This window comes from Magnolia sinica, chromosome 1 (genome assembly GCF_029962835.1).
Source record: "Magnolia sinica isolate HGM2019 chromosome 1, MsV1, whole genome shotgun sequence".
Taxonomy (NCBI): domain Eukaryota; kingdom Viridiplantae; phylum Streptophyta; class Magnoliopsida; order Magnoliales; family Magnoliaceae; genus Magnolia; species Magnolia sinica.
The window spans coordinates 69,546,913-69,614,067 of record NC_080573.1 but is presented as its reverse complement, the minus strand read 5'-3'; the positions used below and the strand labels follow the sequence as shown (position 1 = coordinate 69,614,067).

Below are 67,155 nucleotides of genomic sequence, written 5' to 3'. Positions count from 1 at the left end.
TCTTTATAGCCATCCAATCCGTTCATGAGGTAGGAGTTGGTGACCCCGACCTGGATGTTATCACAAGACGCTTGCCTTGCATCTATATTTACATCTACACTGAAAAGTACACTGCTAATATGGGCCTGTTTGGATTTAGGCAAAGGTGTGTTGCTACCGGCAATTCATGGCACACTAATCTGTAATAGATATATTGTTGCTCACTGGTCCTACCTCTTGTTTACCAAACAACCTGAAATACTGAAATATGGATTGGATAGATCATGCCACATGATTAGTTAGTGGCACGCTATGCATATCAACATCAAAATATGGGGCATTTTTTTTAGTACTTAAACATTGAAGGTATCACGTATGCACACGTGGGATGTTTGAACTTAGACAATTGTACTGGAGGCTGTAAACACCCTCCACCCAGGGCAAGCAACTTAGCTGAAACAGTGCTTAAAATGTAGATATTTCCAACTTCTGTAATCCCCCAACCTCCAAACCTGATCCTAAGCTAAAACCTAAGCCTAGCTTAATCCTAAGTCAAACCCTAAGTTTAGCTAAACCTAAAATCAAGGCCAATCTTAAAGCCAAGTCAAATCCAAGCCAATTTTAAGCTAAATGCAAACCAATTTTAGATCAAAATTTGAGTTCAAATTTGCGCCAAAGTCAAAGCACGCACGCTACAAAACCCGTATTGGCTTACACCTAGAAGCCCAAAGCCAATCACAAAGCTCACTAGAGCACCCACCAAATTTTGGGGCCAAAGTCACATGTGCCGCCTGTCAGTATCCCAGTGTCTAACCAGGGTGAGAGTTGCTGGAGGAGAGAGAAAGTTGGTTTTCTCTCCAAATCTGGATTAGGCTCCCCAAATCCCCAAAATGCCCTAGGTCCCTCTCTCTTTTTACCATCCACATCACCCCTTAGCCCAATGAAAAATTGCTACGTGGCACTTCACTTCTCTCTACCAATCCCAACCCTCCACTTCATCTTTTACCCCTTGAACCATCCTAAACCCTATTGCTACCCACTTCACCTATAAAAGAAAGGGCTGAAATACAGGCGGGTTGGGTCGGGTTGGTGCTCAACCCTAGCCCAACCCAAGATTCTTATACCTCAGCCCTAAGCCAACCCAACCTCGGGTTGGGAATCCTCAACCCAAGCCCAACCCAAGCGGGCTTGGTCGGGTTGGCCAGGTTGGTCAGGTAGATATGTGCTAATATTTTCATTATTACATTAGTCTTTTATATTTTCAATATAAGTCCTATTTTTTTATACCTATAATTTTATTGAATATATATCACGAACAAGCTAATATATAGGACAACTGCTCCTTTAAAATTTGTATTGTTTATCAAGCGTGTATCAAGCAATCTATTTGAGAGAGAGAAATTCGGTGTAACTTGTTACCTTGAGTTATCGGAAATGACGTGGACCAATGAAAACTAATCGCATTGGAAATTCCTATGCCTTCAACACAAACGATCCACACTCAATTATAATTAATTTATAAGAAACTTATATATTGATCGGGTTCGGGTTGGGTCGGGCAACCCGAGACCTCAACCCGAGCCCAACCCAAGTTTTATCGGGTTAGTGTTTGTATGGCCCAAGCCTGAGACCAAACCCAATATATCTTGCCCAAGCCCAACCCAATGTCGGGTCGGTCAGGTTGAACCCGCCCAACTTTCAGCCCTAATAAAAAAGGGTCTCCTTGTCATTTCCATAAGCCACATTCATCCCTTCTGGGAGGAGAGAGGAGAGCCTATTCCAACCCTTTATTAGCCTAGCCCAAACCCAAGCTTCCCATTCTTAGCCTCCTTAGCTATACCATCTATCTTCCTCCATCACCCTACATCCAAAAGCCTCACACACCTAGCCTCCCTCCTAGATGTAAGAACCATATGCCCATTTTGCCTTAGCCTCCATCCCAACTCAAGCTTCCTTCTCAGTCTTTGAGACAATCCGTTTACCTTTGTCATTTAAGCATTTTCATCATCTAAGACTCGTATGCTTACTCAGGGGTCAAGAGCTCCAATCATCTCCTCATGTTAAGATGAACGGGGTTCTTCACCTTAAACTCACACCTCCTCCAAGTAGCGAATCAAACTTGTTCTATCATTCTCATTACATTACATCCGGCATTCATATCATCATATCCTTCACAATCCCCCCTACTTCTCTAGACACTCGTAGGCATATGCTTTGAGGTTTGTTGGATTCCTAAATCCTACTGCATTGGAAACCTAGGATTGACTAGTTCGGTTTTCCTTTTTCTCTATTCCTTCTTGGACACTAGTCATTGCAGGATTATCAAGCTCCGAGATATGGGACTCGGGCATGCTTACCCCAACATCACACCTTGAAGCGCTCTCCTAACTCACAAGTCCATAAATCAATCATCACAAGCATTCAACTAATCTTCGAATTAAAAGAAATATTATCAAATTTCATTTCAAATTTTTTAATGTTTAAGTACATGAACCAATCTTATTGCAAATAAAATCCATAATTAAGAAACTAAGTGTAACACCTCATACTTTTTAGTCCTCAAGTGTTATCATGTAACCTAATTTAGCATGAATAAAACCTAGCCTAAGCGAACATTCACGTGCTTCCTAGTCTAAATCCGACCGTTGGAAATAGTTCCCATCCATATATTAAGCTATCCATCTGATATTCTTCAAGATGGATCACCCCATCGTTAGAAAAACCTATTCTTAGGATCCAAATTTCATTAATAAACAAATCTAACCGACAATCTTAGATTTAGGACCCCAGATCATGAGATCCACCATCCATCGTGGCCACCACACCCTATTGATCAAATCGTCACCTGATCATGCCATTCAACCACCTAGTTATGGAAACAACCCTTAAGAATCCATTTAGATTAGACTAGAAACCCTGATGACCATTGATGGTCAGATTTAAATGCAATCCAGCCATTGGGTCGACGAGAATCCACCATCGAGTACTAAGATCTAAAGGTATGGCCCACCAGAACCTTTTGATCAACCACACATCTAATCTCATGCCCTAACTAGCCTTGCTAAATGAATGGGCCGATTGGATTTACTAAAATGCCTTGGTGGGTCATGCAAACCACTAATTGAACACGAAATCTGCATATATGGCCCACCTAAGCCATGGATCCACCTCGTTCTTTAGGCTAGGCTCTAATTTGATCTGACAGAACGAATGAACGGAGTGGATTGTGAATGATCATCATGGTGGGCCCTACCTATGATGCATGTACACAACTTGCACATGCACTCGCGAGATACCGAAACCGAAAACCCGGTCAATCGAGTCTGACCCGACAAAATGGCAGGAAAGCATAAGCTTTCCCGCATGCAGCGAGCGTTTAAAACGGACAGCGTCCATTTGGCAACACTGTGGCCCACCTTGATCACTGGAAGGATGATCCAAACCCTCCATATTGTGGAGAAACCTATGTTGACCAGAAAAGTGTTCGATCCACACGTAGATGTGCACATGTGCACACACGAACGCTAGTAAAAATGGGTTGTGCACAACTAGACTTTCTAAAAATGAAAAGTTTCCATCTTTTTCTCCTTTCCACATTGGCAATCCGCGTGTGACCTTCTCCTGAGATCTCAGCCCTTCATTGAAAATCATCCTAGTTGTTCATGCTAGGGCTTTCTCAATAGCCAAAAGATTTTTCACTGACCGCCGCAAAGTGAAATCGAACCTACTAAGTGGAAATGCTCATCAACATCCATTGGGTGGGCCCCATAGTGTCCTATGAGTAAACCCAAGCCATCTGGATGCCTCGGATCGAGGGATTAGCCACGCAACAGCGTTCCACCATTACCAGTGGGGTCATCTTCCTCGTGCAGCTAAAAGACCCACCAGCTTCTAGTGAGCCCCATTTGCTGATCTAAAATGTCCATTAGGTGGACCATCATGATATAAATCCATCTATATGGATGCTTTACAGTCATGCACTGAGGATTCCGCATTATTAGCATTCTAAGGGTGTTTTAACTCGATTAAAAACACAGATTTGCTCATAATCAAAGGACTAACATTCGAAACTTTTAGGCCGACCATTAAGACCTATAAAAGAGCACTTTTAGGGCAATCCTTGTCTAAAGAGGGAAAGCCAAAGAGAGGGACGTGAGTGTCGTTTCTCCGTTTGCCGCACCTTGACTGAGTTTGGGTCGAGTCACGATTCGAGTTGGGTTTCTCCCCCTATCTAGAAAGAGAGTAGAAAGTGAGAGAAAGAAAGTGCGAGGGAGGAAAAGGAAGGAGAAGAGAGAAACAAATGAAGGAGAAAGACAGAGGGAAGGCTGTTGCTGCTATTGCTGACTCAGTAGCTGAGTTCTGGCCCGATTGAGTTCTTGGACCGAGTCTAGCCACATCATCTGGTCAGAAGAAGAGTAGATAAGGAGAAGAATAGAAAGAAGGAAGGAAGGAGAGAGATAGAATTCTGTCAACCTGCTGCCACGCCCAATCATAGACTCCATCTGTCCGAGTTTGGATTCATGCAGGCCCTCGAACGTCTAGTTCACTGTTGGACCTTCAACAAAAAAAAGGGAAGAAGAAGGTAAAAAGGGAGAGATAGAGAGAACAGTAGGAAGGAAGAGAAAAGGAAGTGAGGGAGAGTTCGAGACCAGGGGAGTCGCTGCCCAGCTTGCTGGTTCAAGTTGCAGGCTTGCTAGACGTTCTAGCAGGAAATACAGGAAAAGAGAAGCAGAAGAAGAAGAAGAAGAAGAAGAAGGAAAGAGAGGAAGGTAAAATGAGAGGGAGAGAGGGACTGCTACTGTCGAGCCGAATGGGCTCGACTCGGTTGGGTTCGGACTACGTTTTGAGCGCGTCTGGTCCCATCCAGACATCCATCTAGACTAGTCTTCTTGTTGGACATTCTAGCAGTAGGAGCAAGATGAAGAAAAGGGAAGAGAAAAGAAGGAAAAACAAAGAAGGAAGGGAGAGTTTGGGTTCAAGAGGTGAGTTGACTGGGTGGTCTTGTGGTTTAAACTAGATTGGGGCCATGGCGAGGATAAGTCGACAACTAGGTGAGCTAACTCTCTAGTCACCTTCTATTAGTAATTTTTTTTAAAAAGAAAAATAAGATAAATAAAGATAAATAAATAGTAATGATAATAATAAGCTAAGTTACTGATCTTCTTATGTTGGTTGAGTATAGGTATTCAGTAGAGGCTACCTTAGATCGCTCTCGTTGAAGTCAAGTTGGTGTGGACATTGTGACTGGATTCAAGTTGGTTCTGTCTCATAATTGATCCAAGGTGAGGACTCACCCTTTGAGCTTCCCACTTAAATTCATCAATCTAGTCATAGATGATACTTTGATTTCTCTTATCGAGTTACTTACCTCACTATTGAATATGCTAATTTCTTACACAATTATTTCATGTGTTAGATGATAGACATATTTCTTTATAACAAGCATAAATGATTTGATGATAACATACTATCTTTAGTTGCAGATCTATTAATTAACTGTGTGATTGCTACTCGCGATTAAATGATGGAATAAATGGAACCTGTCTTGGACTTACCATCTTGCGGTCCATATTTAACTTGCGCGGCTTGGATCGTACATTTCCTTACATGGCTTGGATCACATATTTACCCTTCGTGGTTTGATGGATTATCATGCCCTTTTGTGGCTTATTGGTTATATTTGCATATCGTATTGTGTTTTTTGGGTAGAGCAGGAGTTTGCTTATCGATTTTCTAGCCATCTTGTGAAGTTTACATACGATATGATTTCCAAGTGGTCTAAAGTTTGCATGTTGATTTTCTCTTCATCTTGCGGTGTTCAGTCATACCATGATTTTTGGGTGGAGCAAGAGTTCGCTTATCGATTTTCTAGCCATCTTACGGAGTTCACGTACGATATGATTTCCAGATGAAGTAGATGTTTATATGTTGATTCTCATTATGCAGAATTCGTTATGATTTTCAAGTGGAGCACAAGTTCACTTATTAATTTTCTACCCATCTTACAAGTTCATATGATTTTCGGATAATGTTGGAAAGCCTCTTGTTGATTCTCTCTTCATCTTGCGGTGTTCAGTCGTACCATGATTGTCATGCCCCAAACTCGGAAACTGGGCTCACAAAATTTTCGATCGCCAAATCCGGTACTGACAGCCTCCATAGTACCCTATTCTCAGCTCCCAGCGCCCATACGTTAGATTCCGATCCTGAGATCTTACAAGAAGGATTTTCCAATGTACATTTATCTCATAAGAAGCATAACCACAAGTATACATAAATCACAAGAACAGCATCATCATCACATATCCACTAATATAAACATTCGAATACAATGCTGAAAGGGAAAATACATGCATATAATAAAAACTCTACAAAAGCTCGGCCGCATGCTCCTGCTCCTGCTCCTGCTCAGCTACGACTGCGTCTAGGCGTCACTTACACGCATCTATCGTGCATAAGCTTATAGAAAACTTAGAGGGTGGTGAAAGTGTGTGCTCAAGGTAAATGCCAAGCACATAGATATCAGAGTAAGCAGAAACATACTGGTAAATCCATGAATGATATCAACCGTACCGAGGCTATGTGATGGAAGGCATGAATGCTAACGGCCATATCAAGGCTATGCGATGCAAAAACGTAAGCAGCCAATATCATATACTGAGGATGCAAAGCAATATGCAAATCCTGATGAGTCCATGAATACCATCAGTCGTATCTAGGCCATATAAATGTAGAAACATGGCAACCCAAAATGCTAAATGCAGCGAATGCAATGGAATATGCGGTGCGAATGAAATGACCAAGCTGGAGTGAAGTCGGGATGATAGTACGTAGTATCGCAGGCTATGGGGTCCATCACAAGGGAATTCTATCCAAACCAGTCCCATACCTAAATTTGGATAGTCAAACTCAATGTGGTAAACTCCTGATCTCAGGTTAGTCACACGCCCCAACTAAAATTCTGGCCATTATGAAGGTATACGTAACAAATAGTTACGCACCACCAGCCCTAGTGGATAGTGAATGAATGAATAAATGAGTATGCAACTTCTGCTCAATAGGTCCACATATCAGTACAGTTCCTCTTTACGATCATCACCGGGGTCTAGTACACTCTACATATAAATCATCGCCCACTGACGCGCGACTATGCAAGTGGAAGAGACCTTACCATCTGCCTGGCCAGTAGTCAGCCAATATCTACCCAGCACGTCGATAGCGGACCCATTCACGAGCTGGTCAAACTCAGCCTAGCAATGCCCCCTACTCTCGGGTGGGTAAGGCCACACCCCCCTCCCAACCGACCACGACATAGTGGGAGACGTGGCCACCTGGTATTTGGCCCTCATGCGCTCATATATATATCCACTCAGTCTCGACTTTGGGGCGTCTCCTGGCCATGGAGGTTTATGAATTTTCACCTAGGGACATCTATGGCGCCCGTATGCTAGAATCAAATATTTTTGGTGTCCCATCTGGCCATCTACGATATGCCTGCGGAGGCTATGGCCCTGATATCGCTAGGGTGTATAGTAGTCACAACACAATGTAAGATGCAAGAGTCATATAATTCAGTCATGCATCAATCCTGTGCATACCGTGCGCTCATTTGAGATAATCTTCACCTATCAGAGAATCTCATAACAACCTGCCCAATGACATATGCAGTGGTCAACCACATCTCATAACAAACATGCAGATGATGCGTATGGGCATGTATCATGATACTATGCTGTCACATACTCATAATCGGTATTAATAACTAGCATCAACAATCGGCCTCGACAATGTGAACATTTAACCAACATTGCCCCCAAGGAATGACCCACATAGTGCCTAACATATAGTGGACTCATGGCCTCGCACAAGGGCCTAATATATAACACCATGGGCCTTACTCAAGAGCGTAATACACATCACAATGGGCCTAATATACATCACAATGGGCTTCATCGCCTGGCCCTCAAATGTATCACAATGAGCGTCATCACATAGACCTCATATTCATCACATTAGGCCTTAAACATGAACTGAACACACATCCCAACGGGCCTCAAATATGGGCCGCATATACATCACATTAGGCCTCAAACATGGGCCGCATATACATCACATTGGGCCTCAAACACAGGACGAATACACATCACAATAAGTCTTAACTACGGGCCGCATATACATCATATGGGTCTCGACAATCGCTCTCAGCAATCAAAATCGACCTCGACAATCAGAATCAGCCTCGACAATCGGAATCAGCCTTGACAATCAAAATTGACCTCGACAAACGGAATCGGCCTCGACAATCGAAATCGGCCTCGTCAAACAAAATCGGCCTCGATAATCAGAATCGGTCTCGTCAATCAGAATCGGTCTTGACAATTGGAATCGGCCTCGACAATCGGAATCGGCCTCGCCAACCGGAATCGACTTCGTCAATCGAACTCGGAATCGACAATTGAAATCAACCTCGTCAATCGGACTCGGCCTCGACAATTAGAATCGACCTAATAAGGCCTAAGGGAAGGTCACAATGTGGACATCCAACCATCATTGCCCATTAATATGGACATTCAACTAACATTGCTCCTAGAGAGTGGCCCACATAGGGTTAAACATATAGTGGGCCCATGGCCTCACACAAAGGCCTAATAGACATCGCAATGGGCCTCATACAAGGGCTACATACACATCACTATGGGCCGCATCACATGAACCTCGAATACATCACAATGGTCCTCACTCATGGGCCTTGAATACATCACATTGGGCTGCATCACATGGGCCTATATACTTCGGATGGACCACGTCCCATGGGCCCCGAATACATCACAATGGGCCACAACCCATGGGCTTCAAACACACAATAGGTGGGCCTTACACATGGGCCTAATACAATCAAGTGGGCCTCATACCTGGGCCTCCAATATATCTCAATGGGTCTCAACCCATGGGCCCCCAATACATCTCAATGGGCCTCGACCCATGGGCCCCAAATAGATCACAATGGGCCTCAACCCATAGACCCCGAATACATCATATTGGGCCTTAACTAATGGGCCACAAATACATCATATTGGGCCTTATACAAGGGCCTCATATACATCACATCGGGCCCTTCCAAGTGGGCCCCAAATACATTTAACGGGCCATATCAAATGGGCCACAACAACTACACCATTCATCCATCTATGGAGATCATTTTAAAGTATTATCCAAACAATGAATCATATCAAAAGATCATCTCGACCATACCACAAATGACAGTGGTGATAATGATTTCCACAATTATATTTCCAGTAGGCCCACCATAGTATTTTTTTTCTATCTGGTCTGTGCATAAGGTCACATGGACCTGGATATAGAGGAAAAACAAATATCATATAGGTCCAAGACTCTGTAATCCCAAGGAGTTTTTAATGGTGGACGTTCATCCCACTGTTTTCTGCAGTGTGGTCCACTTGATATTGGATCTGCCTTATTTTTAGTCTAAAGCCGTGAGACGAGGTCGCCAGATGGATGGACGGTAGGGATACAACACATACATCATGGTGGGGCAGTACCTGGCGTGGCACGCCAGTTAATGGACGGTTGAGATGGAAAATAGTTGGACAGCATGGAATGAAACTCATACATCAGGGTGGCGTCCTCATCCAAAATGGACGGACGACATGGTTGCGAAAATACATCAGGGGTGGGGTCCACCCACGTGGCCCACTTAAGACGGCTCGCCAGATGAATGGATGGATGGTGCGGGTAAGACCCATACATCACAGGGGCCCCACGTAATTTGGATGGACGGCGTGGGTTTACTCCCACGTACAACAGTGGGTGGGTCCCACGTGGGGCCCACCATATATATTATATACATATAATATAATATGTATAATATACTCATGTACATAATTATATTATATATATAATATAATATATTATAATATAATATAATATAATATAATATAATATATAAATCACAAAAAGCCAACCGTCTAGGCCCTTGGATGTTCTAGATGGTGCAGATCTAGCGCATTTGTCATGGTGGGTCCACAAGTGTGGCCCACCTCTCATACATATATACTATATTTTATACACACACACATTCTTTTTTTTCTTTTTTTTTAAAACCAGATAGTCCAGCGTGCTAGACGAATTTCCTCCGTGAAATCCCACCATCCTTGATGGATGGTGGGGATAAAATGCATACCTTAAATATGGTGGGGCCCACATGGCAATGACCACTAGCTATTCCATTATCAGATGGGTCCCACGTGTGAAACCCACCAGCTCAAGAAGAGCTGATATTTGTGTTTTTCCGTCCAACGGATCCATTAGGTGGGTCCCACAAGGTGGATGGCATGGATAAAATATATACTTCATGGTGGACCACACACACACACCATCCATATAAGAGAGAGATGAAGAGGGAGAGAGAGAGAGAAAGAGAGAGAAACAGTGAGATAGAGGGACCCCGCCATTATGGGCCCCTCTCTAAATACAAAGCATACATCAAGATGGGTCCCACCATATGTGGACTCTCAAATAACAAAATTAACGGTTAGATCACCCACCTAAGGATCTTCTCTTCCTTCTTCCGCTTATAGCCTCTAGAGCTCCAATGGATGGACTTCAATGGTTGAGATCGATCATGGAGGATGGGATTGGATGTTAGGAAGGTGGGCCATAGCAAGCTATTTCTCATGGAGAGCTTGGATGTCCACCTCCCATGGTTGCTTGGGAGAATGAGAGAGAGAATAAGAAAGAGAGAGAGAGGTGATGGGAGAGAAGTGATGGGAGAGTGGGATGGTAGAGTGACATGAGAGGTAAGGTGCTTGTTGACTTTAGGGTACTTGTGTAAGAGAGAGGTAAGGCTAGGGTATAGGTTGCTTGTACTTTCCTTTGATTGATGGATTGATGTGACATTTGATGTGATTGATGGGACATTCTTTAGGATTTGCAACGTGTGTCATTTTTCTCGAATTGAACGCGGGCCCACATCTCCTGGCTCGGGTATCGTCTCGGCGCGTAATACGTGGTTTCAGAACCACGGGGACGGCGCGGTCACTAGGGTATAAGTCTCTGGTCGAGCTGACTTTGGAATATGGGATATGACGTAGGGTCATGCGCAACTGCTGATTATAAATCGCGAGTTGCCGGAATTGGACCGGAAGGACCGTAAAAGCTTACGAAACAGTACGGGCTAGGATACGGGCCTCACAATGATTTTCGGGTGGAGCAGGAGTTGCTTTTCGATTTTCTAACCATCTTGCAGAGTTCACGTATGATATGATTTTCGGGTGAAGTAGAGGTTTAAAGGTTGATTTTCTATTTACCTTGTGGAGTTCACTTGTACTGTGATTTACAGGTGGAGTGAGAGTTCACTTATCAATTTTCTAGCCATCTTGCGGAGTTTACATACAATGTGATTTTCAGGTGTAATAGAAAGTTGTATGATTGATTATTGGACTATCTAGACATATACATTTGCATTGCGATTGCTATTATATTTTTCTTACGATGAGATTATATTGATCGGCTTAATTTTTAAATATATGCTCATGATTATTAATTTCGTTATTTAATATGTCCATTCTCATGACTTGCGATCAATACCGAATTATGAATGATGGGTGTATAATCTTAGAGGGTACTCCTCACTGCGATAACTATTGACGCTATCAAACTGTATCAGTTGATGTAAGTGTAGAGCGAACTGATGTTGTTCACTGGGTTGCTAGAGCAGATCAGGTAGCTAAGGAGCTAGATGGGGTCCCTATGGCCCATATTGAGATCCATCACTAGATGATAGATTTTTATTTTATTTAATGAACTTTGTTATTTGGGATTGTATAAGTCATATATGGATGCTACATTGGACTTTTATCATGGATGGAATGTTTTTATACAATGCATGGTTTACTCCACCAACATTTGTTAGTAACTCCGATTAATGACAAAGTAGTTTAAATTTATACTGAATTTTAAAAGCTAACACTCGGGTTTTTGAAAAACGAGTCATATACTCGAGTTTAAAAAACTTAGGCATTACACTAAGTCTATAGGCAATCCCATCCTCAATTTCTTCAATGATGTTCCATTCTTAAAAGTAATTAACCATAAACTTGGGTGAGCTAAAAGCCCAGTGAGTGTTTCCCTATACAAGTTTTTGAAAATAAAATATGTATGACTTGAATTGAATTATATGAAACTATGATCATTGAAAATTTGCATGCACGAGATAGACTATTAAATTCAAAGCATTCCTATATATAGTCGTACTATGCAATGTATAAATGATAATCACAATAATCATTATAGTCGATTCTTTTGAACAGGGTGACCCATTACATTAGTTGGCCAGACTACTACTCCACTCAGCCTGCATAAGTGGTATGTTGTAATTCAAACATGCCCATCCATATAGCCTTCACTTAATAAGGGTTCCAATAGTACTAATTGGGCTTTTGGACTTTCAACCTAAGGGTCTTGATTGCCCTACCCATTTACGCTTTAAGGACTTGTAATGTAGGGAACTCAGTCACCCCACCTATTTTATATCATTCCAATGGTTCACAATCTCCATGGTCTAATTCATGGTTTATCTTAAAACCATCATTACTAAAACCCTTTACTAATCTTGATTGGTAAAATCAAAACTACAATCAATAATCACAATCATTACAAAATACCACAAAATTCTCCATTCTCATTATACTCTATGGAAATAACGAGTATGAAAAATACTTTTCATGCAAGGAAATCATAAGTATAAGGCATGATTTACAAGTATGGAAAAATCACAATGTGAAGAACATTTTACAATATATATAGAAAAAGAATAAAAATATTTACAATAATATTAACAAATGTACAGTTAGATATGTGTCAAAAATTCATAGCTATTTTGTACATATTTGTGCTCCATCAAGTAGTTAGATTTGAATAGCTCGTACTTAAACAAACGGCTAGATGAAAAACCATGGGCCAGATTTGTGCCAATTTATACATTTTATCTATGGCCAAGTCGATATAAATTTGTGCATCAAACTATAGGCTTGATTTGAACCAGTTTAAACATTTTATCTATGTTAAAATCTATACAAATTCATGCATCAAACTATAAGCCAAATGTTTACAGATCTACACATCCAAACAGTGGTTTGATTTGTATAGACTTAGACGTTAATCTAATGGCTAGATTTACTCAGATTTACACACTAAAACAATGGTCAGATTGGTACAAATTTACATATCTATTAATGACCAAAATGGAATAAATTTACACATCTATTTAATGGCCCAATTTGTATAAATTTTATCATGCTGTGAAAACAAGACCCAAGCCCCTAACTCCACTTTTGGAATATGACTTGGGAAAAATTAGGTAGACTTTTTTTTTTTATAATTTTTTTTTTTTTTTTATACAGTTGGTAGTGTTTCCCTCGACTATGCTATTTGATATTACAAACAGGAGGAGAGAACAACCCAAAATTTTATTCCACTATAAAACATTTATAGGTACAATGAATGCATGGTTTTAACTACATTGATACATTGTAGAATCTAAAAGAGTAAAACATCAGAGTGCACAATTATAATCTACGCTATGTTACTTTTGTCGTTTACCTTGGCTTGAAAAATATAACAAAAGAAAGTATGAGCTATAAAGCCCAGTGAGTATATCTCTCGTGTGTGCGATGTTTTTATACCATGCCAGAAAACTTATTAATATCAAAGTGTGTAATGATATTCATATGCAATGCAATATGATGTTGAAGGAGGTGAGCTAACAGTCCTTGGGGGGGGGGTGTAAGACCCGTGTCCTAATCCGTACTGTTCCGTTAGCTTCCGCGATCCTTCCGGTCAAATCCCGGCAACCTTCGCACCGTATTCGGTATTTGCGCACGATCCTAAGCTAGGTCCCGCGCACCGACGTCGACTTGGTCTGAAAGTTATATCATAGCGACCGCGTCGTCGCCGCGGTTCCAACGCCGTGACTTGCGCACTGAACCGATATCCAGGCAAGAAGATGCCGATCAGCGTTTATTCCGAAGAAACACCGCGTGTTGCGGATTTCGAGGGAATCTCTACAATTAGTCCCATCAATCAACCATTAAAGCATCCCATACCTCAAGTACATCAACCCATCCCTACCTTTTACAAAAGTCCACCATTCTTTCCACCTCACCACTCCTCTTTTCCAAATTTCAACAACAACCATACACCTTTTCACAATTTTCAACCCAAACCATCCCCCATCACTCCATCACCCATCTCTTTCTCTCTCTCTCCCTCCCTTTACAACTATCTCTCTTATTCATTTTTTTCAAAAAAAAAAAATCCAAATCCAAGAGAGAGCACCATGAGTCCCCCATGGTGAGAAAACTTCATTTGTGAGGTCCACCTTTCCCACCCCTTCATCTCTCATCTCAACCATCCATTTCTCATCTTCCACCATCAAAGAGGAGCTCAAGGATCTAAGGAAGCCAAGGGAGCAAGAAGATCAAGTGGTGGGTGCCTTGATAGAGTAGATTCTCATATTTTTAAGATGGGCCAAGCGAGGCCAACCGATCAATGGTTTGGATCTCACTTTGGACCCTAAGATGTGGCCGATGGCCCACTTGGATCATCATGATCATTCCATGATGGGGCCATTCTCCATGGACCCCATCATGATGTTTATTTTCTTGTATGTTTAGGGTCATCTAAACCATTTAATTTGGTGGAGAAGGGATCTCCACCGTTGGATTTAATTTTAATGGGCCACATAAAATGGGACCCACTTGATGTATGATTTAGTGCAAGGGAGGGCCCATAGTGCCGGGGTCCCTCCATCACACGGTCTCACTCTCTATCTCTCTCCCTTTTTATTTTTAATTGTTTTATTTTTATTTTTATGAGGTTATGTGTGGCCCACTTGAATGGACCCCACCATAGGGTATGTATTCCATCCAACTCACCTACGAGTGGGGCCCACCTTGTGTGTAGTATACACACCATCCTCCATGAGGTGGCCCACATAAGCAAGGCCCACCTCTAGTATATTTGGAGAGAGTCCAGCGTCCAGGGACGCTGGACGTTTCATGGAAAAGGTAAAAGAAAAAAATATAATTGCTTGGTTTGGGGATGGCCCACTGGTGTAGGCTCCACCTTGATGTATGTATTAAATCCATGCCGTCCATTCCTTTCCCAAATCTGTTTTAGGCGTTGAGCCAAAAGATGGGGTTAATCAGACCTTCGGGCGGGCCATACCATACCAAATGGCGGTTTTCACCATTGAAACCTTCCCTAATTTCCTGTACGCCAAAACATGTCCGATATTGGACTTGAACTGCTCGTGGTGAGCCATGGGAGAGCACTGGACGGAGTGGATTCGCTGGATATGGACCCCACCTGCAAAATCCATCAAAAAACAGAAATCAAAAAAAAAAAAAAATAACAGCAGCGGGCGGACGGGCCGCCGTACAGCCCAGCACGGCTGTAGCCGTGGGCCCCACCTTGATGTTTATATGATATCTAAACCGTTCATATGGTGGGCCCCTACCTGACATGGGCTCACCCCAAAAATCAGCTCGATCCAAGGCTCAGGTGGCCCACACCGTATGAAACAGCGGGATTTAACCCCTACCTTTGAAACCCTTTTGGGGCCCACAGAAGTCTAGGATCAAAATGAAATTTGTTTCTACCCTTCATCTAAGGCCCACTGGCCTTATCAAGGGGTTGGATGACATATAAACATTATGGTGGGCCCCACATGGAGCCCACATTGATGTATGTGTTTCATTCCCACCGTCCACCTGGACGGTGGACGTAGGCCACTGTGATGGTGTGTGGGCCCACTGTGATGAGTGTGTGGGCCCACTGTGTTGTGTGCGTGTGTGTGTGTATATATATATATATATAATATTATATTTCATATAATATTATATGTATTATGTATATATATATTATATACTATATATATATTATATACTATATTATATGTATATAGTTGTACTAATGTTGGGGCCCGTGATTGAGGCCCACCTGATATATAGGTAAGGCCCACCTCAGTACTTGTGACCCATGGTTGAGGCCCACTTTGATGTATATATATAAGGCCCATGGGTCGAGGCCCATTTAATGTATCAGGGGCCCATGGGTCGAGGCCCATTTGATGTAATGGGGCCAATGAGTTGAGGCCCATTTGATGTGCACATGGGGCCCAATTGGTGAGGCCCATTTGATACATATAAGGCCCAGGTGAGTAGACCCATTTGATGTACATATGGAGCCCAACTGTCGAGGCCCATTTGACACGTGTAAGGCCCATAAGCTTAGGCCTATTTGATATGTTCTGAAGCCCCCGGGTTATAGCCATTGCAATGTACATAAGGCCCATTGGTGTGGCCCACTTAGTGAATGTAAGGCCCATATGACTTGGCTAATTTGATGTATTTAAGGGCCCAATGGATGTACCTAAGGTCCATTGCAATGGGTGATCCCAAAATAACTTATGAAATGATATTTGTGGCAGTCGTGCCTTGGGAGCAATGTTGGTTTGACGTCCACATTGTAAGTGTAGTGGGGTTAAATGTCCGCATTATGACCTTCCCTTGGGCCCACTGATAGGCCCATATGTGTAATATGTAGGCCGTCTAGGCCCGTCTTCATTATGAGCATCATCCACCCCATATAACATATTTAATTCCATGATTCATGATCATATGCATCATACGTATGCTTGATATGAGAAATGACTGATCATAGCATAGCCTTCGGGCAGATTGTTTAGGGGCTCCCGTACAGGGGGTGTTGCCCTACATGAGCGCTCGATACGCGCAGGATTACTGTATGACTGGATAGTGTGATTCATGCATTTGCATTGTGTGATATTGTTACTGTACGCCCTAGCGACATCAGGGCCATAGCCACCACAGGCGTATCGTGGTTGGTAGGATTGGACACTGAAAATTTTGTTCTACATTGGGTGCTATAGATATCCCTAGGTGAAAGTCCCTAAACCCTTATGGTACCAGGAGGTTGCTCCAACGTCTAGACCGAGTGGATGCATGAGCGCTGATTGCCGATTACCAGACGGTTGCGTTTTCCACTGTGTCGTGGTCGGTTGGAAGGGGGTGCGGCCTTACCCGCCCGAGAGTAGGGGGCAATGCTAGGCTGAGTTTGACCAGCTCGAGGAATGAGTCCGCTATTGACGAGCCGAGCCCGATATTGGCAGGCGGATAGTGAGGTCTTTTCCACTCACCTTATTGCGCGCGATGGGGCGGCAATCTTGCTTGGAGTGTACTAGACCCCGGTGATATTCCAGACTTGAGCCGTATTGACATGTGGACTTAGATGAGGATTTGTATGCTTGACTTGCATTTCGCATTGCATGGCCTTGGTATGGCCGACATCATTCTTTGCACCGCATGGCCTTGGTACGGCTAATGAGATTCTTAGCATTCATCAGCATGTTCCGCATTACTCTGATACTGCATGACTACATTATCACCTTGAGCATACACTTTCACCACCCTCTAAGCTTTCTATAAGCTTATGCACGACCGTTGCGTGCAGGTGACGTTGGATCGCAGCAGCGCTGAGGCTTGGACGCGTGGCTGATCTTCTTTTAGAGTTTTGGTCTATCTTCATTGTATTTCCCTTATGCTCATTGTACCTGTAAAGTTTTTTTTTTATTATAGTGGAAATGTGATGGAGTTTTTGGTTGTTGTTTGTGGGTTATGCCTTTGGTTATGCTTATTACGAATCAAACGGATGTTAAAAATCCTCCTTGTAGCATCCCAGGATCGGAACCTGGCGAATGGGCGCTGGGAGCCGAGAATGGGGTTCTACGGAGGCTGTCGGCGCCAGATTCGGCGATCGGGAATTTTGTGAGCCCGGTTCCCGAGTTTGGGGCGTGACAGGGGGTGAATAGGACTATGCCAAAAAAAAATTCAAAGTACAGAAATAATAAATAAATCACTGATTTCAATAGCAGTAATATTGAGAAATTGATTCAAACTTTGTTCATAGGATAACCTTACACCAAAAACAGAGTTTTAGGTAGGACAACCTGATTTCATGAACGTAGTAAGGATCAAGATCACAAACTAAGCAATAGATAGGAGAGAGCTATCTATTACAAGTATTCACTACACAAACTTAAATAAATTACAATCATTTAGCACATATACAAAAACTTAAACCATTCACCACAAACACCAGAAGTCATAGTGGTTCAGTGTGTACACTAACTATTTGCAAACAACCACACCTACTCACTCCTAATAATCACAACTCATGTGATATTAGTGTTCACTAATAATCAAGGTTTTCACAGGTTCACCTTAAAACGTATACAGTTGTGTTTTTAGATGGGCCATCATAAACAAAACCCAATGCTGAGATTTTCTGACTATCTCAGTCAAAACCATTATAAGAGATTTTCTGGATATCTAAAAGAAACCAAAAATAAAAGCACAGAATGATACTTATCTTCTTCTTTGAAGATGTTCTTGATATAGCCCATAGAACCACTTCATTTGATGTAGAATGTTCAATGTCCAGTAATACAATCAAGGGTTATGGGTTCTAAATTGATTTTAAATTAATTCAAACCTCAAGCTACTTGTTTGAATCCTTTAGATCTCAAAAAGAAGAGTGAATACTCTCTTTTAAAAAGTAAGATTCGTAAACTAGAGATTAAAGAATCAAAACAAAAACTATATAAACAGAAATATAAAATACCGTGCAATAACTTGATGATAGTAGATACTTCTCTCTTTCTAAATAGAGGCTTTTCTTAACTTGGATTGGTAATTTCGGAATGAGAGAAGGCCTCTATTTATAGGTTGAAATTTTGTAGCTTCGACTCATCTAAGATCTTCTTCAACTCGTCTAAGATCCAACCAAATTTCAAAATTTGGGTACAATCGGATAAAACCGTTCTTCGACTGGTCAAAGGCCCTGCTCGACTAGTTGAGGGCCCTCTTCGATTGGTCAAGCATAGGCTTCAACTGGTCAAGAGTACTAAAAATTAGTCGCTAGACTTCGAGTCGAGCACCCGTTGATTGGTCAAATGTGTTTCTTCGACTGGTCGAGCATCCTGCTCGACTGGTTAAGAAACCATCAGAAATATCCATTTTTTTGAGTTTGAAACTTGGACTAGTTGAAGTTATTCTTGAACTGGTCGAACCAAAGCTTGGACTAGTCGAACCAATGCTTAGACTAGTCGAATTAAAGCCCAATCAAAGTATAAAAACTTGTATAAGTTTAACATTTGAAAGCACCTAAGTCTAAAGTCTTTTTAGGATCATTTATACTTGAGAAAACTGGACATTAAAGTGTATAGCTTGAATCTTCTACTTGAAGGTGGAGCTTCATCTTCTACTAGAAAAGTAGTAGAACTTGAATACTCTTTGGCTTGTAGTATCCATGACTTGAACTTGTTCTTACACTATCCAATCTTCAAGGTTTGTTCTTGAAAGTGAACTTTCCATCTTTCCTAAAGGTGAACTTTCCATCTTTCTTGAAGGTCCACTGCAAAGTCCATTTGAAGGTCCATTTGAAGGTCTATTTGAAGATTCATTGAAGTTGAGCTTTCCATCACTTAAGATGTTTTGGCTCATCGAAATTTGACAAAAAAAAGTGTGCATAACACTTACAGATGCAATACCACATAATATCAATAAACATGATGCAATGCAATGAATGTCAATTTAATCATGTATACCACACCTCCAAGGCCAAATATCCAACACTTCTTAATATTGTTATCTTTTGGAAAGCACCGAACAAATGCCCAAACACACCATGGCTTATGGCCTCGCATATCCGTCGTGACAATGGGGGCTAAACGTACCATGGCTAATAAATCATTCCACCTTGCATGATGGTAGTGGACCCTATTAGAATCCTAACATGCCAATGGATCAACATGAGCCCATTTCATAATCCTCACGTGCTAAGCTACCATATCTCTTCCCACCTAACCTCGGTAGAGGGAGTCAAACGCATTATGACCCACATGTCCAATGGGCCTAATGGTAATAACGATGTTTAGAAAATTTCACCCACGGACCCCTCAGTCACCAATAAAATAAGCATTTCTGGTGTTTTGACCACGAATACATCCACGGTATCCAAATCCATCATAATAATGCCATGTATGATACAACATCTATTATCATGAACATACCATGTAATATCCACAACCGACAATGCAATGAACAATCATGATTTGCATGTGTATGCAATGTGCCCAACCAACGAGGGCTCCACATCCAACATATATAATCTAATCATCAATCATGGCCCCTCAGTCCATGTATATACCATCATCCATGACCCCTTAAGTCCATGTATAATCCACATTAACAATAATCATGGCCCATAAGTCCATATACAATCCATACCAACATTAATGATCTATCAGTCTATATATAATCCATACCAACAATCACGATCCATAAGTCCATGCATATGACTATCTTGTGATCCAAAAATATGAAACCACACACGTAATGTTCTCATGCTTTAAACAACATGCAATGCATCAAATCAACTATTATGCATATGTATACATGTCTAGTGTGTCAAGTCGCCATAGTAAGTCATGCATGTACTCAATTAATTCCAAATATATCATGTATAATACATATAACACTACATCAAAATCGCCAAATTGGTACGGTTGGCATTTTGGTTCAGAAACGGCTTTAAGCCATTTCTGATTTGAAACGGTAGTGAACCGTACTCGAATAGTGGCAGTTGTACGTTGTTACTTTCACTTTTTTGTTGGTGTGTCCCAATTGATTGTTGTATATTCTTATTTATCATTACTATAGTTTATTGTATTATTTTGAAATAGATGGATGGAATGGATAAGTGGACCCCACATGGCCTGAGAGTCACGTTTATGTAAATCTACCACAGACTACCGGAGTATTTTCATCCCCAAAACACCCTATTCCCTTCAAAACACCCAAAATGCCTAATCCCTTTGAAACGCCCATAAGGCCTACCTCTCCCTCTCCCGATCTCCCTCTCCCTCGATCTCCCTCGATCTCCCTCTCCCTCTCTCAATCAATCTCCCTTTTTCGATCTCCCTCTCCCGATCTCAACCCTCTCCCTCGATCTCCCTCTCTCTCGATCTCCCTCTCACTCTCCCTCCTTCTCTCTCGATCTCCCTCTCCCTCTTCCGATCTCGACCCTCCCTCTCTCGATCTCCCTCCCTCGCTCCCTCCCTCTCTCGATCTCCCTCTCCCTGTCCGACTCTAGATCTAACAGTCCCCACACTGTATTGTAGAAGTAGTAGCAGCAGCTCTGTATGGGGTGTGTGTTCTGTCATCCACGGTTGAATGGGAAAGATTGAAGGGAGGGAGTGAGTGCAGCAGCAGTAGCAGTAGCAACAGCGTGCTGACAGGTACATCAACGCATGGTCCTTACTTTTTCTTTTTCCCTTCTTGTGGGGTTTGTTGTTAGTCATGCTTCTTTTTTTTTGTAATGGAATGTTGTATAATTGTATTGGGCCTCTTAAATAATAGTAGATGTTTGGAGGAGAAGAGGGAGAGAAGTTTTTGAGACATGGAAAACGTGTTTGAGATCGGTACTGTTGATCCTATTGCCATGATGTGGATGGACCATGTCCCATTAAATTGAAGCAATTGGATGATCCTATCCATTTGGTTAGGGTCATGACCCACTGACACGAGGGCCCCTTGAATTGACCAAGTCACTGCACACATTTTTTTAGAGGGATCATGACCATCTATATGATGGTCCATTGAATCAATCAGATCTACATGATGGTCCATTAAATCAATCAGATCACCGCGTTCTATTATGACCCATCACGTCAACCATATCATCACATACAGACTTGTCTTTTGGATCATTACCCATTGACATGATGGCCCATTGAAGCAACCAGATCATCACACATAGGTGCCTAGGTGGTGATGATCTGGTGTGCACTTCATGATGCTCCAAGAATCAGTGCTGTCACAGAAGCATATCTTCCCTCAAAGTCTTCTAGGAGGGAAGAACCTTTTTGGCCTTTTTTTTTTGTTGAATATAGAACAGTGTACTTTCATAACCGTCCATTTGTGGGCCATTAATATAGGATTAGGGAAGTCCTGTCAGGGAAATTTACAGGCATTGTCCATCGTCCACCCACTACCATGGGAGCATCATATGAATAGATGGGATCACCAAACCACAGGCCCCACTTGGCACCCTGCAGTTTGACTATTTGGAGTCAAGAAACTGTGTTTGAATGTCTGGAAAGAATTTTGGAAGTCTATTATGCATGTTCAAAAGGAGAGTGAACTTGAAGAACTAAATCATGTCAAATATGCCAACATGACATATGTGTGCAACATACATGTAAGATGAGCATTGGGTCCATAGTGGTGGTTTCCAACTAATCCATTAGTTCTTAAAGTTGTTGCTTTCTCTGGCTTGAAATGTTATGGATTGAATGCTTGGTTTATATTTTTTAGTGACTATGATGATTGAACTAAGTGTTACCTTACTGATTTGCAGATTACCCAAGTTTATTTCTTCTTATTATGTTGAAACATTTATACTGAAAATGAAGATGCTATTCATTAGGCTTTATTGAACAACAAACATGTTTGATGAATAGGGTCAAAATCCGATACACATGGCATACTTTCTTTCTTTTTAATTTGTGGTATACTTGAAGTTGATGAATTAGTTGAAAAATAAATGGAATTTGGATGCTATCTATTGAATTAATCCTCTATTGGATTTGATGAATTGGTAAAGTAGTCACGCCAATTTGGTTTTTGTTCATATCTTCTTTTTTGTTACTTAATTGTTCTATTGAATTTGAATTTCATATAATATAATCTTTTGTGTGTGATTGAAATTGTATTAGTGGTTTATCTTGACTTCATCTCCGAGGTTTGGTCATTGTAGCTGTGCAATTTGTTTTGTATGTCCCACTTCTCTGAGATGGAATTGGAAGCCTCTCCATCTGAAAACATTCGTCCTGATCTAATTACTCTCATTAAATGAGTAACTCATGACTCTTGACTGTCCATCTAGCGGGACCCAGCTAGAATGGATCACAATTATTGATTGATCATTGACATCACTTTTTTGCAGTGTTCCATACTAAACCCTGACTTCTACCCATCATTGCTTTTACCTTCTGAATATTTTCTCTAACCTGATTACACTCAAACAAATGGCGTACTTATTTCTTGGCTGCCCATCTAGAGCCCACCTAGAATGGTTCAGAATTACTGATTAATCGTAGACTAGACGCCACTTTTCTTCCCTTGTTGAAACTTAGACTATCAACCACCATTCATTTTTAGCAATGGAAAATTTTCTCTGAACTGATTACTATTAGTAAATGTGGAACTCATGAATCCTAACTCTCCATCTAGTGAGGCCAATCTAGATTGGCTCACAATTACTAATCATCCTAAACATCACTTTTCTGCAGATTTTCCAGGCTGAACCTCGACTATTAATCATTAATAATTTTTAGCATTGGAATTTTTTTTTGCTGATTTGCTTACTGCGAGTAAATGAGGAACTCATGAATCTTGGATCTCCATCTAGTGGGGCTCATCTGGATTGGCTCACAATTACTGATCATCCCAGTTGTCACTTTTCTGCATGTTTCCCTGCCAAACCTCGACTGTCAACCAACGTACATATTTTTCTCCCATCTGAAAATTTTCTCTAATCGGATTACCTTCAGTAAATTAGGAACTAATGAATTTTGACTGTCCATCTAGAGGGACCCATCTAGAACCACTTACCATTACTGATTGGTCCTTGACACCATTGCTTTCCCTGCTGGACCTCGGCTGTTAACCTTTTACCACCAGTTCGAAAGCTACTGGTTGGATGGTTAGGATGGTTCAAGCCATGTTGTTTTGAACTGAGGAGCATCTTTGATAAACTGCATGGATAAAACACATACATCATGATGCGGAACAAAGCACCCTACTAACATTGGGACTGTTTGCCATGTGTATCGGAGACCAAGACTGCACCAGTAAGGAGTGAGTTGGTACAAGGCTGTGTTTTCAGTTTTTGGAACTATGATTAGATCAACAAAAATTACTGAATGTAAATGAGTGAAACTTTGAGTAGCTAGTTTTGACTTAAAGATGTATATTGCAGTCAATACGTGCGAGGAATGACGTAATGCCAATCATCATTGTCTAAAAATAGAACTTTCAGCTTGTTGGTGCCTTTCTTTTAAACCAACATAATAAAAATCTTTATTATAATCAACCATGATTTTAGACTCATGATAAAAATCAAATAACCAGACTGGAATGTGGTGACTTCTGATACACACACACACACACACACACATACACACACACACACACACACACACACACACACACATATATATATACACATATATATATGTGTATATATATGTGTGTGTGTATATATATATGTGTATACACACACACACACACACACACACACACACACACATATATATATATATACCAGGTGGATGAATTTGCTCCATTTATCGGAGCGGGAAGGATGGGCATGAAAGGCCAACCATAGGTTTGTGTTGGACTATCATTGTGTCTGTCTTTCATCAAAGCCATTCATCAGGTGTGACTCACCAGGATGCAGATAAGATATATATATATATATATATATATATATATATATATATATATATATATATATATATATATATATATATATATATATATATATATAAAAGAAGAAGCTTGATCCCAACTCGGGTGGGCACACCCAGATCCATAGCCCAAGTGGTAGACTGAGTGAAAGATACCTTGTTTCAACATTGAGGGTCTTGGTATCGATTCCCTAGAGGGGGTGGCTAACAGTGAAGTGTGAACTAACAGTGGGTGTACTAACAAGTAAAAAGCTAACAAAAAAAAAAAAAAAAAACTCGGGTGGGCCACTAGCGGTTTTAGGCGAAAATGTACTAAAACCGAAAATGTACTCTGTATTTATTGGTGTGGCCCATATGAGTTTTCTAACAGGCTTATCTTTTGTATGCATGGTGCACATAAACATTATCCCCTGACAGATGGGGCTGCATTATAAGTTCGCGTGCATATGGCTGTAGGTACATGATTTTCTAAATTGCTATATTTAGAGGCAAACCATATTAAAGCTAACTTGCAGGTCTAGTTTCTTCCACATTTGTTTAAATCAAATGCTTTTATTACAGATCTAAGTGGTCGTTTTTGTATTAACATACCTCTTTACAATTTGTCTTATCAATGATAATCAGAGGTTGACATTCTGCTATTTTTTCTGTTTCTTCCATTTCTTGATTTATTTTGTGGAAAGCAAGGTCTGGAGTTATATGAGAGTTTTTTGTTCTTTCTGAACTAGTTGCTGATGGAATACAGAGAATTTCTCAAGTCTTGTGATTTTATTAAGGTATGCGTGGAATAACCTGGTTCATGTGCTGTTTTAGCACAACTTTGTTGGGATTTCTATTGAGATATAGGATATGGATTCTGATGTGCCAATTGGATATTCATATGATCATTGCAATTCAGTTTTTGCTGAGTCTATTTGGGATATGATCGAGATGAGTGAGGAACTGTGCATATTTTGCCTTTTGCTGATCACTGTTAGGTGTCTCTGTGTTTTTGTGCCTATCCATGGGCAAAAAGATATTGTTCCAAATTCATGCTTTGAGTGTGATTTATGTGGAGGATTATGGTAGCTAGCTTTTGGACTTTGATCTTTGAATGGTTTTTAGTGGGTCAGGCTGTGGAGCCTTTTTAGTGCTAGGTTGTGGTTTTGCTTTAGGCACATGGGGGAGAGCCTCTTGGATTTTTATTGGTTGGTTTGTATTTCTGAGGTGCCCTTTTTCTATTTAGGCGCCTGCTCTTTGTACTATTTTCTTTTATTTTTCAATAAATTTTTACCTTACCTTGCATCCTTAAAGTTAATATGGAATTAATAATTTACTTATAATAATTGGATTCAAATAAATAATCAGCGCATTTATCACAAGAAATAGGGATTATCTCATGCCTTACTCTCCACAAATAGCACGTGTGTGTGGGATCCTGACCGTCCATGCATATGGAAAAAAATCACACAGGTTGGGTAACCTCAAATATATTCAAACTCAGAATAAAGAGCTTTTCCTTGTTGTGTTCTGATGCTTGTAGGCTATCAATGCTGATTCTGTTTCAAACGTGAGAAGTGAGCTCGGACACCAGTTAGCTGATAAGAGCCATAATCTCTACTTGCGGTAAGTACCTTTTACTAACTTAAGTTACTTAACTTACATTTAAATCATTATCTCATTCTTTTTCTTATATATTTTAATATTTATTCTTTAAATGTTTATATTTATGATTCTTTGTTAACTGATGTTGTTAATTAGTATTTAGGTCACCTAGTGGTTTAGCAATGCATCCCCCCATTTAGGAATTTATATTGAACAAGTACAGTCATTTGAATGAAAATGCTTGTTCTTTGTGGATTCCTAAATTGTCCCATTTTGGACCGTTCGGTACCATACCATGTACTTAGGTTGTCCTTATTTTCAGTTTACATGTAATTGAAATTTCATTAGTCTCCTTATATTTTCTTCGGATATGTGGTTCTTTACTAATTGGTTTCCTCTATCCATGTGTAATGGATTACATGTGGCAACTAATTAGCATTGAATTTTACATATATCTGGAGAATATGGGGAGGTGCTGTCGAAATTTTATAGTTAAATGATTTTATAGAACGCTAAATGCCTCTTTAATCAAATGAACCATATATCTGTTTTGTTTTGTTTCAGGAATATAATCATATTTGTTAGAAGTCCACTTCTCTTGTTGTAGGTAAGAACCTGCTGAATCAGGTATAATTGTGTGCTTACCTATTGTCTTAGCTAATTTATATTTTTATTGCTTCATGTAAACATAGTTATAGCTATACATTACTTTCGCCTTTACTCTCTCTTTTACTCTCGTTCATCTCCTTGAAATTGGTATTAGAGCCTTATTTACGGTTCTATTGTTTAGTTTAAATTTCTTTAGAATAACAGCCCGTTTAGTAGAAGAGGTAACACCTCTACCTATGCTCTTTGAGCAGTAGCTCCTTTGGAGCCTGCTTTCACGTCGACCTAAGGGTCCTAGCGTGGAACTACCAAATCTGCCTGTTGAGTCTAAAAAAGAGACGTAGTGTTTTTTTATTTTAGTTTGTTATCATACTTGCGATTGAAAATGGAAATAAAAAACTTGTTTTATTTCACTAAAGCATGCATCAGAAATTGTTTATTCACTTTAAACACATTTACTCAGTGGGGTTCAACCATCATTTTAACATCAAAATTGACTTGATTATCTCATTTGTTGCAGAATGTCGTCATTAAGTAACAAAGCATGGATGGACAAACATAGGTTAAGTCCAGAATATTTGGATGGACTTGTGCATTTTATTGAGTTTATAAAGAACAACGGTGGTGGATTTGATCATTATTCGTGTCTGTGTGTGAAATGTAGAAATGGGAGTGGGATGTTCACTCTTGGAGAGATTTGCTTCTTGCATCAGAGTTCAATATCATGAATGATTATATGCTGTTAGGTTTGTCAATTCAAGAGTTCAATATCATGTTGTTTATCTCATTGAAATCACAAAAGAATATCATGCATCGCCAGTCTCTGAAGGTGGAATTCATATGTTTAGAGGAGGAGAATTTGGAAATGATCAGCAGCATCCTCAGCAGCAGCTGGGTGGCGTACCTCATTCAGCTGATCATCACCACCCAAAAGGTTAGCATTTGAATCTTTGCTTTGATTTCTTTGATTGGTATTGTTGTTTTTGTAGTGTTTGTTTATTGAAATATGCTGTGTATGTTTGGATGATTGGAGTTGATTTGATTTTGATTTCATGGATTGGATTTTTCCTGTAAATGTTATGTGTTATTTTGTTGTGGGCCCTTTATTTTTTGTATTGCTAATGTGTTGGAAGTCAGGTTGTTGGGCTTGTCTGGTGGAATTTGATGTTGGAAATGCTTGTTTTGTTTTGGTTTTTGGATGAACTGATTTTTATTGGGTTTTTGTGATTTTCTGTTATTCTAAATGCTGATGTGTTGGAGGTCAGGTTGTTGGGCTTGTTTGATGCAATCTGATGTTTGGAATGCTTGTTTTCTTTTGTTTTTTTTTTTTTTTGTATGAAGTGATTTTTGTTGGGTTTTTGGATTTTCTCTTATTTTGGTATCTGAGATTCTTCTGTGATTTCAATGAGATTTTGTTCTAAGCTAATCCTACTCATATGGGGCTTTTTTCTTCCAACTTTCCTATTATCCTTTTATTTCTTCCATCTGAGATTCTTCTTGATCAGTGCTTTTCTTGTTCTTTTGAGAGCCAAAGGAGAGTCATTCGAAGAAGTGAATGGTCATATGTAACATTTTATAAAAGAAAGTAAAATATGTGATGTTTCTGAATATTAGAACACAAGCATGATTGAGAGAGAAGCTCCATAAGCTTGATTCATAGACTAAAATTGATAAGCATATTACTTTATAGATTTATAGATCTCTACATTTGCAGGTTGTGGGATTGGCGAGGGCAATGTTCAAATGCTGTAGGAAGGTTGAAGGAATGACTGATGTGGTTGATATTGTTGGAACGGGAGGTGATGGGACAAACACGATTAACATATCAACAGGGGCTTGTATTCTAGCTGCTGCCTCTGGTGCAAAAATCGCTAAGGTGATTCTCCTTTCACATAAGGAATAATGTTGAAATTATTCTAGTATGTACTGTAATTAATTAGAATTCTATGTTATGGTAGCAGCAAGGAAACAGATCCTGTTCTTCTGCCTGTGGAAGTGCTGATGTGTTAAGAGGCATTGGGGGTAAACATCAATTTGGACCCTGAGGTAAGTGTTATAAAATGATCGACTGATTCCATTTATACAGAGTTTCTTTTACTTCAACATTGATATGGTCGTTTGTCTTTTTAATGCTACTGTATTCATAAATTTGTCACTGTAACTCCAAGATAATGGTGGCTTAAATGAAATCACACAAAAATGAGGCAGTTCCAAGGCTCAAGTGGACCACACCAAAGGAAGCAATGGGAGTAACCACACAACACAAAATAGTGGGTTCTATGGTGGTGTGATTACTCCCACTGCTTCCTTTGGTGTGGTCCACTTGAGCTTTAGATCTGCTCCATTTTTACGTTTATGGACTAAAATGGTATGTGGACGGCATGGATATAACACATGTATCTCACTAGTGTATTTGATAGCCATAAATATTTTTTAAACAAACACCTACACATCGGAATTTGGAAAACAAACAACCCAAAGGGTGGTGAAGTGACGTATTCGTGTATGAACTGCACATCCTTCCATAAAATCAAAATGCCAAAGTTATTATTTGGAGACTTATTATCATTTCAATTAATTGTAATTCAGGAGTGCGATGGAGATACACAGAGCATCAATCACTAACAATTCAAGAGCACATAATAATCTAAGGCTAACGTTACTCCGATTGCTTTAATGGTTGAGGTTATTTCATGGATAATCAGTTTAAATCCAAGGTAATTGACTTTAAGATTTTTCGTTTAAATAGAGTAAAATTAAGTCACTATTGCTGGGATCTAATAGAAAAAGAAAAACTATGAAAAATAATTATCTTTTGATTTTTTTAAAAAGGATTTCGGATGTCATAATTATTTTTATAAGTAGCTCTTCGTCAATGTTTCACAGGGAGCTTTGCTGTTTAAAAGTTTGGCTGCCAAGGAACCATCTGCTCTTGCCTTGGATACTTATTACAAGCAGTATTATCTCTGTTTGGCTGCTGCTGCTGCTACTATCAAATGGTAATCCAATTCTGCATGCATTTGAGTTCTACCTATTTTTCTATTCATGTTGTAACTTCCACTCAAGAGCGTATTTGATATAGAGTGGATGATCCCAACCAACAATGAATGAGATCAACGCCCCTTGTCGCGGATGATATAGAGTGGCATTGTCTCTACTTTAACCTTGATCACATCATAAATGTGTGCATATCATGGATGAGTTGAGACTTGAGAGAGAACATTAAAACGAATCAATACACAGGTTCAACCACTAAAAGCTGCATGACAAAGCCTATGGTGTAAAAACCATGTGATGTGTGTTATATGATATTTGATACATGCACCGGAGGGCAAGGGTTAGGCTGGAGCCTTAACATCAAAACTACATTAATAATGGCCAGATCCCAGCACAGGCTTTTATTCAGGTCCCAAGCCAGAGGCCTAGCCCATTAATGACTGAAATGGGTTGGAATTTGATGCCCAGTTAATCAAAGGGCTCAAGCTGGGTCTAATTAATAGGCCTGCAAAAAATCAATGGGTTAGACCTGGGTCTAACTCATTTTCCCAGTTAATAAATGGACCCATAGCAGCTTGAACCAATCCCATACTACAACCAGTACCAGCAGAGTGAATACTCCTTGACTGATCCCAAAATACTCTGAAGTAAATTCGATGCCTAAATTGCAACACCTTAAGTATTAACAGCATAAATTTCCAAAACGTATCAATTCCTGTCTGGCAGAAGGAAGACTACTAGTTGCCAAATGGATGATTGGAACAGAATTAGGAAGATAAGACAGCAACATCGTACCTGTAAATAAGAATCACTGCACTCTTTTATGGCTTCATTTACGATCACGGTATAATAATTTATGAATATTTTCACAAATTCTTACTTAAAGACAGGCTCACCAAGTAATTTCAACAGCAATTCATGGAGCTTCTTGGCAACCACTCTGCCCTCACAAGAACATCCAAGAACCCAACTTGAAACATCATAGTATAGAGGTGTTACAAGGTTAGTAGGAGCCCTCTTTCTCTCCTCTTGTTTTTTGGTTAAGAGTTTTTTGAATTGTTGGCCCGACTGCTAAGATATGTGGTATGTCTCTGTGTTTTCCAATGATTGGGATTCCTTGCAACAACAGATCCTAGTAGGAATCTAACTCTCTTTGGAGAGAGAGAGAGAGAGAGAGAGAGAGAGAGAGAGAGAGATGTAGGGCATGAATGATAATGATAACAATAACTGGTTTGGGTTTCTCACACTCTCCTCACATGAACATGGATGCATCTACAGACCCACATCAGCATCATCATCATTACCACCATCGTCAGCAACATCATCATTATTATCATCAAACACAAGCTACAGCTGCTGTTTCTCCTGCAGTTCCAACCATCTCTTCCTTTCAGTTTCTTTTAAATAGCTTCTAAAAATAAAGTCATGTCTATCTCTTTGTTGATAGGAGTGATGCCAGCTTCCTCCCCCAAGCTTGAAGATTTCCTGGGTGGTGCAACCATGGGAGCCCACCAGTACAGATCCATTGACAGGGAAGCTATGTCTCTAAGCTTGGACAACATGTATTACCAGCACAACCCACTAAGCTGAAAACAACAGGTAGTAGCATTCTCTAGGCCTTCTCCAGCCCTTCAGGCAGCTGATTCAAGTCCAATAGCAGCACCACCACCACCACCAATACTTCCAGCACAGGATTAACAACTCATAACATGTACCAGACTGCCTTGGAAGTGGCGTTGAAGGAAGAGATTTTTGTCCCTCTCATACGGACACAATGTCCACATCACTGTAGTGGATCATGGTGAACCTGGTGAAGCATCAGGATGTGCAGGCCAAGCTGGTGGAAGATCGATCGGGTTGTGGGGGATGGATGAGAAGACATTGAAGAGGAGGATTTGCAGTAGAAGTCATATCTGAAGGTAGTGATCATTCTAGAAAAGAGCAAGGAATTGTTGGATTATAGAAGCCTGGAAATGAAATGTTGTATTGAAATTGAAATTGAAATGTGTGTGAATCTAGCATACAAAAGAGCAAGGAATTGTTGGATTATAGAAGCCTAGAAAAGAAAAGATTATTATGTGTGTGAATCATTCTATCGTCTTTTTCTTCTATTTGTGTAATTATCTGGCATATAATACAAGTAGATTACATCCCCACTCTCTCTCATACAATGAACAAAGGGTTTAAAATTGTTCTTAAAATTCTGTCCTAAAATCTGACCGTCGGCAACATTAATGAGCATTCAAAACCATTTCTAGAATTTTGCCCAAAATGTGACCGTTGGCACTAGAACGGTTTAAAATCGTTCCTAAAATTTCATTTCTAAAAACTGAAATGGTACCCAAAACGGTTCTGAACCGTTCCTGATTTTCTGCGACGCCTCACTTAGGAACGGTTTAAAACCGTTCCTAAATGACGATTTTGGTGTAGTGTAACCAAATAAATCCAATCAACTAGGTTCACAGATCAAGCATATATAGTGCACATAACCGAATATACCCAAGTTACGAGGGTTCCAAATCAAGCATATATAATTCATAAAACAAAATATATCCAATCAGCACGGATTTAAATCAAGCATATATAATGTATAGAATTAAACTTGTCTAATCAGTCAGGGTTCCAATCCAACATGCATAAAATCAATCCTACCTAATCAACCAAGTTTTCAATATCACTTATGATTGAACCCAAGGGTTGACAACTCTAAGTGTAAGGTTGTGATGTAGTAATAACTTGGTGAAACCAAGGTTGAATCCTTAGGGAATGAGAAACACAACTTAGAACTAGTCTAAAAGTAATAGTTTGTCTGGGCTTTTAATCTAGCGACGTAGAAAAAATGTTGTAAAATCAAATAAATAAAAGACTAAGGATTTGGGGATCTACTTATAGTAATCACAATATCTCATTCAATTATTCAATTCTTATACCTCAATTGAAATCGAAGTCCTATCTGTTAGTGCATTGATTTATATACCATATTTGTCAATCACGTAAATTCAGGTGTCGTGTAATTGGTAGAGCCATTGGAAGCTCAAGATCGAAAACACAAGAGGACGAGCATCAAGGAGCAAAAACAAGTATATAAGGTTCCTTGATGACCCTAATCCTTGACTTAAAACAACAACCTTTGAACCTCTAAATGATCTTTAACCTCATAGGTAAACTTTGATGATCATCCCTTAGCCATAGGAGTCTAAAATTGATTATCCTAAGACTGACTTTATAGGTCAAAATGGCTAAAATTAAGACAAAGAAATCCAATGATCTTGAAAATTTCAACCCATGGATGGACAATTTCGACAGGTCGAAGGTTAATTTTGACCGATTGAAAATAAGGGTCGACAAATCGAAAGTGACAAAAACTGGACAATAAAAAATACCATGTGCCATTGACCTTTTGACTGGTCAAAGCCTCGAGTCAACAGGTCGATGGCTAGCCATGTTTGCCCGTTTTATGACTGTTGGAACTCTATTCCTTTATACAGAACATACGATCCTTAGGCAAGATTATAATTTTTTTTTTTTTTTTTTTGCAATAGAAGCTTAAGTGATTTCATAATCATCTCTTATTTCAAGCCTCTAATGAGTTCTAAGTCATATTCCTTGAGATAATACTATTATGAAGATTCTAAATGTCTACCTTAAAGATGTGCTTGAACTCCACCATTTTCTAGAGATTAAATTCAACCTCTATAGGCACATCATTATCTAAATCTTCTAGATGACCCATCTAAGTGAATCCCCTAGGAATTATAGCTTTTCACGAGTTATAGGAGATTCTACCAACCCCCCATCACCTTTAGTTACCTCAAAGGAGCATCACATGTAATGTGGTTAATTACTAGAGCTGAAGCATTAGCAAAGCATCATCATCATGATCGGGGGAGCAAAGGGGAGCTGATTAAAGCATGGGAGAGCATCGATCATGCAACCCTTGACAACGCTATAAAACGGGATCATTCTAATAAGTTGTCATATATAAGAGTTAGTGTACACTCCTTCTTTGTGTAAGATTGAGTGTAAGAGTTTGAATTGCCAAATTTGACTAGGTTCTTGTGTAGGACATTGGCTCTTGTGTAAAGCATAAATAAAAGTTCTTATGTAGGCCACCAAACACAGGTGTGTACGTGTTAGTCTCCGAGCGAGCTTTTGATGGGAGTAAACATAGGTCCTGAGATTAGGACCGAGGTTGTTGGTTAGCCTATAGAAAAACTAATTAAAGTCCCTTGCGGGAGCCTTCGGCGGGAGTGTACGTTAGGGTCCTTGTGTAGGGTGTTTCGACAAGAAACAAAAGCATTCGATTTGGGAGACTATCTTATTTAATCATAACAGAAAGAGGGTATGGAAAACAATCATCATATTTATTCATACCGAGTTCATTTACATCCGTTGATTTCCCTTGATTCTAAGATAGATTACTAAAATAGAGAAATCGCAAGAGTTTGAATATCAAATATGAGTATCAAATCCAACAGCATTTCGGCTTGCGAATTGATCGTCTCATTAAGAGGAATGTTGTGTAGATTCGATCATCCAAGCTCTCCTTCTTAAGCTCATATCCTTGCGCAAAAGGAAGACCGAAGAATGCGAAGACTTTAGAGTTCGGATCAACAGAAACTTCGACAACACTTTGCCTCTTTGAATACTGGTGGCCATTTAACAAATCCTGTTGCACGGCCTGGCACAAAGCCCTCTCCTTTTTCCTTCCTTCTTCCCTCCTTTGGTACCTTTAGTCTTCTCTTCTTCTTCGGAGCTCTGGTCTTCTCAAAATCTTCAACATGTCCAAATGAGAGGGGGAGTGGGGTATTTATAGGCCTTCACACGTGCGAACCCTCGCTCTCCATGCCATGGGACCCACCTTCCATTAGATCCAACCATTCATTTTGAATAGTCAAAATTAGGTGTTGTGCATGTGTGTGTAATCAACATGACTGTTTGCGAGGTCCCACGCAACCAATATGGTTTGTGCGGGTGCGCGCAAATGCTGTGAATGTCCTTATTTTCATCATTTTCTTCTCATACTTTTCCTTCTAATTTCTTCTTCTGATTCATTTTTTATCCTTCATTTTTGCCTCAACAGATGCCCCATTGATCATCTCTTTATTTTTCCAAAAACAAAGAAGTAGGATCAATCCCCTCTTATTTCTTCCAGTTTTTTATGCGCACTCGTGCAAAGGGCAATCATGTCCCCTTCCCCTATAAATACTAGAGTATTCCCTTCATTCTTCACTGCTTATTATCCTATCAAAACTCTGTCTGACCGTCATATCCCCGCGCGAGTGTTTACGTTTGCGCGGTACTGTGCAACAGATTCTCTATTTGCGCAAAGCCTCTAGACGTAGCGCTGCTTCGCGCAATTGAACTCGTTTGCGTGCACCCGCGCAAAGGTCCCTTTGCAATTTTGCTGCACTTAGCATTTTGAACTTCTTGCTTTTAGGACAATTTTAATATTCGTCTCCTTTCCACCATGGCCCACACTAAGAGAACTTTCCGTCTTGTTGAATCATCCTTTGCCCAACCATCTCACCAAGACTTGCCAGACACTTCTTCCTTCCGTACTCCTGAGCCATCCACATCTCCAACTTCAGAACAACCCCAGCAGAAACATATGAAAACTACTAGCAAACGTCTTGCATATATCAAATAACCTATTTTGCCAACTTTAATTTCGCTGACCGGATCGCCACATTACCATTCCCCATTCATAGAGCGATATCAATGGGGGATATCCAACGACCTCCCAGACATGGCTGTGAATTTGACTGGGAAGAATGGCTGAAGTCAACAACCCGTCTGCCGACCATGAGCTAGAAGCCACCGGCTAGAGAAGACACGCCTCCTCCATCGAAGTCAAAGAAAACTCGGCAGAATAAGGCGAAAGAATTCCAAGAAAAGGTGAATGAACACAATAAGAAGTGACTTCAGAATTCATGGGAGATGGTTCGAGTGATTGAGGGCATCATGAAATTCGATAACCCTCATAGGGAAGGTATGACCATCATCCTATTAAGCTTGCATCGCCATTAATCCACCTCAACTGCGAACCTTCAAATCAGATGGACAGAGGAAAGTTAGCCTATACAGCATCTTGGATTTTGAGAGAACCTTGTGTTCTAGAAGGGATTCTATTAGTAAAAGAGCCAAGGCAACAGATCGGTGAACTCCACCCGATGATCTTTCTCGCTCCTTCCTATGACCCTCATGCCTTGTTCCCCACCCATTTCTACGAGACAGTTTAGCAACATTTCAGGGATAGCCAGTTGCTCTGGGATCAAGAAGAATTTAGTACTAGAGGTCTCTTAACTTCACGCGCTTACTATTCTGATTGGGCGGCAGTGATCTTGGTGAAGCATGCTAAGACGTTGATCAAAATTGACGTATATAATGCAATAGAAGTCACCTCTCAGCATTTTTATAAGGAGACCTCAATTCTGAAAGGCTTTCTCAATTATTGGTGTCCCATCACTAACTCCTTGCATTTTCTAGCAGGGGAAATGACTATAACTCTCTGGAACCTCCACCGAATCACTAGTCTTCCATTAACCGAGAAGTTTTACGACAAATTCGTCCTTACTAATAAAGAATTGGCATTTGTCTCTTCATTAGGCTGGGTGCCCTCAATTTCAAAAATAACTACAAAACTTTTCAAGGAGATGGCCAAATTTTTGAATATTCATAAAATTTCTCCTTTGTAATGGCTCGCGCATTTCACCAGAGCCTTTCAATAACTTTTTCTTGCACAAATCAATCATTTCTTATTGCATTTAAATTTTCATATTTCTTACAATTTGTATATTTTCAGATTCAGTGGTTGCCATTCGCAAGAATTAACGGAACTCCGCAACAAGATAACAGATTGTTCCAAATATAGCCTTTATAGAGAGCTGGCGGCCTTTACAGTATACTGGTTGAGTGTAGAGCTGGGCATCGGACCGAGTCGGATCGGATTTGGTCCAACTCGACTTGGTTCAAAATTTGAAAGGTGTGACTTGAACTTGATCAGATCCGGTACTGGATTTGGGTCATCGGATTCAAACAGATCCGAACTCTACTGACTTAGAACCGATCCGAGTCTGACCTGGTCAGGAAACCTGAGTCGGATCGGATTGGGCAAGGTTCGGATCGTTCATTTTTTCAACGGTATGAAAATTATTATTCTCATTGTCTCCTATGCTGCAATGTACTTAAAATTTAGTATCAATCCCTGAAATGGTATGGAAAAACTCATGAACGGTGTGGGTAAACCAAAAAATTTAAGACGCCCCCACACAAGTACACCAGCTTATACCTTCATAAAAAAGATTCACGTCTCATAGCTGAAGCGTCATGTCTCATAGCTTCCCGTAGAAGCTTCAGGTACAATAACCCTGTGAACAGGGTGTACTAACAAGCTAACAAAAGAAGAAATAAAAATAAAAAATGTACTGCTCAGCTGACACCCTAGCTGACGCTCCTCGAGCTCCAGGTTGTACGAACGGACGGGTGGGCTACGAATTAAGCTGTTGAAGTGACGTTACCAAGTTTTGTAGGCCCCGTTATGATTTATGTGTTGTATTCACACCGTCCATCCATTTTGAGATATCATTTTAGAATATGAACTAAAGACTGAAACAGATAAAAATTTGTAGTGGACCTCACTACAGAAAACAGTGGGGAGAGTGATTCACACTGTTGAAACTATCCTACGGCCCACCATAATATTTATTTGAAATCCAACCTTTTCAAAAGTTAAAAAGGACATGAAAGAGGGAAAACACAAATATCAGGTTGATCTAAAACTCCTGTGGCTTTTAGTAGTTTTTAATGTGGGCGTCATTGCCCCACTGTTTTCTCTGATGGGGTCCACTGGACCTTTGGATTTAACTCATTCTTTGGATCTTGCCCTAAAATGATCTCTCTAAATGGATGGACGGTGTGGATATAAAACATATATCATGGTGGGGCCCACAAAACTTAGTGACGTTACTTCAGTGGTGACTCTCGCTACTAACCTGCAGTAGCTAATCCGCACCCAGTTCAACAGCTGGATCGCATTTATATGCCGTGCTTCCGAATTCAGAAAACCTTTGATACTCTTGAGGACCACGATAAATGATATGCTGACACTTAGAAACTGCACATTTTAAATATAATTAATAAAATTAAACCGTCAAAATTATATAAGAATTGTTTTTAAAATATTGGAATGGTGAAGATTTATTATTAGATTAAAAAAGAAAATATCTAACTCTCTTATTTCCACAAACATTTGTCCAGCAATCAAAGGTTAGGATCTTCCAACTAATATGATATTGCTATTTGATTTGGAGACGATGGATTCATAATCTAGTTGGTTTTATTTGATTTTATTTATGCCACGTGTACAGCTTCTAAGTGCATGAGCATCAAGTGTCATGGGTAGCCCGAGTATCATGCAACTCATCTTTGAATTTGGATTCAAAGAGCCACATGCGTGCATTTACTTTTGGGAATAACCTGATACTCTGGTAGAGTCTGACACTTCATGCTCATGCAAAATAATTCACATACGTGTCAAATTTTCAACACCATCTACATCGTCCATAAAATGGTTCCCATCATATATATATTTGATTTAGAATTATATATAATATACGACTGTAAATATGTGATTTATGGACATCTAGATGGCATTGTAGCAAATAGAAAATAATCAATGGCATAGATTTAATATAAAAGTTTATTAAAATATTAAATTATAGACTAATTAAGTGCTACATTGCAATCATATATATAATTTTAAAGTAATTAAAGTATTTTCGAACGGCTTACTTTGAGTTACATGTATGACAGATATACAATTCATGCTTGACTGTTTATGGATTACCACACTCCGCCAGAGGATCAAATAACTGTTCTGCAATTCGTACCGTCGCATTCGAAAAGAAGCTCATCTTTTAACTATTCAACGCATCAAATCCCATACTTTCCCTCGAGGATTATACCTAAATAGACCGTCAAATTTCCAAATACTACTCATCAGATGCCCATAAATAGCACTCCGATCAAAATAGACGGTCTAGATCATTGATTAAACTAACGATAAAACTCTAATTCCGATTCCAAAAGCTTTGAATAACGGATAGAAAGCTGGAGGAAAGCGCAGAGATGAAAAAAGAAATGAATATGAGAAATTATGATAATAACCTGGGTGATAACCCTGTAGGAGATGTATGCATGGATGGGCTTTTATAATGACCCTAAAAGGCTTCTTTGCTGGAAAAAAAACAAAAAAAACAGAGAGATTCCATTTCAGTCCCTCGCTTCTAGCATGTAGATACGAATGTAGGAGGAGAATATGGATGACCGTATCATAATTACCGTGGTATTAATGCCAAGGCGTGGATATCCGTCAAAACAGATCTAGCGCATGTCTGTTGTTCGGGTTGAGTTAGGGTAAGAAAAGAGGGGAAATGGATAGTCGGTAAGAAAAACAGATGGTAGGAAAGTTAGAGTAAAAAAAATAAAAAATATATTTTATTCTACCTGCCCTCCGTTCGGTCCAGGTCTGTTCGGGTCGGGTCGGGTCCATTCGGTTTGGGTATCTAGGTCGGGTAGGTCCTGACAAAGGTCTATCCGGACCTGATCTGAAAAAGAACGAATCTAGAAATCCCAACCCAATCAGGCCCGATCTTGGCCGTCGGTTTTGTTCGGAATGGGCCAGATCGGGTCGGATCCGACGGATCGGGTCACAAATGCACAGCTCTAGTTGAGTGTAGTGGTATTTCCTAGCTTGAAATGGGTAGATGCTATTTGTCCCACCTTGTTTGTCATTTTCGGTGCAATGATGAAAGGCCACAAGTACTCTCTCGCTCCCCTGGTCCTCTGCTCTATCTATAAAGCCCTCGGAGAGGTGGCCACACATGTGAAAAGTCCAGTCGTTGGAGCTTCTTCGACATATACCCCGTGGCACTACATTATCGGTTGGATGAGTGTTTATTTCCCTTGGACTTTCGAAGCTTTGGAAAAAGCATACATCCACCCTTCTCATATTCCTCTGTGGTTTTTTTTAGAAGAGGGTAATGGCTAAAGATCATACAACTGGGTGGTTAACAAGATTCCGGACACTAACATGATCAATTTTTTCCAGTTCTTCCTGTACCGGTATATTGAAGATACGGACATGGTAGACACTGCATCGCTCTCTTCAGGGGAAAGAGTGTTTTATCTCTCCATTCGGTCCTGCAGTCTTTCATTAAGGGAGGGGGTAGAGTTCTGGAGGGAGCCTTACTATCCCAGTTGTTTTGCCCGTCAATTCGGCTTCGATCAGGCTATCCTAGAAGACTACGGATTAGTAACATGGAAGATGCGTAGCTACGACACTGGCCCATACAATTGGGCGACGATATGGAAACAACTATTGGGCGGCCGGATATGATCAACATTTGTAATTCCTGGCAGCAACCGTACAACCCGTGCTTCGTATGGTTACATGAGATGGTGGGTTCACCAATCGTATCTAGTTAATAGATGTCTGCCAGTGACCCATCCCATCTAGATTTCTTTCCCTAAGCTCAAGGGCTAGAAATTTAAAAAATATGTCGAGTTTATACCAGAGAAAAGTCACACACCTTTTCTTGGCCAACTTTGCAGAAAAATATCTCTAAAGGAGCCAATTCGTGAAAGAAAGCCTGCCAATACTCTAGAAGGGTGGATAGCTCACGAAATCTTTATGGACTTTGAAAAGGTCCCTCGAGATCACCCAACCAGAGTAGTTGAAGATATTACAGAGGCTCCTTCTATAGTTCAAGAAGATAACGCCACAACCTAAGATAATCCTGTTCCTTCTCCTACTCCAAAACCAGCTCGTCCTAGTCCATCTTCCCTAATGACAAGGTCTCGATCGCGTTCTTCCCCATCTTCTCATCAAGAACGAACGGTTGGTCCATCCTCTTCAGTCTCTGTTAATACAGATCTTCAACCAGGGAGTAGTAGAATTTCTCCCTCTAAAGGAAAGTAGATTGTGATTGAATAAATAGAGGAAGAAGAGTTAGAAGAAAAGAGTTCATCCTCATCGTCTGACAATACTGCTTCCACTGAATGCAATACTGAAGAAGACAATGAAGGAATTGATAAAGACGATGATTTTGAAGAGGGAGAAGTTAACATTGATGATGAGGAAGACATTGTCATTGAAGGTGCCTCTACAGGTGAAGGACCGGCTGAGGCTCCCCACAATATTGATACTCTTGTAAAAGTCTCAACTGCAGCGGAATAGGAAGAGGAACCTCTAGATTATGGAGAATACGGATATTCACCGAGTAAGATATTTCTTACAATTATATCATTATTAATTTTTTTGCTTGCAATCATTATTTTTATCATTTTCGTTATTTTCCCTTGTCTCAGGCACTCATGCCATTAACACTAGGACGAATGATATCCCTTCCAAAATCCCTCCTCCTATGCTCCATCAATACCAGCAAGAGTCTCTTTAGCTTCCCTTGTACCACCAAGGGTGGTAGCCCATGGAATCAATTTTCCTGTGGAATCAATAGATCTACCAACTCCACCAACCATTAATTTAAGTACTGAAGCCAGAGCCCCTTCTTTTGCTGATTGATGGGTCCTCGTCCCTCTTCCATTAGAGAGAGACATTCTCCTACTACTTAGGTTTTTGCAGAAGGTATACTCGTCTCTTTCTTTACCTATTTTCTCACTATTTGCTTTCACAACTCTTATTATATCTTCCCTTTTTATTTTGCAGGAAACCCTCCTCAAAGCGGCACTGCTAGTTCTAGCTTTGTTGCCACAGTTTCAGATATGTTATCTTTTGGGAAGGTCCTTGCGTATAAGTTGACACTAACAAGAAACTCCATGTCAGCCGCTGCTGTCCACATGTTTAAAGATCCTGACCAATGGTCGAACTTAAATATCGCTATAGAAGTTTTGGACAGTGCTGCAAGGATGGCCAAGATTAATGTTTCTCCTTTACATGACTCTCTCTTGAGGTTTCATGATTTAGTAGCGGCTTTGAAATCGGCGGAGAATATAGCTGTCGCCCCAGAGATCCTGGAATATGGGAGACAATTGGTATCTTCCAAGGAGAAGGCTTTTCAAATTGCTTCTGTTGTCTCTAAATATGATTAGGAACAGTTATCCTTCTAAGAGCAGCTGAAAGCTTCTACTGACAATAAAATAGCTATCCAGAATCAGATTGCCCTTTCGAAGAAAGAAATTATACAATTGGAGACAAAGGATTGTGAAGAGGAGTTGAATATAAAGACAATCCAAGAGAAGATGCAGGCCAATCTTCATTCTACTGATGCTGAACGATCTGAGCTGATTAAAAATGAAGAACTAATTGCCTCTTTAGAAAGGAAGTTAACCAATGCTCTAGATCATGCAAAGATCATTTTTAAGGCTCAATCAAAACATATTATAGCTCAAGTTCAACTTAAAGAAGACTTGTAGAATTGGTAGCATTAGGCATGGCGGAAGAACTATAAAAACTTTGCTCTATTTTCCTTTCCTTTTATAATCACATGTAATTTTCTCTTGCACTGAAAGATATATATATATATATATATATATATATATATATATATATATATATATATATATATATATATATATATATATATGCGCTAAATCATGTATTTCAAAATAATTGCTTTTTTAAAAAATTTTTATAGCTTATTTCAAGCATATATATCCTCATGTGATCGTTTAACAATATATTACATTTTATCATAGTTTATTATGATTATCAGTATGGGATCCCCTATATGATTTTTATTTTGATCGGCAGAACTAAATTTCAGTTTTAGTTAGATTGCCACACAGTTTATGCTTTTGAGTAGTGGAGCAAGCATAGTTTCTTAGACTCATGTTGGAGTTGGGTCTTACACGAATGGTCGCTGTAACTCTCATGAATTCGCTGAACTTATTGTGGCCGGGGAGTTCACAAACCGCGATCCATCAGAGGGGCCCAGTGAAGCTACCGGGGCCGTGAACTTGATGGGATTTATGGACAGGGTTGGCCACAGTAACTCTCTAGAGTTAATGGGGTGCACAAGGCTACCTTAGGGTACCAAATTCAAGGCCGTCAGTCCATTAATGAGGGGGTATTTTATAGAGACCCTATCCTCATGAGTTATTACTGAAATCAAGCCAGGAATCTAGGGGGTCTTACACATGGTTGACCTATTTATGGACAATGGCCAAAGAGCGCACACTGCAGCTCACTTTTTCTTCGTCTGCAAGGTCGGTCCCATTCATGGGAGGACAATTTCATCCTTCTTTGTGACGTTGTCAGAAAGCTATACAAACGACATTGGTCTCACGCATGACTGGCCATTGTAGATTTTCAATTGTTTGTTCCGTCCGCTACCCGCATGGGTATACATATGATGACTTATATGGGATTTTTAGGGCCGCTGACTTCTCATTGCTACTCAAATAATATATACATAACACCAATGATGATAGGTCTTATGTGTAGTTGGCCATACAGGGCTTGGCTAGGCTACCTTGAATGATAAGCTACCATCGTTGTCATCAACTTTATATGCGGTTGGCTACATAATTTTACTCCACTACCAAAAAAATGGTGAATTGATAATTGATATTTCATCACTGCTGATAATTTCTGAGAACATTTATGTTATGTTTAAAATAGTGTATCAGCTTGGCGATGATAGCAATTTGATAAAATAAGCTTGTATGAGCGATTGATGATGACAACGATAGTTGTTTTGGCGATAATCATCGACATTTGGTGATATTTAGCGAAGATCATCGGCACTTGATGATATTTGATGAAAACCATTGACGCTTAGCAATAATATGCTTGAGGATTTGCCCTTTATTCATTCATATGAAGAAGAATACATGGCTTCGTCCTTTTGAGGTCGTTCCATCATTTCACTTAGTCTTGCTCACTTTTGATGTAGAAACATTATTCTAATACTCTTCTGGATCAAAACCGTCTCTGTCTTCAAGGGCGATATTTCTTAATGAAGCGGGAATTGATGGGTATACTAATACCTCGTCCATCCTGATCTGTGACTCTGTATGCCTCATTGGAGTATACTTCAGTAATTATAGATGGCCCATCCCATTTAGGATCGAACTTGTCCCCTGTTTTACAGGTGACCACTATCGGTCTTTTCAACATCAACACCATATCAGATTTCATGAAAGAGCAATACTTCACTTTTTTGTTAAAGGTGATGGAGATTCTTGCTTGGTACATTGCAATCGCTGCTGAGCTGCCAGTCATTTTTCATCAAGCAGATCTAGTTCTATTAGCCTTATTCTTGCATTTTTGTCATCTGTTATCGACTAATGTACTACTACTCTGAGTGACTCAACTTGTATTTTGATCTAAATGACGGCTTCTGTATCATATACTAACGAATACGGCGTCTATAAGCCCATAGAGCCTCTTATACTTTTCATCCCAATCACACTTATTCACACTCACAGTTTTATTCAGTATTTTCACAATTGTCTTATTGAATGCCTCTGCTAATCCATTGGCTGATGGATAGTAAGGTGTTGGAAACAAGTGGTGAATATCGAATTTTTGGCACAACTTCTCCATACCCCTGTTCTTGAAAGGAGTACCATTATTAGTGACGATTCTTTTCGGAATACCATGGCGATATATTATCGCATGTCGGATAAAATTTACAATGTCTTTTTCTTTAACATTTCTAAGCACCACGACTTCTGTCCATTTGGAGAAATAGTTAGTTACTGCTAATATATATTGCTTTCCTTTAGATAATGACGGACTTATCGGACCGATGACATCAAGGCCCCACGCGGTGAAAGGCCAAGAAACAACTGACTGATGAAGGTCTTCAGGAGGCATATGAATGATGTCTCCATGAATTTGACATTCATGACATCGCTTCACATATTCTTTAGCATCTTTGAACATTGTAGGCCAGTAGTATCCCATCCGATGCACCCGATGGAACAGATTTCAGCCAGCTTGATGTGCTCCACATTCTCCGGAGTGAGCTTCTTGCAGCACTTGATTTGCTCTTGTGCATTTAAACATCACAACAATATTTCATTATAAGATCTTCTGTATAGTATTTCACTACACATAATGAATCTCTTTACTCTCTGCTTAATTTGCTATCTTTCCACTGGATCTTCCTGCAGAATATCATATTTGAGATAATTTATGAAAGGTTGACACCAATCGTTTGTTGTGACTTCCAAGCATGATATAAGAAGTGCGTCAGCAGTCTCATTGATAATTTTTGACGATGGTAGAAAACTTCTTTCTTCTATTGTCACCTAAAGAGGACTTCGGTCCGGACAGGATAAAGCTGCTGCCAGGCTAGCTAAAGCGTCCGCCCTTGCATTCTTACTTCGTGGCACATGTTTAATTTTAACTTGATGGAACTGTTCTAGCAACTGCTATGCTCTTCGGCAATACGACAAGAGTTCTGGCTTCCTTATCTCGAACTCTATCATCAGCTAATTTATGATCAATTTGGAGTCGCAGAAAATCTATAATGTCTTTATTTCCATTTCTTGCGCTATTTCCATTTTGATTATGAGGGCTTTGTATTTAGCTTCATTATTTGTGCATGCAGTACCTAATGTAAAAGAATAAGGTAGCAAGTCACCCTAAGGAGTAATGAATATCACTCTAACACCTGCTCCTGACGTTCTTGAGGCACCATCAAAGTACATTTGCCATGGATTTGGTGATTCGATCATCATAACTTGTTCATTAGGGAAATCATCACTGATTACTTCAGTATCTATCATAGGATGAGCTACTAGGAAGTCTGCTACTGCTTGTCCTTTCATCACTTTCATTGGCTCGTATGTGATTGTGCATTTTGAAAGCAACAACATCCATTTGGCCAGTCTCCCTGACAACATTGGCCTTGTCATCAAGAACTTTATGGGATCTGCTCGTGATACCAAAACCATATCATAGGAGAGACAGTAGTGTTGCAATTTTTGTACTGCAAATATTAATGCCAAGCACACTTTCTCTATCGGTGAATAATTGCACTCTTCACCTATCAGGGTTCGACTCAGATAATAAAGCACAATTTCTTTGCCTTGTTCGTTCACCTGTGCCAGCAAAGCCCCTAATGAATTCTCGGCTGCAGATATGTATAAAATGATCGATTTACCATTTACAAGAGTTGCCAATACTGGAGGCTGTTTCAGTAATTCCTTAATGGAATTAAACGCATTCTGATAGGATTGGTCCCAAACGAATTCCACCCCTTTCTTCATCAGATGAGAAAATGACTGACATCTTCCTGCCAAGTTTGAAATAAAGCGACGAATGTATGCCAATTTTCCTTGCAAGCTTTTCAATTCTTTTAATGTTTTTAGCAATGGCATATCTTAGATAACTTTGACTTTCCCAGGGTCAATTTTGATTCCTATATGTCTGATGACGAAGTCGAGGAATTTCCCTAATGAAACCCTGAAGGCGCATTTGGCTGGATTCATTTTCAGCAGTTTCTTTTTGAGTCGATGAAAAACTGAAGCCAGGTGTTCTCGATGCTCTACATGATCATTCGACCAAACCACTAGATCATCTACATAACATTCAACATGTTTATGCATCATGTCCTGAAAAATATTCTGCATTGCTCTTTGATATGTGGCACCGGTGTTCTTGAGATTGAATGACATAACTTTATAACAATACATTACCAGCGACGTTCTAAATACTGTAGCTTCTTCATCTTTAGGGGCCATTCTTATCTAATTATAGCCAGCATAGCTATCCATGAAGGACATAACAACATATTTTGTGGTACTATCAATTAGTACTTCAGTTATTGGTAACAGGAAATCAAGCCTCATTCAGATCCCTGAAATCAACACATATGCGAATCTGTCCATTTTTCTTCTTTACTGGGACGACATTTGATATCCACTTAGGATATTTATCCTCTCTGATGAACATGACTTTTATCAATTTGTTTATTTCTTCCTCTATCAGAGGAATTAGGTTTGGATGGAATCGCCTTTGCGCTTGTTTAATTGGTTTCTTGTCTTTGGAGATGTTTAGGTGATGCATTGACACTGACGGTTCCAGACCTGACATTTTTGAATACGTCAAAGTGAAAGCATCCTTATTTTACTTTAACAGTCGTATATACTGATCAGCTTCATGTTCAAGGAGATTGACGCTTATGAATGTATTTTGTGGCTCTTCTTCTGTTCCTAGATTTATTTCCCGCAGACTGTCAATTGTCGGCTACCCCCCGTCTTTCATCTGTCTCGGAGCTATTTCAGGCTGCTTTACCATCTCATGATCCATTTCTTTCACCGAGTCTACTGTAACCATGTTTACTGACGATTCTGCTCCCAATCCCCTGAATTTCTCTTGCCTTTGCTAATCGACTCCAATCGGGATTTGGATTCTCTTCCCATAATTTAAGCCAGTCGGCTCTTCATAATCAAAACCCATGTTTTTATAATCCTTCTACTTGCCAGATTGTACCTTTGAAGATCTTTGGATGATAACTTCATTTTACTTATGCTATTACTAGCCTTTTCCTTTGTCTTCATTTCTGAGGGTGCATGGAACTCAATTGGTTTGGAATATTTTGTATTAGCTTTGACATGAAATCTTTTTAGAATTAATGGGAATGGCTTGTTTCTCTTTGCATATGGCAGGTGACAATATTTGATTGTAGAACTTTTAGCTGTTCAGGTGACAATAATGTTAATGGTGGCTGTCCCGGTTGTCTTAAGCGTTTCGGTATGAAATAAAATTTCTTTTTCGTATTTGCTGTCCTAGATGATCCTACCTTTACAACTTATTTTCCTTTAATCTTTATATCAATATTTCTTGGAACCTCATTCTCTTTCTTTCTTTATCAGCGAACCCGTCATAGTAACTAGCATCAGCAAAGAATGCTTTAGCTTCCGTATATGGCTTTACGTCGACCATTACTTTATACTGTATCCCATCCTTGCAATATTTGAAGCACTGATGCAAAGTAGACGGTATGATGCCATACTGATGCATCCACAGCCTTCCCAAGAGGAGGTTATATGTTGTCATTACATTGATCATATGGCAAACAACATCTGTAGTTAATTCTCCTATTTCCAATGTCACTGTAATCTTACCGAGCGCATGCTGTCCGTCTTGATTGAAGCCCTGTATCATCATTCCGCTAGGGTGCAAATTAGCACGCTGGTACCCTAGCTCATTCAGCACCGTTAATGGTAATAGAGTAACGGTGGACCCGTTATCCAACATTATTCGTTTGACCTGTTTATCGCAGACGTGGCCTACAATGATCAGTGGTCTATTATGTTCCTTTTCACAGGTCAAATCGTCATCAGAGAAGGAAATCGTTGGCATGAAATCTTTTTGTTCCTTGCATTACGCATCCTCCATTTCTGTCAGTAAAGCCTTTCTAATGTTACTATCAGATAAGGCTCAGATTAAGCTTTGTCAGGAGTCTTCTGATAACCTTAACGTGTCATAAACGCTGAGCCAAGCCGGAATTCCTTTCAAGTGACTTATAACGTCGTAAGTCACTTTCCCCATTTCATTCTTTTCCTCATTCCTACTACTGTAGTTATCAGAAGAGTTCTTAGTTATTTTTGCCCTTGTTATTTTGGCTTTCTACTTTGGTGGACTCGCTATCTTTCTTCCTGAGCGCAACGTAACTACTGCAGCTTTGCCGGCCATTCTTCGATGCTCTCTTTTCGCTCTTCAATGAGTGTCTTCTCGGACGGTGAGTACATTCTCTGCTACTTTTATGTCTCCCTTTTTTCTTTACCAATTATTATCTCGCCTCTGTTTATCATTCTTTGTATTATGCATTTTAGCGTAAAGCAATTTTCTGTCTGATGTCCCACCAGATGATGATGGTGACAAAAATCTCTTGTTTTCGACGCTTCTTCAAGACACTTGGACAAAGGCAATTCAATCGTATCGGCCTTCAATAACTGATTCATCATAGGGATTGCATCTTCTTTCTCAAATGCGAAACCCTCATGAGAATTCAGAGACCTGGTCCTTTTGTCATTGAACCTGCTTCCGGGCCAACTCGATTCTTCTCTCCTCTCTGTCCTTTTTCCTTTTAACTCTCTCATGTCGCTATTTTTCTTCTCATGTTCTACCACATTTGCGTTCAGCTTATTAGAACTTCTTCTAATTATTTCATGGTGAAATGCCGACATCTTCCTTGTCATCAACTCTAAGGTATGAGCTTTCGTGGCTAAGTCACAGAAGGTGTCTTTATATCGGCATTGGTGAGACCGAATACGATCCGTGTTTCCATGGAGTTGAGACACTTTTTTACTTGTTCCCTTTCTTTAGGAAATTGTCTGTAGGATGCTCCAATGTTTTTCACCTGTCTATGAATTTCTGAATAGGTTCCCCTTCTCTTTGTCGTATTGAAGCCAATTCTATTATACTAATGTCGCGTTCTGATGAGAAGAAATTTGGCATGAAGGCGTCCTGTATTTGTTCCCATGTTTGCATCGATCCTTCTACTAAACTGGACTACCATTGTAATACTTTGCATGTCAAAGAAGAGCCAAACAACCGAAGACAATACTGTGGTACTGTAGAGAAATTTTCCATGCTGGTGATGAAATGCATGAGGTGCTCCTTTGATGATCCATCTCCGTTGAATTTTTAGAAGTCGAGGTGCTTGAAGTTAGCTGGGAAAGGAACATCCTCTACCTCTTTCGGATATGATGTTCGATATTTGAATCTCCCGATATTTCCACGTTCTCTCTCTATTCTAACAGTTTCTTCCACTACCTGTCATACCTCTTCCTAAGTTATTGCTCTTGCTACGGGAGCAGACCTGAGCGATCTCGCTCTTGGGAGCTGAGGACTTTCAAGTCTTGTTCCTGCTCATTCATTGCGGCCATCATTAGAGGGATATATCATTCTAGCCACGTTGTGTGCCAGAGTAGCTAGGGCTTCTCGGAGGCTTTTACATTCCTCCATTAGTATCCTATGCGCTTTGGCCATGTCAGCGATACGGTCTTCAGTTGTAGGTTGTGGATGCTAATTGGTTCCTGCCATGCATACGATGGCTTCTACACTGTCCGAAGAGGCCGTTGCTGTAGTAGAATATAAAGGAGTGATGGGGCTTGGGGAAAGAGAGGCTTCACTTGGATCTTTCGTACTTCCACAAAATTCAACTGATTGAGATGTTTCCAATTGAATTTTCTACTGCGGTATATTCTGAGGTGAAACAGAGACAATGTCACTCATTGGTGATTTACCCTTCTCTTTTCTAGTCCACCAAGCCTTTGCGATGGGTAATGCTGGGAAGTCTTGTGCTATCAGAGAGGGAAAAGATCTCTCTGGATGTAGGGCTGGAGGTGCCAGTTCAGGATTGTTTCTAGCTACATTTTGCGTTATTGGTCCCCTAACCCTTCTTAGTGATGTGTTTACCCTGACAATTGTTGCATTTCGGGCCTTGGTTCTTCGTGATGATATGACAACCCAGTCATTGTCCTTCTCCTGTGCTATTGGTGAAGTAGATATAACCCCAGTCATAACTTTCGATTCATCACTTCTTCTTACGGGTGATTGAGGTTTGCGATCCACGAGCTCCATTGTCTCGTATTCCACCACAAATCCAGTTGCAGTAAAAAAGAAATTCACCTTCTTTGCTGCCATTGGTCGTAGTCTGCAGTTTATCTTCTAACCTTTAAGCAAAGCATAAAATTATAATTAGTATCCTGGTAATGAGACATTTTATCTAAGAGATGAAGGGGAGGATGTTACTGTTGAGAGTTGTCATTTTGGCGTCTTTCAATGCCAAACTATGACAAAACTTTTCGTAACCTTCTCAATGTTAATCTTAAATAAGATAGAAAATTCCCAGCAGAGTCGCCATTTTGTTTCGACAAGAAACAAAAGCATTTGATTTGGGAGACTATCTTATTCAATATAACAGAGAGAGTGTATGGAAAACAATCATCATATTTATTCATACTGAGTTCATTTACATCCTTTGATTTCCCTTGATTCTAAGATAGATTACTAAAATATAGAAATCACAAGAGTATGAATATCGAATTTGAGTATCAAATCTGGTAGCATTTCGGCTTGCGAATTGATCGTCTCATTAAGAGGAATGTTGTGCGGATTCAATCATCTGGTCTCTCCTTCTTAAGCTCATATCCTTATGCAAAAGGAAGACCAAAGAATGCAAAGACTTCAGAGATCAGATCAATAGAAACTTTGGCAGCACTTTGCCTCTTTGAATACTGGTGGCCGCGCAACAGTATGCTATTGGGCGGGCCCGCACAAAGCCCTCTCCTTTTTCCTCTCTCCCTCCTTTAGTACCTTCTATTTTCTCTTCTTCTTCGGAGCTCTGGTCCTCTCCAAAATCTTCAACATGTCCAAATGAGAAGGGGAATGGGGTATTTATAGGCCTCCACAGTGGAACCCTCGATCTTCGTGCCATGGGACCCACCTTTCATCAGATCCAACCGTTCATTTTGAACAGCCAAAATTAGGTGTTATGCATGTGCGTGCAATTAACATGACTATTTGCACGGTCCCGCGTAACCAATATGGTTTGCATGGGTGCGCGTAAATGCTATGAATGTCCTTATTTTCATCATTTTCTTCTCATTCTTTTCCTTCTAATTTCTTCTTCTGATTCATTTTTGGTCCTTCATTTTATGCCTCAGCATAGGGCTATTAAGGTTAGAGGTAAACATGATTTAAAACATCCGATAGTGAAATCCGGTACACTTATGGGTCGAGTGCGTCCACCAGGAGTGAAGTAGGGAAATCTAATCACTATACATGCTTGTGTTTGGAATTATATTTGTGCACTTATTTTATTATACTTATCTGGTTGAATGTTTAATTATATGTATGCATGATTAGATGAATGCTAGGAGTTAATAGTTAGCATATTCCACACACACATGTACACTATTATGTTTATAGACTAGTTGCTTAATTGTCACATCCTTTGTAGTCTATATGATTGGGCCCTTTAATGCTTGGAAGCCTTATAGTTAATTGCCTTGCTTAGTTTATGTAACGCCCCGTACTTTCCCGAACCTCGGGTGCTACCGAGTAACCCAAGTTAGTAAAAGTACAAACCTAGCTTAAATGACCATTCACGTGCATTCCGGTCAAGATCCAACCGTTAAATAGTTGGAAACCATTGGTTTGAGTCGTATGGCCCACTTGATCATTAGATCCACCCCATCTTTGACCAGGTCGGCTATTCGAACTAATAGAACTTCTTGAATAGTGTGGAACTTAGAAAAACATTACTTGTGGGGCCCAAATCCGTTATTCATTAACTCTAAGACCAAGCGTGACACGCGAGCTAAGATTATAAGACATTACTACATGGGCTTTAAATCTCACCACTCATCACTACGTGGATAGCCTTAGGACCCTAGGACCTTTCGGATAGGGATGAATTAAGATCAGAGAAAAATCCAGCCATTATATTGTTAGGAGTGTAATTTTTCACATAAATCAAGTCATGGGGCCTGCCTACGCTCTAGATCTACCAAGTTTTTGGTCAGAGGACCTGATTAGGGCCTCTAAGGAGAACAGTTGGAGTGGATTTGTCGAATACATCACGGTGGGCCCCACACACTGCACATGTGTATGATAGTGCATATGTACCCATGCCTACAAGACCCGGTTGAAGCAGGTTTGACCTGCTGACCTGAGCAAAGAGGAAACTTCCTCTTTTGCTTTCTTTTCTCACTAGTGACGAACGAAGATCGTCCGTTTGAAAATGGTCTCACCATTGGCCATTGATCAGATGATCTGAACCGTCCATCAGGAGTGGCCCTCAGTTTCAACCCAACCGTAATGAGTTTATCATGCTGTTGGCCCGTAATTGCACACAACGTCGATCGTAAGGGGCTGACATGCAACAGAATTGTGTTTCTAGCCCCTTCAAAACCTACCCATTGTGATTAATTTGGGCTGCCTTGATCTGATCTAAAGCCTTCATTTGATCTAGGAGTTGGGCAAGACCAAATCCACATTGTCCGTACACATTCGTACACACATGAATGCACTAAACTCGGCCCAAACAGGGAGTGCGTGTGACACCTCTTGAAAATGAAAAATTTCCTTTTCTCCTTGTGATGCTGACAATCCGCATGAACCTATCTCCTAAAATCTTAGCCCTACAATCCAAAAGATCCTAGCCACTCATTCCATTCGCAGGGTTTAGGGTTTTTGAGCAAAACCACGGCCGGTTTCGGCCCTACCGATCCTATTTAAAGGCAGTTTCTACCAGATTAGATCTAGGTCATTTGATATCAATCCGATGGCTTTGGGAGGTCTAGGGTTTCGAAAAAAGAGAGCTTATATAGCAAGAGGATTTGCTCTCTGTTCCTTACAACCGTACTTGAGAAAAATGGCTGTTTCTTCCTTCCTTCGAACCCACCACCCAAATGAACCTGGAGCTTCATTTTTTTCTCCTACAAGCACCACATGGAAGGTCTAGACCCTGTATCAGCCTTGTTTTGAAGAAAGGTGGCTCGCATCCGAATCCGCCATTAGAGCCGACCTTCTCCCCCATCGTTCTTCCACATTGAGTGGGACCGAGTCGTGCTTCAAAGCAGTAGCTGGGGCTAAGTACAGACTCCATTTGTTGCTTCAAATGAAAGCCATAAAAGATAAGGAGTTGAAGAAGAAAGAAATAAAAAGAAAAACAAAAGGAAGAAAGGGAGAGAAGAAGGGGAGGATCCTCGCTGTCGGGTCGCACTGACTCAACCCGTCTGAGTTGTAGGCTGGGCCTGACATTCTTTTTAGGCTAGCCAGGTAAAGAGAAATAGGAGGAAGAGAAGAAAAAAAAGAGTGAAAGAAAAGAAGAGGAAGAAGAAAGAGAGTGAGAGAGAGTGCACTGAGTCGGGGTTGCTATCAGACCTTGTGCCGCACCAAGTCAACGACGTTCGAGTCACGCTAGGCTTGGTGTCCACCGCTGGACGTCCAACATAGGAGAAAAGGAAGAGTGGGAGATAGAGAGGAGAAATCGGAGTGGTAGAGAGGGCTGTCGAGTTTTAATCGGGTTGTTGATTCAACCAAGTGTGGTTGTTGTCACTGCTGAGTATGGAACAAGCCCGGTTCGAACCTGAGGTATTACTGAACATTCCAGCAAGAGGGGTTGTAAGAAGAAGAAGGGAAAATGAGTGAAGATAAAGTAAGGGAAAGAAGAGAGAGAAGAAGAGAAACTAGAGAGAGAGAGAGAAGAGACCGAGTTAACTTGGCTAGAACTGAGTCAACTCTTTTGGAACCGGGTCCAGGTGGGTGGGGTCATGCTTAGGCTTGGTCCAGGCATGGTTGGAGTTCCAACAAATGAGAGAAGAAAATCAAAGAGAGAGAGAGAGAGAGAGAGAGAGAGAGAGAAAGAGAGAGAGAGAAGGAAAGAAGAAGTGTGACGGTTGTGTCGACTCAACTCTACCTCTCAAGTTAACTCACTGGATATTGAGTTGGGTCGCATCCAACTTCCGTTAAGGTATAAACTCTTTACCCTCTTGTGTGAAAATTTAGATTTATATTTAGATGTTATAACTATGAATCTTATATTTCCCAAAATCCAAACCTTAGGTTGGATGGTAGGTAGAAGTTCGCTAAATAACATAATTAAGATCCTAACGTTAAATGTAATCGTAGATGGTTTGTAAACTTTGATCTAACCATGCGGTTTGCAATTCATGGTAGGATTTGATTCTCGAGGTATGCATGCCTCCTAGTAACAATTTTAGATGGTTTAAAACATAAGGTGATGACTTCTTCCCCTTAAGCTTTCCATTACCAAATTAGCCTAAGGAATAGTTTTCATTGGAATTATACAAATGTTATTTTATAACTTATGGTCACTTACACTAGTTATCAACTCTTAAGGGATGGCTTACATTTGAATTATAATTGATAGATTATAAACCATGATCACATGCAATAGTTACTTACATGTTAGCTTCCATCTAAATTCCAATTGATAGCTTATATATTTGATTTTTAATCTATTGTGATAATTATGAGCTTAATGTTTAACATATATCTTGCATGTTATATCTATGTACTTTCACATGTAAATGAATTGTTTGTAAGTCACTTCTGAAATTCACTTCACTACATCTATTAGTGGGAAACTCCACTTATGTACGTGAACCCACACTTAGGATGTAACAGGACAAAATTGTTAGAAATGGACCCTCGACTTAGAGGTTATCTTGGATGGTGGAATATTAACGTGGGTTTACCGTCCATAGTTTGTCTTACCTATGTGGGTCTGGGAATGACTTCCTTACTGCTCTGATTTAACACTGCCCTACACAAACTCTTTACCGTTTTGATCTAATATTTATTTCATACAACCTTTTACTGCTTTGACTTGGTATATGTCCCATGGTTTGATATTTGCCCTATGTGGCTTCAACGGTTCATTTCCATATAACCATGCGGTGGTAATTCCCACATATTAAATTTGATTGGCCATTAGCCGATGGGCTTTCATTAAACATCCTAAGGTGGAAAATCTCATGAGCCGAGGATGGTGGGAATTGGATATTATGCCTGAGCTGTCTGCCTATACTGGGTGACAAGCCCCCCGTAGTGACTTTGAGCTTTCTTAAATTGGTTAGTTGTAATTGGAATAATAATGGTTTGGCTAATCATGCATTCATAACATACAGGCGATGACGGGTGGCTAATTCTGGATGCTGTAGCACGTGCCCTTAGGCCTTACTGTGGTATCGTTTCGTTAGCTCCCAGACCATCTACTATCGACCCCACGTACGTGATGTATGATGGTTTGGTCATTATGCTGTACGTGATGTACGCACGTGATGTGCTACGCTGGTGACCAGCCATATGCATGGGTGATGAGCCCAAGTCTGACTAGATGAGCATCCCCAGGTTGATGTGCACGCATCCATGCATTTAAACAAGATTGCATCATGTATTATTTTAGATGCCTTATTTCTTAAAACTATACTTGACTAATGCGGTGGTGTGTAATCTTGAGGGGAATTTACACTGAGTTGGCCACTCATTCATTGAATATATAACCGTACAGGTAGTACAGATGGCTTAAAAGATATTCATGTCCAGATTAATAAAAAGTAGGATACAATTATCAGGGATGCATGGCTGTATCTGCCAAGAGAAGCTGCGCGATCTTGCTGCTCAAGTTTATATGCATTTTATTATTTCTCATGTGTAAATTATGTAATTCTTGTATTTGTTAATATAGAGACATTGGTTTGTATAAGTCATTTGGGTAACTGCTCGTATATTGTGAATGTAAATACAAAATTTTCTTTATGTTTGATTTGTCCACCCTCTGCTAAACTGTTAACTTTAAAAGAAAAGAAAAGAAAAGAAAAAAACTAAATTTGACTATCTTTAAAGGTTAACACTCGAGTTTTTAGAAAATGAGTTATATACTCGGGTTTTGAAAACTCGGGGCATTACAGTTTAATTTTCATATTAGCTTAAGTAGGCAATTGGATTTAAAGGTATAATTTTTAATTGGTCTTAATCGCCCCCACCTCTAGGATATAGCCATCATTTCTTAGTTTCGCCAAGCTTTTTTGCATGTAGTCATGGTATCCCATTCCACGCTATTTCACTATCCTATCCAATCGGAAGATAATTCTATTAAACCAATCATCAACACCAATATGATATAATTTCAATTGAACGATTCTCCCGTAGAGCACTCGAACATCAATCGCAGGGAATCAAGAGCGTCTAAAGTACCCAAAGCTACAATAGATCAATCAATCATACAGATTGATTCCTTCTTTTATTTAGGCTGAGCAATTATTAAATCAAAGTATTTATTATAACCATGGTTTGTAATGTCGCGAATTTTGTAACCTGAGTTTAGGACTCATTTCCCGAAATCTCGAGTGTTAACCTTTAAAGATAGTCCACATTTCACATATAAATTATTATTATTATTATTATTTTTTCATGAGTGAGCATTGCAGTTGAAAGAGAGATAAGTCAAGCATAAAGTAAAAGTCTAAATACACATTCAAGATATACAAGCGGCTGCCCTTAAATAGAGGTTTCGGGTCCTGAGCCAGAGACATCGTAGCGGTAGCATGTCAGTACGACTAAAATCTCCTATTCCATTTTCTGGAGGGAATACATCAAGCGAGTTAGGTTCTCCCCATGATGAGTATGCTCTACTTGAATCTTCGCGTGCTCTACCCGGATAGCTATCTGTGCTATTGGTATTTCCTCGAGGCGATCTGATGGCCGAGCGGTGTGCCTAAAAGTATCAACATATGGGGTGGTCTGCTGTGATGACTCCTGTGTCAGTACGACTCTTACGCTCTTCTACTCCTCACCTCTAGTCGTGGTGATATCCATGTCGTCGTCGTATGGTTCTTCTGCTGGGACAGGGAGGTGCATCTTCTTTATATTTTCTATGGTGATCCTCGATGTCGGAATAGGCACATCCGAAATTGGTTAGAACCTACACTCCCGAGCCAAGAGACATATGAGGTGGCCAAACAGAAGATATGTGTACCGACTCCCTAGCACATGGTGCGCAAGCTGATGCAAAATAATGGTTAGAAGGCACAACTGGACTCCAATCCCCATACTACAGATGATGTCAACCATGAACGGGGAAAGATCAACTATATTTGTCCCCAGTGGATAGACATGCATGGAAAATATTGAATGAAGAAGAAAGAACTTACTTAACATGGTAGATGACTTCAATGCATTGACTTGAATCCACGGCTCATTCCTTCCGCTGCATAAAAATTTGGTCATCATGACCCGAACTGCATGAGAGGGCAGATCATGATCAGGTTAGGTCTCTCGAGATATGGGAACATTAATTAGTGTGGTAATACGAGATGGTATGATTCTGACAAGATTGTTCACCGCAGTTTTGTCTATCCTCTCTCCAACACAGGTGCCGAGTGTGTGGGTGTGCCAGAATTGGGATTGTAGATCTAATTCAAACCAAACAATAATGACCCCAAGTGCCAAAGTAGGTAGACACTGGGTATGAATGAGGTCTGAGGAGATTGGTTGCCTATTCAGCCACTCACTCAAAGTGTAAATGGATCATGTGATAATCAGATGGTGGGGTTCATCCTCTGATGATGTGTTTCTTCTTGGCTTCCGTACGAAAGGACTTTCTTAATGTAGGGGAAGTGGAATAAGAAAGAGAAATTAAGATCGACCACCATTGACTGCTAGAGAGTGCTCTAATTATAGCTATGATTATCAATTATCGTACTTACGATATGAACTAAGCTAAGGAATGCAAGAAGTAAGTAAGCAAAGTAAAGTGATTATGCTAAGGAAAGAAATTTACGTGATAAAGACATATTATGAAATTACAGTTTGTACCGCACTAGTAGAAGTATGAAACTGTTCTTATAGTCGTAGAGGGGGGTGAATAGGACTTTTCAATTATTTCCTCTTTTTTAAAAAACTTGATTTCCTAACTTAAACGATTACTCGATTTAAAGCAAGTAAGGCAATATAACTCTAATGGCTTCCAAGCCAATTAGAGGATCCAATCACAAAGGCTGTTAGACATATGCAGATATAGTAAGTAGCCTAGTGTTGCGTGCTTGTGTGTGGAATATTCTAACTATTGATGAATCGCATTCATCTAATTATGTATATTAAATTAAACATTCAAGCATATATAAGCATGATTAAGAAGATGCGCAAATAACAATTCCAAACACAAGCATTTATAGTGGTTCAGCTACGTGCCTACTCCACTCCTAACATCCACACTCAATCCCCAGAGTGCACTGGATTTCACTATCAATGGTTTTAAATAGGTTCACCAATAACCTTTACAGTCCTACACTAAGGACACAATTTATACTCTCCGCAAGAGCAAATGTCCTACACCTAGTACCCACATTTAGGCCCAGCAGCCAAGGTCCCATGCAAGGCACCCACCGTTTAGGCCCACCGGCCAAAGTCCCACATAAGGCACTTGAGTTTAGGCCCACCGGCCAAGGTCCTACACAAGGCACCTATTTTTAGGCCCACCAGCCAAGGTCCCACATAAGGAACCTAAACGAGTTTGTTGATGGCAAACTCTTAGCCTCAATCTTACAAGAGGAATGAGACTAAACTTTTGAACTCGTAAAATGACACTTATTTGTTGGATTGAGTTCTTTCTTATAGCTCATCTTGAGATGCTTGATATTCACGCTTTCGTGCTTGAATTAACTTCCCAGTGCTCCCCCAATCACATTGCTTTGATTTATCTATTGGTTTGGCTTCACGATCTAGAAAAACCTTGCATATGATATACCTATAAAGGTGACCAAGGTTATGGGAGTTGGTTGAATCTCTAACAAGATTATGAGTGGATTTCTTAAGATATTCAACTGATTGATACACTAGAGTATGATTGAGATCAAGGGTATACCTATAGGTTTAGTCTCAATACTCTAGTGAAGGCTTGAGATCATGTTCTTCATAAGTTCGAGCTTTGAATGTTCTTAAGATGATGAATTATAATGAAGAGAACATGAATCTCATATGGATAGAGTCTAGGTAGGGTAGGATAAGCTTGGGTTGCACTAGGGATTCTTAACAGCCTTAATCCATAGTTTTTGCAAGTTCCTACAAGCCATTTTTTTTTATAGATAAAGGCTTCTAATAAATAGAAAATGACTATAAAATGGCTAGTTTATGATGCTACCGAAGTGAACTTTGGTACCATCGAACTTACTTTGGTAGTACCGAATTATTTATCGGCAGTACTAAATTGAATTCCCAGGTTGCTGATTGAAAATAGATTCTTTCGGTGGCACCGAACTTTGCTTGTCGGTGGCATTAGTGTCACCGAAATATCTAGTCGGTGACACTGAATTATCGTTGTAAGCTTGCTGGATTGTTTTGAGCCCCTTCGATAACACTGAAGGTATCTTCGGTGCTTTTCGGTGGCACCTTCGTCCTACCGACAGTGGACAGATTTTCCTATTTTTCTTATTTTGTCCAACCAACTTGGGACTTGCTTAAGAAAAGATTATAAGATATAAAATATGGACTAGGGATCATCTATTTACAAGGTTTAAGATTGTAGAAGTAATCCTTTGTCTTCAATGTGGCTTTGATACTTCTGATCCAGTTGCGTCGTTGGCTTTCATTTGTTTAGAACTCATCCGACTTCAAGACATAACTAGTCACGTAATTGACAAACATGAGTGCAAATAAGTGCACTAATAGATTACACTACGAAATGTAAATTTAACAGGATAATTAAAAGATAATTGATTTGATGGTTTATTTAGGTTGGTGTGAGACGATTTTCTAAACTTGCTTAATCTTCCATTTATACTGTTGCTTTGCTACTTTACATGTTGCACATGTCCTGACAATTGTTGCAACCGTTTCTTCCCTCTCTCTGCTTCCAGTCCCTTCCCACGTTCTTGCTTTCTCTAATCTTTTGACATTTGTCAGCACTTATGTGAACTTAACCATTGGCTAGTTGTTTGCTCAGCTGAACGCACTCGGTCTCACCATTGCCAATTGCTTCCAATGTGCTCGACATCATATGATCCTTTCTCAAAATACGGTCGTACTTATCTACAAAAATCTTGTGGCTGTTGAGCACGCGCATGCATAGTTCACACGCATCTGATCCTGAATGACCGAAAATGGGACTCAGTCGGATAGGTTACAAACATTGCCCCCCTCATCACTATCCTTGAGGAGAAAGAGACTGCGACATTTGATATTTTATTAATATTTCCATAAATACTCACATGTGTCGCTCAACTACGAAATATCTTTGACCACTATTGCTAGTGTCGATCGTATGATTCAAAATGACGGGTGAATCCGAATGGACACATGTCTAAAAAAGAGTCGTTCTGTTGTAAAAAGGCATGATTTCTTAATTAATGTCACCTCTTGATTACCTATATATATACGCGGTCTCGCATTCACATCTCTTACGACTCATATTTTTCTTCTTTCTTCTTCTGATTTCCATTACTTTGCTCCTTTTCTTCAATCATGGATTCCTCTTCATCTGAAATGACCTTTGACCAGAAATATATCATGTCTATGATGGATCTATTCATGGGAAAATGTTCAGAGGAGATGATTTTCAAATCCCCGATTCACGAAAACGCTTTCGGTCTAGGTCCTTCATTTTCTACCTAGGTTTCGGCCGAAGAGTTGCAGCCTTTGGATCCATTCTTCCCAATATGTCCAGGAAGTAACATTCTGATTCAATCTAGAGTTGTTCCTGATGTAATTAATGCATTTAAAGTGCCAAGGTTATGGCTGAAACCCCTTCTTGGATGGAAAGATAGGTTTAACAGAGTATTGGCCTAATAAAGGGATTTATGGAGAGAACTTAGTATTTTCAAATGTATTAAGCTCTCTCTCTGAATATTTCCCCAACATTCCTCTTCTTCTAACTCTGACATCATTTTGGAGTATTTCTACCAACACTTTTAAGTTTGGTTGTGGGTCGATGAGCGTCTCCATCAAAGATATTTTCCATCTAACCGAGCTTACCCCCTTTGGGATGAATTATTATGCGAAGGCTAAAGCTAAACATCTCAAGAATTTTCCTAACAAAAATGACAAAGGGTACACCAACTTCATGACTACCTACTACAAAATCACATTATCGGTTGAAGAGCTCAGACATCTTGCTTTCCTTCTACTCTTCTGGATCTGTCGTCATATCTTGTGTGTCAAAGCCCAGCAGGTTACAACCGAATACATTGCTCTAGCTAAATGCCTTGTCTAAGGTTAACGAGTAGTATTGGCGTCGTTCGTTCTCAGCCACCTGTATAGAGGTCTTTATGAGGTTAATTTCAATGGATTATATTCGGTTGGAGGGCCTATATGGCTCATGCAAATGTGGTTCATTGTGTATTTTCGACCACAACTCTTCAATCATAAGCACGCCGATCGATCGTTTTCTTCACATGGTGACTGAATTTTACACATTCTCGTAGAGAATACTATGGTCGATGAGTATTTGCAAGGATTCTTCTCCCATAATCATTTTGACAATAGTTCGTCTGTCATGCCCTTCGCATAAGGAAAGACCTACGGACCAGAATGGCTCACAGGGCAATTCGATCCTGTGGACGAGCATGCGGTCAGCCGACTCCATCATGCTTGGAATTGTTTTGTTGTTAGCCGAGACTTAGCTTTAGTGGCACAATTGAGAAAGGTAAAATTGTGAAGGTTGAGATCGAATAATATCATCCTTCCCTTTTCGCTTGATAGTTAGGTTTTGTGCAGTACATTCCCTATCCTCTCACTCATGTAAATAATAATCAACCTCCCTTTAACCACATAATAGTCATTGACGAGGAATTTTATACTTCTCTTGACTTGTCTTATCATAAAGAAGTGGTCGTCCTACAAATGCTGGTGTATCCAGAATATCCCACAGCACTGGACAACTTTATATCATGGTGGAACTGTCAGTATGCTAAACTCTTAGGCGGCCAAAGCACTGCAGAGGTTTCACACTACCTTTGCTCTCACTTAGGCTTGGTAGAGAGTAAGAAGAGAAGTATTCTTTCTTCCCCTGTTACTATGACCAAGAAGACGATGAGAGTGAAGACAAAGTTAATTAATATTGTCTCTGCTTCGATGGCTGAACCTCCGTATCTAGATATTCTGCGGATAGCCTAGGAACATCTCGACATCTTCTTAGCCACAACGGATGGCTTCGAGGAATATTTTTGACTTGGGAGGCATCAATCCTTCCCCAAATCCTCCTATTTTTCCTTTCCAGCTGTCAAATCCTCTTAAATCTCCTTCACCCATAAAACGTAAAAGAGAATCAGGAAACCATCAGAAACTTCTTCTGTTAAGGCCATTACAACTTTTGAAAAATACTTTAAAATAAAGTATTGGCCTCACTTTAGCAAAGCAGATTATTTCAAAGAAATGGCCACAGGCATTCAGTGGCATAACGAAGCTCATCTCAATAAGTGTTTTAACAAATGGATCCAGGATGGAGAGATTGGATGATCCTAATCTCCCACTTGAAAAATACCTCAAACCTTATCACTCGCAACCACCACCATTTCCTACTGCAACTCGGCCATTTGCAACCATAATAAAGGATCCCACATCTATACAGGGCTTAAGAGTTAGATCTGCAATCCCTTCTAGCTTAGGTGGAGACTGTTTGCTTTACATTCTTGTTCAAATTGACATTCTCATTCTTGCACTTATCATTCTTATCTTAATTTTGCAGTGACTCAAGAACTACCTAAAATAGTGCCAGCTCAAGAACAAAGTATACATCCGATATCAGCGATCCCGTTGGCTACACTACCTCCTGCATCTCATGCCTTCACTGGTGAAATGGCAGTGGCAATCATCACCCCTTGATCCTCAGAAATTCCACTCCTATGGCTACTATGGTAGTTGATTCAGACACTACATTTAACATAAAGGATACCTTTTCAAGTGATATGCCCAGAGCTAGTGTTCCTTCTAATGATGTAGGACATGCACAACAGAGTCCCTTTCCATCTTCGTCGACTATATATCAGAAGATTCTGATTTATCCTACTCAGCCTTTCAAGCTAACTTTAGCTCCAGCAATTCCTTCACCATATACTACAACTGGCAAATCTTTAACTCCGATCGAGTTTGTAACGACTAATGTACAAACTAGGCCTGAACATTCAATCGAGACTGAGAAGTTTTCTTTTGGGGAGATGACAGTTATAGACACTTCTGCAGAGATAATTGAACAAGTCACGACAATCATTGAGGAACAATGATCGGTCAAGGTTAACCAATCGACTGCAATTGATTTGACCGAGACTGCAACATCATCGACCGCAACAGAGGTGATTGTCATAGCTCCTCCTTCAATAACAGTTCTTGGAGTTGAAGCTTTGGTTTTCGTCAACCCTTCTCCAGTCGATGATGCCCTTTTTGTACTAGAGAAGGCTCTGGCTGGATAAATGTATGGACCAAAATCTCTCCTCTACCACGACAACTTCCAAAACTTACTTGTCAAGCTGTATGATCTCTTTAGGAAAGGATTGCTTGAATCCTTTGATGTCAAATTGACAGATAAAATAAGCCAATTAATTGATTCAGCATACATGTTATCTCAATTAGATCCAACTCTGGCAATTAAGGCATCATCCCTGCTGGATCTCCAAGGCATACTAGACATGTATTGTCATGCTCGAGTGGTAGTCGGTCGTCCAGAGGCTGAGAAATAAGCGATCAATCTTAAGAAGGCCAGTGTACAAGAAATTCCCGTATGCTCTCGACAATAAAAGTTATAGCGAGAGTTTCTAAAACGAAGACCGGGAACCTTGAAATGAGAATTACGGCCTTGGAGGCCGAATTGATAATACTGAAACAATAATTAGGAGACGAGTGTGTAGAGCAGACAAGGATTGTGGATGAAATATCTTAGTTAATCGATGCGGCCCATTCACAAGTAGAAGAAATGAACCAAGCTTCTCGATCCCTGGCCAAGGGAGAAGCATCACTGCTAGCGGCCAGGAAATGAATGGCGAAGCTAAAACATTCCTTCAAGAATTTTTGTCTTCTAGTTTGTAATATTCTCACATGAATGAATGGCCCTTGAGCCACTTTTGAGAATTTTACTTTGTGCACATATACTTATTTTTCAATAGGATTAGGTAGCCTAAAATGTTCCTTTCATTTTGGCTGAACACAGCATGCTTTCGTGAAATCTGCCTTAACTACTCATGTCGCGAACAAACCAGAACGTGCGACTTCCCACAACCACACCTGTTATGGGTAGTAGGCTTTCCAATTGGATTATTTAAGTAATACAAAACCTCAAACTTCATCATTACTTTCAAACAATCTCATGGCCAACGAGTTACCTTCACTAATCACTGGGGCTAAGTCCTTTCTTAAGGAGATTTTGGAGAAAGGGCAAAAAGATTTCTCTTTTTCTTTTCTACCATCTGATGTGAGAAGGTTCATCACTATTGCCTCATGCTCACTTCACCTTCATCCCTTGGTCAAGCTGAACAATCAGCTGGAAGGACTACTTAAGAAGTTAAAACGGCTAGCCACTTTGGTAGACCATTATGAGAAACCCTTCTACCGACATGATGTAAATCGATGCTACCTCAACTAATAAGAAATGGCCATGAAGGATTTGGCTGATATGAGTGGCAAATATGAAAGAGCTTGGTACAACAAGTTACGTTGTGTTCAGGCATACCAATTCAACCGGTTAATGCTCAGAATGTTGCAGTCGTACCATTCTGGCATGATGGATGAACTATAAGAACGAGGCAACACCTTTTATGCAAAAATATATGACTAATCCAATGGACTTAGAGTTTATAGATGAATAGATCAATCTATATCAGACTTAGTCGATGATAAGCCATGTTGACAAAAAGGCATCCGAGAGTGAAGTACACTCCGTCTCTGTTCGTGATGATCAGGTCCTTCATTTCATGCCACATATCATCAAGGAATGAGACGGTTGGGGGCCCATTAAGGAAAAAGATGAAGCGGAGATGCAAGCCTTCTTAGCAGAATTTGATAATTTGACTTGTTTAACCGCTTCAAATATTTATGCTTTTCCTTTTCTTGTAAATGAGCAGTCGATGACTAGCAAAATAATGAATAAACTTTTAAAACCTTTAGTCAATATTCAGTCATCACACATTTCTCACCCTGATTACACATACATGCATAGGAGGGATGACTATTCCCATGTTTCACCTGGCCTTCGTGTACTAGTATGGCTGTCAGTACTTAGCCATCCCCAGGTGTACTTACCATATCTTCTCTTGCAACATACATCATGTCAAAAGGAATTTATTTCTTCTATATTCCAATGCCTTTATAATAGCTACATTTACATCTTGAAAAACTCATTCGACGCCATTCCTTTATGTGCATTAACTCTCCTTTGCTCTATCTTGTTTATAAAAGGGGAACTCTAGGCTTTAGGTCTTTGCCACCCAATGATCTTCGCCACACTCATCTTTATCTAAGATAGATTTCCTCTCTCAAGTTCCAAAATCATAGGGGAAAAAACCATCTTTAGTCCCAGATCTTTCCCAGACTTTTTCCTGCCCATTGTCTCCCTCTTCCTTTAGAGTATCACTGATCGTTCTGTAAGTGATCAGCCAACATAGACAGTCATGGAGGTTTCCCGAATGTCCCGACAGTCCAGGGATGATGATGCAACGGCCGGGTCTCGACCACTTTACCATTTTCTTTCTTTCTCTGGATATGGGATTCCACCAGCCCATCAAGAAATGGCTTGGCAGAACATAACGAAGAGGTTTCATGGACATGACTCTATTAATGAGAGGCCATGGTTGATAGGGCTTTCCCTTAACATTGTGGCTGATGACTCAGCTCAGATCTAACTGTTTTACCTAGGTCGAGCACAACTGAACATTAAAGGCTTTGTCTCATTGACCAGGTCTCTGGTTACCTTTCGGTTGAAAATTTCAAATTCCAATGAGACTGATTATGTATCTGCCAAATAGGAGTTTGGGGATTAGGCCATTTGGGGCCCTATTAATCTTGTCGAGAGACAGCTCGACAGAATGTAATGTATAGGGTCCCGGATAAAACTACCTGCGGGGAGACCTCACGTGGAGATGGAAGCATTTGACTGAGAAAGGACATAAGATTGCTATCTTGATGATGATCTTCTTTATTAGCGGCTTGTCCCTTCTATTCTCTTCTTCTCTATCTTAGCAATTTGTAATGAATCGGCTAGGCCTTAATGCCATCCTTATCATCAGGGACATTTTCTAATCTTATGTAATAATGTGGTTGAAAACCAGTAAAGAAATGAAATGAAACGACCCTGATCGGTTGAAAACCTTTTTTTTTATGAGTTTTCCTCACAGCCATAAGAATGAAATAACCACGCTCGATCCTCTCATAACTTGGCCTAATTAATGAAACAATCAGCCGTTGCTATGATGGATGTATCTGTTTTAATCGAAGGTGGGTGGCTCTGTTCATTTAGATTGGATGCCAACCCTCAAGGAAATCATGGTTCTTAAATTAAAACCATTTACCTTGATTGTGTACAACCATTGAATTTTTACAATGCATGTTTATTGTTTTAAATCATGGGTGCAACCTTAAACGTTTCAGAACTCAAGCCGTTGTTTTTGGGGAAGGTTCTGCTTATCAAGCTACCTTCCCACGACCCCTAAAATGACTCCTTTAATATCGAGAACCCAATCGCCACTTAGTTAAGTGTGCACATAACTATCGTTTCTAAAACCTAATTTATAAAAGCAATACTTATGAATCAAACAGACTAACCTAGATCATCACTCCTACAAGAAAGATTGTATCTCTAATGGATCATTTCACTTTATCTTTTAAGCTTTCGGAAGAAGTTATCGATGAAGGTATAGAG

The 67,155-nt window shown here is 40.0% G+C and overlaps 2 long non-coding RNA genes across 10 annotated transcripts; one reads left to right on the top strand and one right to left on the bottom strand.

Moving 5' to 3' along the window:
* The first annotated feature begins 21,029 nt into the window (after nt 1-21,029).
* Nucleotides 21,030-29,950, top strand: LOC131250791 (uncharacterized). Of its 9 annotated transcripts, XR_009173456.1 has the most exons (8): nt 21,030-21,379; nt 26,762-26,824; nt 27,324-27,365; nt 27,468-27,549; nt 27,652-27,737; nt 28,518-28,849; nt 29,393-29,520; nt 29,690-29,950. It is a non-coding gene; the product is annotated as an uncharacterized LOC131250791 (long non-coding RNA). The 9 variants fall into 9 exon arrangements; XR_009173455.1 differs by having other exon boundaries at nt 26,762-26,804; nt 27,468-27,737; XR_009173452.1 differs by having other exon boundaries at nt 26,762-26,804; nt 27,324-27,549.
* LOC131250808 (uncharacterized) lies at nt 28,112-29,097 on the bottom strand. Its single transcript, XR_009173458.1, has 2 exons — nt 28,873-29,097; nt 28,112-28,225 (listed from the first exon to the last, which is right to left on the bottom strand). It is a non-coding gene; the product is annotated as an uncharacterized LOC131250808 (long non-coding RNA).
* Nucleotides 29,951-67,155: the final 37,205 nt, after the last annotated feature.